At 37.9% G+C, this 72,089-nt stretch overlaps 2 protein-coding genes across 5 annotated transcripts; one reads left to right on the plus strand and one right to left on the minus strand.

Moving 5' to 3' along the window:
* Nucleotides 1-21,359: 21,359 nt before the first annotated feature.
* On the minus strand, nucleotides 21,360-46,391 carry LOC104896988 (uncharacterized). Of its 4 annotated transcripts, XM_010683785.4 has the most exons (11): nucleotides 45,958-46,384; nucleotides 43,592-43,660; nucleotides 43,387-43,511; nucleotides 43,127-43,287; nucleotides 42,664-42,733; nucleotides 42,418-42,525; nucleotides 36,971-37,025; nucleotides 36,352-36,435; nucleotides 34,966-35,004; nucleotides 21,775-21,821; nucleotides 21,360-21,657 (listed from the first exon to the last, which is right to left on the minus strand). In XM_010683785.4, the coding sequence occupies exons 1-11, from the start codon at nucleotides 46,045-46,047 to the stop codon at nucleotides 21,552-21,554; spliced, it is 954 nt and encodes a 317-aa protein (XP_010682087.1). In that variant the 5' UTR covers nucleotides 46,048-46,384; the 3' UTR covers nucleotides 21,360-21,551. The 4 variants fall into 4 exon arrangements, 3 of the variants coding, with proteins under 3 accessions (XP_010682087.1, XP_010682088.1, XP_048503223.1); XM_010683786.4 differs by lacking the exon at nucleotides 42,418-42,525 and having other exon boundaries at nucleotides 45,958-46,376; XR_002040276.3 differs by lacking the exon at nucleotides 21,360-21,657 and having other exon boundaries at nucleotides 36,957-37,025; nucleotides 45,958-46,391.
* Nucleotides 46,392-62,854: 16,463 nt separating this feature from the next.
* Nucleotides 62,855-71,176, plus strand: LOC104896987 (hypothetical protein). Its single transcript, XM_010683783.4, has 6 exons — nucleotides 62,855-63,086; nucleotides 64,347-64,756; nucleotides 66,341-66,509; nucleotides 67,490-67,734; nucleotides 70,368-70,555; nucleotides 70,687-71,176. Exons 1-6 carry the CDS (start codon nucleotides 62,954-62,956, stop codon nucleotides 70,844-70,846), a joined length of 1,305 nt encoding a protein of 434 aa, XP_010682085.2. The 5' UTR covers nucleotides 62,855-62,953; the 3' UTR covers nucleotides 70,847-71,176.
* Nucleotides 71,177-72,089: the final 913 nt, after the last annotated feature.

Below are 72,089 nucleotides of genomic sequence, written 5' to 3' on the forward strand. Positions count from 1 at the left end.
AGTCACCTTATTGTGCTTGTTAACATGTGATTGATGATGTATCATGAAACGTGGAATTGGAAATATGATATGTATGTTCAGCAAGAATATTGTTGCTAAGCATGCTATGATTGATATGATTGTTGAACTTATGTTGGCTGCTGAGTCGTTTTCAAGTAAAAGCCACCAAAGCATGTGTTACTCTCATTTACGGGTTTAGTACTCAGCTTTGTTGATGTGTATGTTGTTTTGTCATTTCTGTGGCCTGTCACTTGGTGGGTGGCAGTTTTCTTAAATGTTTCAGGTTGAAGCCATGAGTTAATCTTTTTCGAGTTGAAGCTGATACGAGACGGTGTAGTATCATAGTTGTTACCAAAGTGAGGACGCTTAACTTGTAATAGTTAGTTATCAAACTTTTGTTTTAATTGTTTATATTTATGAATCGTTAGTGCTCCTGATTCTCTGTTCATTGTTGCTCCGCGAAAGCGTTGAGGTTGTTGAGCTTTGGGATTTGAAAATATTTTATTTATTGAAATTGTAACAGGTTCATATTATTTTTCGCTTTAGCGTTGTCCTATTTTCAAAGGAAATTCTGCCGGATATTCTGTAGAAATTTATGGGAATAAAGTCTGAGAATCAGAGCATAGTTGCAATAGTTAATCAATTTGAATAGAATTGGGAAGCAAGTCCCACACTCTCCGATGTAGTTCGGTGAGTGTGATGGTAATAGTTCGGGTTATCTCGACCAGAGTCTTTTTCGCTGTGCTTAATCCTCTATAAGCTGGTCGGGGAAATCTGGGCTGTTACATATTTGGCCAAGCTTGCCCCTCTACTCGAGCTTTTTCAGATAGTTTGCTTAAGTCTTCCCCTGCTTCGGGGGAGAGACAAGTGAGTTGTTTGCTCCTCCTATGGCTAATGATGTTGTTCTTTCCATTGTCCCCCTTCAATTTATTTATCCTCATAAACTTGTAAAGCATAAGTTTACTCCCTTTGATGGGTTTGAGCAGATTGATATATCTTGTTTTGAGTCCGATGTTGAGAATGCTATTATGTTGTTGATTAGTGAAGCATCTATGGAAGATTATAAGTCTCAACTTGATAATTCATTCCATTCCATTAACTCTAAAATTTCAATAGTTCAAAATATTGAAGCTAGGGGTGTTAAGCATGACTCCTTCCTGTCTAGCTCTACCAAGAGGAGGAAGAGCCATGGTGATGATGATTCAGCCTCATCAGTTCTGAAGAAGAACCGTGTTTAGTCAATGTTGTGATCTTTTTTGTGTGTAATGTTTGAATGACTGTTGGTTTTTGGAACATTAGGGGGTATGGTAGAAAAAAATGCTCTTGAGAATTTTTGTCTTGTAAATAAACTACTTCCTCCGTAACAAAAAAAGATGTTACACTTTGAAAATTGCACTATTCACTTAATACATTCGACCATGCATTTTTTAGCTGTTGATAAAATCAATCGTTACTATATGATATGTTGTTGGATTCAGCTCAATGTATACTTTCATGTACTTCTTTTAATTTTTACTAAGACACAATTAAAGTTTTTAATGGTCAAAGTACTGCATCGACAAGCATGAAAGTCAAAGTGTAACATCTATTTTCTTATGTAGCAAGTATCTATCTTTATGATATTTATGAAACTAATTCTAAAAAAATATGCCTTCTACTGCTTGTTTGAGGAGTACTGGTTTCAAGTCCAATGAAGCTCTCCCCACTCTGGTCTTGTTTGGAGGCATTTGTTTACTTTGGAAAGAAGACTTTGTTGATCCTTTTGATTTTACTATTGTCTATAAATCAGCCTGGTTTCTGGCTTGTAATAATAGTTTTCTTATTCCTAATTTGCTATTAACTGTTATTTTCATATATGCTCCTGCGAGAAGTAAATATAAGAATGAATTTTGCAATGAACTCATTAACTATGTTAGTTCCATTTTTCTTCCTTTTATTATTTTAGGGGATTTCAATGAAATTAGTTCTAGTAGTGATATAATGGACGGAGCTGCTTTTAATTACTCAAGACTTTGTATAAATGCTTTTTTGAATTGGCTGAATTGCATATAAATTCCTCATTATGGTAATCTTTTCTCTTAGAGGAAGAAAGGAAGTGGCCATGATAATGTCTTAGAACGAATTAATAAAGCTATAGCTAATTTTAATTGGCTAATTCTATATTTCCCCTTCGCGTCATTACATAATCATGTTTTTAGGTTGTCTGATCATCGTCAAATTTTCCTAAATGTTAAACTTTTAGCTCATTCTGCCATCCCTCCTTTTAGGTTTGAGAGAATGTGGTGCCTTATGAAAGACTTTGATTCTCTTGGTAAGAAGACATTGTGTACGAAGTTCAATGGTTCGTTCATGTTTCGTTTTGTTAAAAAAAATTTAAGCTTTTAAAAGGCAATAGTAAAGGTTGGAACAAAATTAGATTTGGTAATATTTTTCACCAAATAAAAGAGATTGATGCTAAGCTTAGTTCTTTGTAAAATAATTTATTAGTTGATGATTGTAAATCTCAATTAACTGAAAGGATATCAAGATAGATTACTCTTAAAGCGTGATAAGTTATTTTCTTATCAAGTTATGTACTGGAAGAAAAAAGTCGTGAGAATTTTTGGCATTAGGGTGATACTAATACTTATTATTTTTAATTTTGTACTAATATTCAGAAGAATAAAAAACAAAAAATTAAGGAGTTTGTTATTAGCTCTGATAATAATAAGAGTAATCTGTTTACTATTGGAAAAGAAATTACACAAAATTATATGAAGAGATTTACGTCTAATCAGGAGTGTTTCTTTGACCTGGACTTGGATTTTGATCTAATAATTTCCCCAATTATCTCTATAAAAGATGATGATAAACTTATTCAGGATGTTTCTAATGAGGAAACCAGAGCAGTTGTATTTGATATGTGTAGGCGTGATCTTATTTTTCCTATGCGGTGTGAGCGCGTATTTGACTACCCCATTGTTAAGGTTTTACTAAAAACGTTTTTGAAGTCGCCAACAGGTCTTTAAATGAAGACTCATAAACCTAATTGGATATTTGGAAATCGTAGGGATACTTTAGGGACTTCTCGGATGTAGCTTTTCCCGTCCTGACTCCATAAATGCTCAATTAACCAAAAATTAAGTTCGGGGGTGAGGATACGAGCTAAGGTCAGGAACCATGTCGCCCATTGCTGGTCTACTTAATATCGATTCATGCCAATTTTTATGTAATAGAACAACCATAAAATATTTTCATGCACCCTAAATATAATTTAGTCTAGGTTGGTTCAGGAAACACAAACAAAAACTAATTTTTAGTGATATGTTATTAAGCAGTCAAATTACAGGGAACCTAACAGGTTGTTCAAATTATCTGATTAATATTACAACAATACTTTGGGTGTTTGATTAGCAATAACAACATGTGAGGTGATGAGAACATTGAATCATACAATCACGCATGCATATGTATATAAAAAATAAATAAAAGAAATAAAAGAGTTAGAATGTACAAATTAAAGGAACACTTTTTATATTTAAGATCGTGGCTTGAGTCTGAGAGATTGACAACCTTCGTGACGACCGATCGTGAAGCCTCAAGATCTGAATGCGTATGTCTGTATGTTTTTTTGTGTTAAAAGGTATGAAAGTATAGTTTTGTAGAGAATTCTTGAAAGTTCGTAAAGTGTCGAAGTGCAAAAGTATGAAAGTCGTATGAAAGAACCGTGTGAAAAACCGTGAGAAATCAAGACCTATTTATAGGAAAATAAAATTTGCAGGTCACGCAAAGATTGCGCCAGGCACACGTCTCGGTGTGACGCACAAGTACACATGTTAGGCGCACATTGGTGCACCCGACGCAACACGCCCAATCAGTTACGTACAAGTGGTACACGCTTTAAAAAAGATAGAACATTGCGCGACACAAAGAGGAGTGTGCCAGGCGCACGACCCTGTGTGACGAACAATGTGATGTGTCAGGTGTAGATAAGTGCGCCTGACACCGTTGACGGTGCGCCAGGTGCACCACCTTGCTTTTTGACACGTTTTGACAACTCTTTATAAAATGCGTTTTGACGATTTTTTTGTTTAAGCTGGAAATATGATTTTATAGGATATAATCCGGTTTCAATTATGAAAAATATATTTGAAAATATTTATTTATTAAAATAGAATAATTAATTATTATGAATAATTAACTATGGGGATTTTTCAAAGGATTCGGCTCAAAATACAATTTATGGGTTCAAAATGCAATCAATTATCAAGAATAATTATTAATTGGGATTTAAAATAGGATTAAAACTAACCTTTGACACTTTAAAAGTAGTTTTGGTATGATTTTTCAGACTGCTCTCCCCTTTGGTTGGACCAATAAAGATTGTGGTATGTTTCATCATCGAATCCTTAAATGGGGAAATACAATGATGTGTCTACAGAAGTCCCCACTTTTTACTGAGGTTCAAAGTATACGGTGTTGGGAGGGAGAACGATTTTAAACGCTCTGCAGTTTAGAACTATTCTATATACGCCGATCTCTGCGAAACAAAGTTAGTATGCAAGACAATAACTACAAGCAGAATAAGATGTTAGCATATAGGTGCAAACAACTTAAACAAGGCACATAATGATGCAATAATGTAAATTCTAGAATCTTTAAGGATGCATGAGCTGTTATTCAAAGATTAAGGTTATGCCAAGCTAAAGGAGATGGCACGTCATTCAAGGTCAGGGTTATACAATACTGTGATGTATGTAATGCAATGCAAGGTCAAGGTTTAGCAAGGCTAGGAGATTTGGATATACTCGAAATGAGGTCATACTCGATATGAGGATTCCTACATATCCTTGCGGAATCAAACCATTCATAGTTCCTGATCTTTTGTTTTATATTATTTTTTTGGAAAATTTTGATTGGTGACCTTGTGGTTTTGCAATTTCTCAATGGTGACCTTATGCATGCTTTTAAAATTATCATAAATAACCCTCTACTAATTGACCTTGCTTAAAAGTGACTTTATGAAGCATTTTTAAGTTAAATATAGCTTATGTCCGTTAAATACAAGTTAGTTGAGTTAACCATAGTTAGAGAGTAAATTTAGCTAAACTACTAGAAATTACTCTTTTATTGAGCTTAGTCTTTAGTTTTTTCTTATCTAAATAATTTCGTTCTTTGTTACCAAAATAATTTGGAAATGATCCAGATTTCTTCGTCGACCGCAAGCGACGCCAAGCCGCCTCCGATGAGTTCTTCTTCGCTTTCTTTTCGTTTTTGTTTTTTTTTTTTTCCTTTTTTTCGTTTTTTTTTTTCGTTTTTTTGGTTATCAGTTCGTCGACCATCGTTTGTTTTCCTCAGTTTGGTGATGTTTTTTTTTTTTTTTTTTTTTTTTTTTTTTTGATTTTCAGATATTTATTTGTAATATATTTGTCTGGTTTTTTGTTTAATTTTGTAGTTACAGTTTCATTACAGTGTGGTGATGTAGTTTTTTCAGATTTTGTTTTTTCGATTTTCAGATTTTCATGTTTCTTAGTTTTTTAATTACAGTTTCTTAATTTGGTAGTTTCTTACTTTTTTAGTTTTGATTTGTTTCTTAGTCTTTTCATTTCAGTTTTTTTTTTTTTGTATTGAGTGTTTGTAACATTGAATTGTTGTAGCTATGTAACATATTATAATAATAGTATTATAAACACAAAAAATTTACGCCTCGAGAAATTTTTTTAAAAAAAAAAATTTCTACCTGCCCAACGTCTATTGCTACGGTTATAGGAAGAAACCGCAGCAATATGCGTATTTTTTATTATTAAATACAACATATTGCTGCGGGTTTCTCTAGAAACTGCAGCAATATGCCGTATTATTCTGATATAAAATACTAATATTGTTGTGGTTTTTCCCGGAAACCGTAGCAATATGTTCAAATATTGTTGCGGTTTAAAACCTCAGCAATATATTAATTACCTATTGCGGCCCCTTTAATTGATGCGCGGTCAAAATCGCCGGAATAGGCCACTTAATGAACGCAGCAATAAGCATTTATTCTACTAGTGTGAGGACTTCTACTACAATTGAAGATGAAGAAGAGGTACGTTCACGGGTAAAATTATTGTTGAAGCTCGGAGAAAATTCTTCCACCAACAGTTGTCGAATGTCAACTGAATTAAAAGGACTGCAAATTACGGTCCATACTTCAAGGTCCACTCACAAGTAAAATTATTGTTGAAGCTCAGAGAAAATTCTTCCACCAACTATTGTCGAATGTCAACTGAATTAAAAGGACTACAATTACGGTCCATACTTCAAGGTCCACCGTTGCTTTCTCTCCTCGTGCACCACCATCACTGCAATAACCACCCTCTGGTCGCCTCTTCTTATCTTTTCTTTCTTTTTACCAGCAGCATCGCGTTTTCTAGCCATTGTTGTTGAAGCTTAGAGGTATTGAAGAGAGAGAAAGGGGGAGGAGATAGAGAAAAAAAATATATAAAATGAACATGTATTTGCTAAGAGCAAAAACATAAAAGTGAACAAAAATATTTATGAAATAAGCAACAAGTCTGATTCTCACTATAAGACAATTCTCATGTGAACCTCTCCAAACAGAATGCAAAACTTGCATTTTATTCCTCCACTCCAAAAAGAATGCAACACTTGCATTTTGACTATGAACTTTTAACCACTATATAAATAATAAAACGTTTTTTCACTAGATATACCCTTGAGGAATTTTCAAAATTCATGGGATACTCCTATAGTTCGAAAAATGCACCAAGTAACCTTACTATTTCAATGAAATGTACTTAATGACTAACTGCATCAAGTTTTCATTAGTCATTAACCTTAATTAACCCCTCTAACCCTAATAAAACCCTCTGACTCTAACCCCAAAATCCTAACCCTAACCCCTAACCCCCTTAACACCTGACCCACCACTAAACCCTAATCCTAACCACACAACCACCACAACTCCCCATGCCCTCCCCCACGACCACCCCCACCCTTCCCCCACCCCCTCCCTCTACCCAACCCCACCCACCCCCCCCACCCCACCCAACCCAAACACTACAGCCCCCTCCCCCTACAGCCCAGATGAAAATTATGATTTCTAGTGTGTCTACCAGATTAATGGTCGGACTTCAAATATGAGGCAAACATAAATTAGGTTCTTAATATATATTTTATTAATTTACAAATTGTGGATGTTGTATAGGTAGTTTTTGATTTAGTTTAATCAACCTGATATCGCTAATATGTTGTATGGAAAAAAATTAGGGATATACTACACTTATCAATTAGATGTTCAATACTTTCAAAAAGTTCAAACATATTTTTTATTACAAACAAATCAAAATCTGATAAGGCTAAAAAGAAATATTTATCAGAACATTTACACAAACCATGATTGAATAAACAATTCTTCGTCCTCTTTGTAAAAAAAAGTAATAAATAATTAGATCGATGTAAATATAATAAACACTTACATTAATGGATTAATTTCCCATTAACAAAAGAGTTAAAAAGTTGACAGCGCCATGATATTTGTGATATTCGATTATCCAAATTTCTTATTAATTCAATAACTAGCGTGAAATTAATTGAAAGCAATCACATAATTACTTGTTAATATTTTCCATCTCATGACTAGTGCTTGACCCATAAGAAGGTTGAGGTAACTAAAACTGGCGATCCCTGATCTGACCCAAAGTTACTAAGAGAAACGCAAACCCAAATTTTTTAACGGTAGCTTAGATGATTAGCTAATGAAATCATGTAATCAAGAGTTTGAGCAACTCAAACTTTAACCTTGATTAAAGAGAGATAGATAATATCTCGATGAGATAGATAGAATAGAGGTAAGAGAATTAAGAGAGATGAAGAGAAGATGTATTTATTTTCTTGGATGAAAATCCAGTACAAGATTACTATAGTTTATTTATAGAAAATTAGTTAAACTAACTTTCTTGTCAAAAGGTTGTAACAACAACAACTTTCAATAGCCTAACAACCTCCTGTTACACTCCTCACTACTTAACAACAAACTTGCCCACAAGTTTGCTAAACAATTTGCTGATACACATCAAAATGCAAACTAATAACAAACAATTAAGAGATTACAAAAGTGGGAAACCGCTGCCCAAAATCTTCAGCATTTCCCTAAGTAGCTTTGTTAACTCTCATGCATTCCCATTAAATGAAATGTTGAACTTGTGTTGCATTGTAGTGCTTCACCACTCTTCTATCCAATAGAGCCAATGGTTGCGAAGTTATAGAATCTTGCTGCCCATGAAGCCACGATGAAAGGTGAGCCACTGCTGGAATGGTATCCTTGAGTGCTTTCAACTGTTAAACATGGAACACTGGGTGAACTGTAATATTTTTAGGCAATTTGAGCTTATAAGCGACTTTCCCTATTACTGCCACGATCTGAAATGGGCCTGCATACGTAGTAGACAACTTCTGATTGTTGATAGTTCTCCAAGTCTTCTATTTATAAGGATGAAGCTTCAACCAAACCCATACAAATCACAAAGCTTCTCTTGCCTGCACCTTTTACTTATTTTGATCCATTTGCGTGGAAATACAACAACTTGATCATAGCATATCTTTTCTATAAGTACCTATCTACCACTGCCACTCTTGTTTCTCCAGGTAAATAGGGTAAATGCACATGGGGGAGGTTGATTGTACATTATCTCATACAGAATAGTCTAAATAGAAGTATGATAGTTAGTATTGTACCAATATTCAGCAAGTGGTAACCACATGGACCAGTCCTTAGGATTTTCACGACACATGCACCTAAGAAAATTTTCAAGACACTTATTGACAATTTCAGTTTGACCATTTGTATATGGATAGTAAGTTGATGAAAGTAGAAAGCTTGTGCCTTGAATAGTGAATAGAGCTTGCCAGAACTGACTTATAAACACATGATCTCTATCACTAACAATTGATTGAGGCCATCCATGTAATATGAAGAATGAGTCTAGATAGACTTGAGCAACTTCCATGGTTGTATAAGGATGCTTAAGAGCCATGAAATGACCATGTTTGCTGAGCCTATTTACCACCACCAAAATTACCTCTTTCCCTTGTGACTTAGGAAACCCTGTGATAAAATCCATGGAAAATGTAAACCCACACTTCTCTAGAAATAGGAAAATGCTGCAATAAACCAGGTGAAGCTACACTTCCTTTCTTGTTAGCTTGACACGCCACACGATTTCTTACAAAATGAGTAACAAATTTTGTCATGTCCTTCCAATAAAAGAGGGACTTAACTCTTTGTAAAGTTGCATCCCTGCTAGAATGCCCAACCAGAGTTGAATCATGGAGCCATTTCAGAATTTGCTGTCTGAGAGAGTCATCAGGACCTATAACCAACTTGTGCTTCTTCCTTAACAAAGTATCAATGAGAGTGAACTGGGGATTAACCAAATTCTGAATATTCACATCTAAACTGTAACTAGCTTTAATTAATTCACTCAAATAGACAAAGCTAAGCAATGAACTCCCGAACTAGAGACCTTGATAGAGCATCAACCACTACATTGTTACTCCCACTTTTATAATGAATGATCTAATCAAAATCCATGAGCTTAGACAACCAAAACAATTGAAATGGAGTTGAACTATTATGTTGTAACAGTTATTTAAGACTATTTTGATCAATGCCCTAAAAGATACTACTCCCACTTTTGAACTATTATGACTACAACTAACAACTCCTTTTCATAGACAGACAATTTCTACCATCTAGGTCCCAGTGTCCTGCTCAAGAAAGCTAATGAAGGACTTTGGTGAATCAAAACAGCTCAAACACCAGTATTTGGAGGCATCAATTTTAACTTCAAATGGTAAAGAAAAATCAGGAAGAGCCCATACAAGAGTAGTGCTCAAAGCTTGCTTAAGTTTCTCAAAAGCCTCAGTAGCAGCTAAAGTCCACTAGAACTCCCCTTTCTTCAGTGGCTGATGCAAAGGCTTACTCATCCAAGCATAATTTCTAACAAACTTTCTATAATACCTTGCTAAACCTAGGAAGCTTCTAAGCTCTTCACAGTCTTAGAAATAGGCCATTTCACTATTGATGCCACAATTTGGGGATCAGTTTCTACCCTTTTACCAAAGATAAAATGACTTAAGTACTCTACCTTGTCCATAGCAATGAGCACTTACTTCTCTTAGCAAACAAAGTATGATGTTGCATTAGGACATAAACTTGTTCAACATGTTTGATATGTTTATCTACAGTTGAACTATACACCAAAATGTCATTAAAGAACACTAAAACACATATTCTAAGGATAGACTTGAAAATGTGATTCATGCAACTCTGAAAAGATGCGGGAGCATTTGTAAAGCCATAAGGCATAACTAAAAACTCATAATATGAGTTTTAAAGTAGTCTTATAAACATCCTCCTTATGAACCCTCAACTGATGATAGCCTACTCTTAAATCAATCTTGCTAAAAATTATAGCCCCGTGTAGCTCATCAATAAGCTCATCCACTACAGGAATAGGAAATTTATCCTTAACAATTTTTTATTCAAATCCCTATGATCAACACACATCCTCCAAGTAACCATCTTTCCTTCCCACCAACACTATAAGAGAAGCAACAAGACTATTACTATCTCTAATAATTCCTTGATTCAACATTTCTTCTACAAGTTTTTCAGTGATATCTGTTTGTTTCAAGGGATACATATAAGGCCTTATATTGACATCATTAGCTCCAAACTCCAAAGAAAATCTATGGTCATGCAAAGGTCTAGCAGGTGGAATTGTAGTAGGTTCATTGAATATGCAACTCCTTTCAACTTCACAGGTTGCCCCTATTAATCAAACTTCATCAATAGCTTCCCAAAATCCCATTTAACTACACCCAAATGACTGAGGCATTGAATACCCAGGACCATGTCACAGCTTCCTAGAGGAATAAGCAACATATCAAAAGTGAAAGATAGATTTAACATATTCTAAGAGAAATCTTTGCAAATTTATCGACAAGCCAAATGGTTACCATCTGCTACTATGATTGCCTAAGGAGAAATTGTGTCTTTCAAGCCTAACAATCTTTTCATACCCATATATAAGAAGTTATGAATGGAACATGAGTCAATCAATATTTATAGTGGCTATTTACCACACATCCCAAATACTCTCATAGTCTGAAAATTATGATTTCCATATAAAGCATGCACTGAAATATGGATCTACTCCCTCGGCTTCAGAATTCCACAACATCCACATCCTCAACACCCTCCGGATCTTCACAACTAGGAATCTGTACTTAGAACAGTTGAGATTCCTTAAGTTGGCACCTATGACCTCTTTCATAAGGTTCAACACAAACTAGCACAAACCCTTCATTTTTCTTTCTTTTCTTGCAGCAGGTGAGAGATTAATTTGAGGTATGGGAGCAAAAGAGGTAGGAATCTGGTAAATGTATTTGGTGTTGTATAAGAAGGTTTGTAATATGTTCTTGTTGCCTCTAAATTATCTTCCTGCAATCTAGCATACTCTACAATACTATCAATAGAAATGGGTTTAAAAGCTCTCACAAATGGCTTTAATGCGGCATTTAATCCTCCAATAAACTATCCTTCGAGTAAGACCTAGGAAGAAAATGAGTTTGTTGTAACATAAAAGATCCTACATTTTCAAATTCATCAATATAAGATTCTAGAGACCCTCTTTGTTCAAGTTTATTGAACTTTTGTATTTCATCTCTGAATCTTGCAGTCAAATCTACTACAAATTAAGTCCCACAACATTCTTCCTCACAGCCAAGTAACAAGAAACCCAATTTTCTGCTTTATCAATTACATTTAAGCATGCCAAATCTACTTTTTGATTCTTAGAAATCTTGCATAATGTAAAGGAAAAATTTACAAGAATCAACTAGAAACCCAATTTTATGCTTTATCAATTACATTTAAGCATGCGAAATCTACTTTTTGATCCTTAGAAATCCTGCATAATGTACAGGAAAAAATTACAAGAATAATCCAAATCATCACCGTTCTGCTCAAACTAATCCCAACTATGGGTTATTCTAGAATAATCCAAACTATTGGGAGAACTTTCTCAAAATAATCCAAACTTTTAATTATCCTATATATAATAGACCCAAAAGGGATCATTGAAGGGAAGAAAAATAAAAGTTCGGATTATTTTGGGAAGGTACCCCAAATAGTTTGGATTATTCCAGAATAACCCAAAGTTGGGATTATTTTGAGCGAAACGGTCATAGTTGGGATTATTTCTGTTAAATTTTCCTAATGTAAAATTACACTTTTTAACCCACTTTCTAACATTCGACCCATCAAACTTAGGAAAATCGAGTTCGTGTACATACCCTTGGATTCCAGTAGCACTGAATCCATTATCATGATTATGCCTAGGTGATTCTGAATATTTAGAATCTTCAGCTTCTTTTAATTTTTCATCCAAATCAGGCATCATTTTCATCATACTTTCTTGGAATTTCAAGCTCCTTTGGGATTGTAATTCCAATTGTTGCTCCAACAATTTCAGTTGCTCCTCTATTTCTTGAACCCTAGTAGTTATTGCATGAGATAAATTTTTTTTAGATACTCAATTTATCAATCAAACACTTGAAATGCAAGTGATTAAAGTAAAATGGCAGATTTTCGAGCTCTACAGCAGATGCTTTGCTCTGATACCAATGTAACAATAGCTTAGATGATTAGCTACTAAAATTATGTAATCAAGATTTTGAGCACCTGAAACTTTAACCTTGATTAGAAAGATAATATTTCGAGGAGAAAGATAGAATAGAGAGAAGAAGAGAAGACGCATTTACTTTCTTGGATGAAAACCCAGTTCAAGATTACTAAAGTTTATTTATAGAAAATTGGGTACTAATTTTCCCACCAAAAAGGTTGTCGTAACAATGACATCCTTGAATAGCCTAACAACCTCCCTTTACAAACTCAACCCGATTTGACCCAATAGTCAAATTTTATGATAATTTCAAGTTCTACACTATTTCTAGTAATTTTTCAATACAACTCGAAATTCACCTGAAATCAAACTCAAACCTGAATCATTGACTCGTATTACTATCCCTAACAAGATAAATCGCATAATCTTAGCTGAGATGCGACCTGGCGATGAGGAATATTTTTCTAGGTTACATTTTGATATAATCGTAGGATTTTTTTGCGAAATAGCCCCATCAACTCAGTTTAGGGGATGTTGAATGCTGGCGTTTATTAACTAAAGATGATCTCCCTATTAAATGGTTACTTGGTATACAAGAAATTATGTAGATAATATAAATTCTCATGATTTTCTTATTTGAGTAGTTATTTGGTTGATAGGAAGTGGGAAAAATGGGGTAATGAATTCCTTGGAAAATTGAAATTCCCACAGAATGTGGAAATTTATTCACCCACCCCTCCCTTGATTATTTAGAATTCCTACATCAATTCATGGGAAGTATGAATTCCTTGATGTCAAGCATACATATTAAGGTCATTTCCTAGGAATTATATAAGGGAAGTAACTTTCTAGGAAATGAAACTTCCCATGAAAATTAAATTCCTATATATACTAAACAACCACTAAGATTCAATTCTAAATGCCTTTATGCAACTAATGGCATAATATTTCCTTTAACCAACTAATGATAATCAATTGAGTTGATAAAAAATATACACTTAATTGCCATGAATTTATACATTTTTTAAAATTGGAAAGGGTCTATTCACAGTGTCAGGGGCCATTTATTTTGGGATATTTAGGAAAGAGTGAGAGAATGAAAACCCTTGTTTTTATTTTATGTTGTTTGTTTGGGTGTTTTTTGTAATTCTTTTTCCCTCAACCTTAGAATCAATTACCCTTAAAATCCTCTAGATTGATTCACCACCCCCTACCCAAGGTTTTGAATTCCCCCATTTTCCTCTACATCATAACCACCTTGACCAAGCATGACCACAAACACTCCGCGGGTTGATCCCACCAACATCCCATGACCCACCACCACCAACCCCTGTTGACTACACCAACACCATCGTTTATCGCTCTAGCCCCACAGTTAACCCAAGCCTATCCCACTACCACCCTCCACTAAACAATATTTGGTACGAGAGAAAGAGATCACGATGAATCGCTCCATCACCACCACTCTACCCGATGTAGCGAGAGGAACTTATCGGCCACGTACACACAAGTCACCACTACCATCGTACTAGATGCGGCGAAGAGATAAAGAGAGAGAGAAGTCATGGTCCGTGGACTGAACTATGACTACCATCTTACCAGATCTACCTGATAATGCACAGGTCTACTACCGGCACACAATCTACCTAAGCTCACTAGTTCTTGTAGCCTTGTTTTTTTTTTTTTTTTTTTTGATAAGGAGAGAAAAACTAAGCTAGTCCCTAGAATAGGACCAACCTAAAGCATCCTTACGGATGATGAAAATGAACCTAGAGTCAGAAATATCAAACCAGCAGTGAGGAAAGGAGACGGAATGGCCCTTATGCGCCATAAGATCCGCCACTACTTGATCGATTAGCTTCTCTAAAGCATTGATTGAAAGCCATCGAAGAGAAACCCTTTAAAGCCGCCCCTGCATCCAAGATCAAACTGTTAATTTCCCAAGGGATCTTCCAAATATTCTTGAGAGAATTAATAACCACCAAGTTCTTGTAGCCTTGTTAGTGGGAAAGAAATGAGAGGAAAGGAGAAAAATTGTGTAGCCCTTTTCGTTTGAAACTGACCTCACATGTAGTGTTTGGAATTTCTTTCATTATCTGACCCTTTCTTCATTCCTTTCCCTTTCCCCTCTCCTAACCAAGCAATCTCTTAGCTCTTTTCTAGTACCCTGTCACTCCAATAGCAAAATTGTGGATACCTATTAATCAGGATTAGATCATAGATCGGGTTAGCAACTACCCTCAAGGAGAAAATTTAGTTTTGAACACTTATATGCAATCATTGGATACATATGGTCTTATATTAAAGTACATTTTCGAGCCAAATCCAATAGTATAGACAATATAATTTTCTAAATCGTATAATTAAAGCTACGAACAATTTAGATAATATCAAGACTTTTTGCAGTTTATTGAGTACCAAACTCCATCTTTTAATTATACATTTTCATTTTTCTAAAATTATAATATAAAATATATTGTGACATGGAGATCCTGCACAATGCTCCCAATGAGCACCCTATTACCCCCATCGAATAAAATCTGGTGTCAATTTGTGGACATCCTTCTTTAGACCATGTGGGTCGAGTTATTAACTACTAGCAAAAATATCGGTAGAAAAAAAAGTTTTAAGGATTTATTTCATCACCAAAACAATTACATTTTTTAACAATTAAAATATTAATTACATAGGAGTATATTAGACATTTCACTTAAACAAAAGTTCAGATTATGATGCTATGTGAAACTAAGATTCAAACCCCTCCAGGGGAGGGGAGTGTAAGACATTGTGGGTTCCAATATTTGAATTTTCTCCCTTCCATAGGGCTGGCGGGGGTATTTGGTTATTATGGAAAGATAATGCCAGTAACCCTTTTTCTTTAACAGTAATTCATAAGGACGATAGATTTATGGCTGGCAATGTCAGTATTTTATCTATGGGGTGTAATTTTGTTGCAATTTTTGTATATGCTCCACCAAACCATGCTCTAAAGCAAGATTTCTAGGAAGAGTTGATTTATTATCTAAAGTCTTTAAATAGTCCGTTTATTATTATGGGGGATTTTAATGAACTAAGTTCTCAATCTGATAAGTTTGGAGGGTCGGCTTTTAGATTTTCTCGTTTATCCTATATGAATTTTTTATTTGACTCAGTTGAGTGCATTGAGCTACCTTTTGAAGGAAGTTCGTATACTTGGAGGAAAAAATCTCATGGCCCAAATAATATACTGGAAAGATTAGATAAAAGGGTAGTTAGTCGTGATTGGTTAAGTTTATTCCCAAATTCTAAGCTTTTCAATTATAATTTTACGTCGTCCGATCATTGCCAAGTCTCCTTGTCTATGAATGTGAGTAAGTGTAGAAAAGCTCCCCCCGTTTAAATTAAATAAATTATGGACAACTAGGAAGGATTTTGACTGTTTGATTAAAAAAACCTTGAGTACTCATTTCCAAGGTTCCCACATGTTTTGTTTCACTAAGAAATGTAAATTGCTTAAAGAAAGGGCAAAGAAGGGGTCAACTACTAGATTTGGAAATATTTTTAGACAACTTAGGAGTGTGGAATCTAGATTAAAATCTATTCAAAGTGAGCTAGTGCATAATGAGGATTGCCCCCATCTTATGTACATCAGAAATTTTTAGCAAAACAAGTTAAGTTACTCCACTTTCAGGATATTCACTGGAAGGTTAAAGCCAAATCAAATCACATTAAATTAAGTGATGCAAATACCAAGTACTATCACTCGTGTGCCTCTATTAGGAGAAATCGTAATCTTATTAATTCAATTCAAGATCCTCAAGGGGAAATAGTCACTCATCTGGCTCGAATTGAAGAATGCATTACTAATGCCTTCAAGCTTCGATTCATGTCCAATTCGCGTTGCTTGTTTGATGCCAATAATGATTTTGATCTTCTAAATGAAATCATTTCCGAAGAAGATAACTTGTATGTATGTAGGAAATTTACTTATGACGAAGTTAAGGCTGAAACTTTTGATTTAGCACCTGATAAAGCACTTGGGCCTGATGGATATCCTCCTTTTTTTTCCAAAAATATTGGACATTAGTTGGTAATTCGGTAGTTAGAGCTATAAAAGCTTTTTTCCATTCAGGTAACTTGCTTAAGGAAATCAGCCACACCTTTATAACATTGATTCCGAAAATAGACAATCCGTCAAATCCAAATCATTTTAGACCCATTAGTCTTTGCTCAACGATTTATAATATTATTTCTAAGATTTTGGCTAATAGGTTAAAATTTGTGATGGGTAAAATTATGAGAACGTATTGTGTCGGACTCGTCCGACCATAATATTTGGTCGGACGACTTTCAGGTGGTCTTAATTTTTTTTCTAGTCTTAATTTTTTTCAGTTAGTCTTCATTTTTTTTCAGTTAGTCTTAATTTATTTTCAGTTAGTCTAAATGAAAGTAACTTAGGTCTAAATGAAAGTAACTTAGGTCTAACTAGAAGTAACTTAGGTGTAACTGAAAGTAACTTAGGTATAAATGAAAGTAAGTTAGGTCTAAATGAAAGTAACTTAGGTCTAAATAACTTATCCAGAAAGTAATTTCTAGAATATCAATTTTCTGGAAACTCGTCAAAGTATATTTGATCATAATGTAATACTATCTATGTAAAAAAAAAAAAAGGCCAGAAAAGATAAAAAGAAAGGCAGAGGAGAGACAAATGATTCTTACAGTTTGTTGAACGCCGTTGAGATAAATAGCTTCAGAACAAGTAGTTTGAGCTGGACAAAGAGCACAAGTAGTAAAATTGAAAAATGTAAAGTGTCGAATGACACAGAGTGGGGAGAAGAAGGAGAGAAAAGAGAAAGTGTGTGGTGCGTATTTGATTCCTTCAAATTCTGACGCTTCTTACTCTAATGGCTCGTTCGAGTTTGAGTTTTGGGCTCAGCCCGTCTGACGGTAAGCATTGGTCAGACGGTCTGACCCAATACTTTCACTAGAATTATTCATCCGTTACAAGGAGCTTTCGTCTCTGAGAGATTGATTCAAGATAATGTGCTTTTGGCTCATGAAGTATTCCATTCCTTCAAAAATAAGAAAGGGGTGACAGGATGGTTAGCGATCAAATTGGATATGGAAAAAGCTTATGATCGTTTAGAATGGAATTTCATATTCACTACACTAGAAAAATTTGGGTTCTGTTCTCCCTGGATAGAATGGTTGAAACAGTGTATTACAACGGTGTCATTCTCTGTTTTAGTCAATGGTATTCCTGGTGAAACCTTTGTCCCGCAAAGAGGTATTCGCCAAGGGGATCCTTTGTCTTCTTATATTTTCATTTTATGTGCCGAGATCCTAGCTCGTCAATTACAGCAAGCAAGTTTGGCTGGTACTCGATCTATAGGTGTAACGTTAGGACACTCAAGAGTTAGAATTCATTTCTTAACATTTGCAGATGATACGATGATTTTTGCTAAAGCTTCCGAGGATAGTTGCCACACTATTAGGAAGATTTTAGATAAGTACTGCACTATGTCAGGCCAGCTGGTTAATTTTCATAAGTCTGCATTCCAACGTACGCAAAATGTTTCGGATCCTTTTTCTGCTAATTTTTCGGAAATTCTTCAAATGGAAAAATCCTTCTCTCTTGGTAAATATCTGGGTTGCCCCATCATTGATACTAAAGTTACAAATGCAACTTTTGCTGACATTCAAGAGAAGGTATTTGCGCAATTGACCAAATGGAGAGCAAACTCATTGTCCCAAGCTGGTAGGACAGTATTAATTCAATCCAATTTAGCAACAAAGCAAACTATCAAATGCAAAGTTTTACGTTGCCTCCTTCAGTTTTGTCCTCCCTCGACAAGTGTTATAGAAATTTTTTTTGGAATAAAGCTCCAGATGTTATATCCCCTAATTTGATTGGGTGGGACAAGATCTGTTACCCTAAAAGATTTGGTGGATTAGGCCTTAGAAAAGCTAAGACCAATAATAATGCTCTTCAATTTAAACTTCTCTGGAAAATTCTAGAATCTCCTGATAATTTATGGGTTAAACTAGTGAAAATAAAATATATAAAGAATGACGATTTATTTTCTTATAAAGTCAAAGCTAATGTCTCCTAGCAATGGAGAAAGTTGGTGGCCTTAAGAGGTACCTTTAAAAAGGGGTTACGGTGGATTGTAGGAAATGGTGAAAGTATTTCCTTTTGGTATGATAATTGGGTTTTTAATTATCCCCTTGCTGAGATTTGTGTTGTTCCTAGTGGTGCTGAGCATTTAAATGTTAGTGCCTTTATTAGTCAGGATGGCCAATGGGATAAATTACTGCTTAGAAGGTATGTCTCAGTAGAAGTTTCCAATATTATTGCTAATCTGTTTTGACCTAGTAATCATTTCTCGGATAAAAGGGTGTGGGGTCTCTCCCCGGATGGCAATTATTCTGTTAAGTCAGGTGTTGAACTTATTCAAGGTTTAAGTTTAAAACTGTCGGATCCCTCGGTTTTTTACTGGATTTGGAAATTAAAAGTCCCACCAAAGATTAAATTTTTCATGTGGAAAATTTGCCAAAATGGACTTCCTACAAAAAAGAGGCTAGAATTAAGTCATGTTTTTCTCCCTTTGGAGTGTGTTTTTTGTAATCATCACTCGGAGGACACAGTTCATCTTCTTTCTAGGTGTCCTTATAATTGATGTGTTTGAGGATCTATAGTCACGTTTGAAGTGGAGTGTTCCCCCTGTTATTGCAAATGATGTGCCCTTCCTCGAGTACTATTTAGAGTTGAAAGCCTCTTTCTCGATGTAGCAAGTTGAGTGCATTGCTATAACTTGGTGGTTTGTCTGGTACATTCGAAATGGGGTAGTTTTCTGACAGGAAAATTGTTCCCCAATAAAGGCTAGTCTGATGATTAGAGATTATGTTAAAAAACTAGGTATTATGGGAGATGTGGCTGATGTTGTAGATGCTCAGGTGGCTTCTCAACCTAGGCCACAGAGTAAGCCTAAAAACCGAGATCAGGTAAGTTGGTCCCCCCCCCCCCTCCTTTGGACTACTGTAAGGTTAATTTTGATGGTGCTAAACTCTCAAGTGGTCAAGCTTCGTTTGGGTTTGTTATTCATGATCCTGAAGGAAAAGTAATGCTTTGTGGGGCTAGGGTCCTAGATGTGTCTGATTCCATTCTTATGGCGGAGGCGAGAGGCTTCAATGAAGGTATTAGAGGGGATAGATCTCTGGGTATTGGTAAAATTATTCTTGAAGGTGACAATGTGGTTGTTATCAATTCTATAAGAAAGATTTGGAAAATTCCTTGGATGATTAATTCCATTATTTTAGATGCAGGTGAAGATCTTCATCTCTTTGAAGATGTTCAAATTTGTCATGTTTTTCGAGAAGCTAATGCGGTTGCGGATTGGATGGCGCATCGTGGTCACTCTACGACCAACACGACTTTCTGGTTTGGTGTTCCTGATTTACCCTTTGCCATATTCATCCGCAAGGATGCTTTAGGGTGGCCCAAATCCTGGGATCCCCCAGGCCCCCAGTCCTTTCTTTCCTTATATAAAAAAAAAAAAAAAAAAAAAAAAAACTTTTACATGAAAGTCCTCAATTCCCTAAAGAGATCATTGTAACTTATACGGTAAACTTACGCAAGACTTACCCTCCCCCTCCCTCTCTCTCTCGCTAAACCTTCACCAACATCCACCATCACACATCCATCACTAACACCACACCACCATCGTCCGCCACTCCACATATATGCGGTATGAAAATGCCAAATAAATCATACTGTTGTATATAGTAACTAAAGTATGACCAAGCTTTAGAAACACAAGCAGCCCCTTGGGCATTGGCTAATTATAGACGGGCCAACTTTATGAAGTTGAAAAACATCTACTAGTGAGAAATATTCAAGATAAATTAAAAAAAAAAAACAAAAGAATATTCAAGATATGCTCAACCAGGCCACCGGAGTACAGAACTCATGTCATATCATACTTTGTTGTGCTTGTTTCCACTCACAAAAATTTCTACAAGTTTACTAACAGAACTCATGTCATATGATGGCTCCTTGCAAGAGTTGCAACCCTCTAGAAAAAGCAAGTAAATATGAATTTTAACCCAATACTTCAAGATGCATCGTAACTTCCACGATAATATGTCACATACGCGTTATTGTATTCTGCAGAGTTCTGCAAGGTCATTCTATTAAACTATAATGAACTGCTTCATTGAATCGACTAAAGGTATTAAAAATTAGAAGCAATATAGATCTCCAGACAAAGAAAAAAAATAAGAAAGCGCGATATAGACTACAGAGCAGCATAGCTTCAAAGCACAGAAGCAGTTGGTAATCTGTGAAGCACAGTAGTGAGTAGTGGTAGCAGATTATATTAAACCACATTTTCAATCAAGAGTGATTATATTAAACCACTTGCACTTTGCAACTTGAACAGTAAGGGGAAAAAGGTAAATATCCAACAGCTGAAAGTTAAAGGAGCGAATCTGATTTTAAGAAACTAGTCTCAACTCTTACCTGAATCCACTGTCTGCAATTCAACACAAAACATAGTGACATTCTGCTGCTTGCAACGCCATAAACTATTTCTTACATCCTCATTCCCTTTATAATGAATTACTTGAGAGGAAAAATATTCACTCACGAGTTCAAAGTGATAAAAAAAATTGCTAAAAAATCAATTTAGTGAATACGATAATAAAATTGAATTGTGAAAGAGCCGAGTGGTAGCTCAGGGGTTGCATTTTAATCAAGTTAATTGAAACTCGTTGATCATGTAACATGAAGATAAAAATTGAAAAATTGTTCTCTAATCTTTTTGCAACCTACTCAAGATAATTCAAAGAATTCGTTGAGGTATCCATATATACTTACACGTACAACAAACTTTAATTGGACATCTACCTTGCATCATTTTGTGACAACTTCATCTTAAGGTCTTTCAAAGCATCTACAACTTCTGTGTCCAGGTTGTGCTTCAGCAATTTGCCTTGCATGGAAGTAGATCTGAGAAACAACTTATAAATGAGATTGTATGTCTATAATGTGGATAAACAAGTATTGTTGTCACTATAATGGTGAAATTGTAGAGCTGTAACATCCCATTTTTCAAAACTGACACACCTTTGCTCCTGAAGCATTCTTTCCATCTCCTTCTTTGAAGCCTTAATCTGTAAATCACAGCAAACTTTATGATGGGAGAGTTTAATATGTGGTAGAATTATAACCATAGAATACTATCCTAATCGATACCATTTAGAGTACAACCAAAGGATGATCTTAAGACCAAACCCAATCGACGATCCAAAATTTGGGATTATCCATTATTTTATTACTTCCTCGTTCTTCCACCATACTCGTGATTTATTATTGATTTTTCCATCATTTCTTTATCCCAATTAATGATCTATTATTTTGAATCTTTACATTCTTTCTCCTACTTTCTATATACCCAGTTACCCACCATATATTCTCTCCAAGCACTTTCATCCCATGTTTTTAATTATTATCGATTGTTTAAGAATCGATTAATGATTTTTAAGTGTAAATAATTTATATGTTTGTGATAAAACATATTGGCGAAAATTAATATCGTATAATTTAGCTACTATTGTCGATTTTTGTAATTAAATCACAGAAAATACTAATCACGAAATATTCCATTAATAATAATAACGACCCTTAAATATATAGAATTATGTTACATATTTAAACAAAATTAAAGAAACATAGCTGTTGTAGCCTAAAAATCAACGGCTATCAGGCTGACACGTTGCCTCATCAGAGCCCTACATGTGGCATGCGTTTATGCAAGCAAAGTACAAAGGGCCAACAGTTTGCAGGGCTAAAAGTACGTTTCCCTGAAGGAAGAGTACAAAAGTCCCCTAATGGCCCAAAAATTGTACTTGGCCCAGTAAAGGTGGCCTGCACCTCTGCATAAAAGTAGGTGTATTAACCAACCAACACCTGCCACGTGTCCCATTCATTGATTAGCCAATCAGATGCTCCCAAATTAGGGTGACATCAAGGCACAGCAGTCATTTCAAACAGTATAAATAGTCCTTGATTTCAGGGTGAAAGGTACGTTTTTCAGAGCATAGTACTGTTATCTTGTCATAAATTCTTCTCTCTCTCTCTCTACTTTCTCTCTCTAAAAGTTCCTTTACATCCCTGACATCTGACTTAAGCATCGGAGGGGGAAATACCACCCAAACCTCCAGGGTGGGTCCCTTTTTGCAGGTTGCTGGTCAGGAGTTTGCTTCGGGATTTGACCAATCATTGTTGCACAAGTCTCCAGTTTTAAGAACCTATCTTTGGGAGTTTGATATAATTACAGTTTTCACTACATAACATTTGGCGCCGTCTGTGGGGAGACGCAACAATGACGGACTGTCACTTCATCGAATGTCGCAAGGAACAGAAGTTTTAGAGTTCAGGTGAAGATACGTTGATGACGAGAGGCCACCTCGTGGACGAGATCAGGCCATGCTGCCGTTCCATCTGAGGGTAGGACTGTAACTCCAGTCATCCAGAGAATCTTGACCGTCCAGTGACAGCTGGTCATTTGGAAAATGTGTTGAATGACTTCCAGGCAAGAATGGCCGCTGTTATGGAAGAGCAGATTAAGAACAATATTGTTCTTTCAGTGAGTCCGGAGGAAGACAGCTGCCCGCTCAAAGGGCGATCCCAAGAGGGTCGTCCAGGACCTAGTCGGCCACCTCGGCCAGATTGACTAGGCCGCCTTCCAAAGGAAAGCAGCCAGTCGTTAGTGATTCTAGGAGGAAGATGGACTGGAAGCTGGTGTCCGTCCAGCAGATAATATCCCTCCTACTGGTCACATGATGGAGACTGATGCAGGGAGTATTGGAGGCCAAGAGGGCGGCAGCCAGCAGCGTTCAGCCTCTGGCTCCACGCCTATATGAAGGATCCGTCCTTAAGGCTCCCGTCCAGAACAGTGGCGAAGCCGTGGCCATCAGCTTTCAGCCAAGGCAGGAAAAGACAGTTTTGCAGCCATGGTGTACAGGCGTCAAGCCTTAGCTAACACCTCATCTAATCCGGTTATGAAAGAGTACCGTCAGGAGCACATACCCATTGAGGGCAGGTGGCGGCACTCCAGATCAATTGGCCACTCCTTTCTCGGTCAGGATCATGGAGTCCCCTCCTTTCCCAAAGGTTAAGCTCCCACCATTGAACCTTTTGACGGAACTACTGATCCGGACGATCACCTATCAGCTTACAAGCATCATGTATGTCCAAGGGTGGACGATGCTACTTGGTGTAAGAATTTTCCAGCTACTTTGAAGGGGTAGCGCAAAAATGGTTTAACAACTTGCCACCTAACTCAGTGAATAATTTTACTGAACTGAGCATTCTATTCACCAGTCATTTTGTGGCTAATCGTCAAGAAAAGACAAGCATGCACCTGGGTAAAGTCATCCAAGGTCCTAAGGAGGCCTTGAGAGGTTATGTGAAGAGATTAATCTAGAGCATTGCAGATCCAAGATCTAATGCGGTGTGGCGTTTGACGCCTTCATCAGAGGTTAAGACCAGGAAGTTTTAAGTTTGATTTGGTAAGAAGAAAATCACTACTTTGACGGAAGCTTGAGGAGGCTGAAGCATTCATTCATGCCACAGAGGTGTTGTGCTGAGGCAAACAGCCAGAAGTGAAGAAAGTGAAGAAGCTGTTCAGCCAAAAAAGAATCCGCCCAAAAGGCTGAGACTTGGGCAATGACTTCTATGACCACCTCGTCCAAAGAAGTAGGCGGTCGAGCCGGCGGCCTCAGTTGAACCAATAGAGTTCAACAAAGATCAATATTCCATTTTGATGGAAATAAAAGATCAGCATGAGCTAAAGGCGCCGGCCAATAAAAGACAAGAGCAAGTATTGTCACTTTCACAAAGATTGTGGGCATGAAACCAATGAATGCAAGCATTTGAAGAGAGCACTAGAAGAGTTGGCTCGAAAAGGAAAGATGAACAATTACCTCCTCGTCAGGAAGGAAGTTTCAGAAAAGAGATAACCGTCAAGGAAGAAAGATGGACGGAGATAGCACGGATGATGATGTAGTAATGGTCATCTCAGGAGGATTTGCGGCTGGAAGTCCAACAAATCGGGCCCACAAAATCTATTTAGGGAACTCAGCCAGGTTATGCTCACAACCAGGCCGAGTCTGATCCTTTTCCAAAAATAGTGGTCAGCGAGCTGGACCGGGAAGATAAGGACGCGCATGATGATCCCTAGTTGTGGAAATGAAGATTGCCAACCTTAAGGGTTAGGCGAATTCTGATTGATACGGAAGTCCACTGATATAATCAGTGCTGATTGTTTGTCTCGTTAAAGTTTGAAAAAATGATTTGATGCCGGTAAATCATCCTATAATTGGTTTTGGCGGAGGGGTCATCACCCATGGGAAGTCACTTGCCCGTCAGTAGGGGAAAAAGATGCGCCAGGACGCTTTTTGTGAAATTTTTGGTAGTACGAGACTTGACGCTTATAATGTCATTCTCGGACGACCTACCTTAAATCACATCAATGTCATTGTGACCACCTATGTTAATGAAGTTTGAGTGTGATGGGGGAAAGATTGGATCTCTCTATGGAGATCAGCAAGCTGCTAGAGAATGCTATTCACCACTCTTAAACCATCATCTGGAAAGAGAAGGCAGAGCGTCCAAAGGACAAGGAGATGATCGGCCGAGAAATTGAAAGGCCAAATTGTTGAGCTTAAGAAGAATTGAGAAGGTTCAAGAGTACCTCTTCCTGAAAGCAATCCGTCCATGCTTTTGCCTAGCAAGAAGAGAAAGTGTTTGGCAATAAAGAAGAAAACATTCATCTAGAGATAATGGCTATAATGAGTCTGGGACTAGAACGTCCAGAGCGGTGGAAAGTCCAGTAGAGATTTGCTTGAATCCAGAGCGTCCGGAAAGGACATTGAAAATTGGATCAGTTTTGAGATCAGAAATTCAGGACGCCTTAGTTGCGTTGCTGCGAGAATTTGAAGATGTGTTTGCCTATGCTGTAGAAGAGATGCCTGGGATAGACCCTGAAGTGGCCGTCCATAAGCTCAACATTGAGCCGGGGCAAAAGCCTATTCGGCAGAAGAAGAGGCACCTGGGGCCGGCCAGAAATAAGGCCGTTGATGAAGAAGTTCAAAAGCTGCTCAAGTCTAAGTTCATCCGGGAAACATATTACCCAGATTGGGTAGCAAATGTTGTGATGGTTCCAAAGCCGAATGGCACTTGGAGAATGTGCGTTGATTATAGGATCTGAACAAGGCTTGTCCTAAGGACAGTTTCCCTTGCCAAAATTGATCGTCTGGTGGATTCCACGGCCGGCCATGCCCTGCTGAGTTTATGGACGCCTATTCCGGCTTCCACCAGATTCCTATGTGGCCGGATGATCAAGATAAGACTTCCTTCATTACTGAGAAAGGATTGTATGGATGGCTCAGGATGCCCTTCGGCCTAAGAAATGCGCCAGCCACATTTCAGAGGCTCATTAATACGGTTTTCAGCCGCAGCTTGGCGAAATATGGAAGCCTATATCGACGACATGATCGTCAAGAGTAAAGAAGAGAAAGATCATCTGGACGATCTGAGGGAAACCTTCCTCACTTTGAGGAAATTAAGTTGAAGCTCAATCCGCAGAAATGTGTGTTCGGCGTAGTTGCTGGGAAATTTCTGGGATTTTTGGTTGATCAGAGAGGGATTGAGGCAAATCCCGAAAAATTCAAGCTATTATGAATATGTCTTCGCCGTCCAAAGTCAAAGAAGTTCAGCGTTGACGGGCTGTTTGGCTGCTCTTGGACGGTTTCTCTCAAAATCAGGGGACAAATGTCACCATTTTTTTGCAAGTATCAAGAAGAATGCCAAGTTTGAGTGGTCGGAAGAAGCTGAGGTGGCGCTTCAGCAAGTAAAAGATCATCTTCGGCAGCTGCCTAGGTTGATCGGTCCGGTCGAAGGTGAAAAATTGTATTTACCTGGCTGTATCACCTTTCGCGGTAAGTGTGTTCTCTTGGCTGAGAGAGACGCGTGCAAATACCCGTCTATTTGTGAGCCATGTTTGAAAGATGCGAAAGCAGTATTCGTCCTTGAAAGTTCGGCCTGGCTCTGTTTGATGGCCAGCCGGAAGTTAAGGCCTTACTTCCTTACCACAAGCATTCCGTTTATACTGATCAGCCGCTGAGGCAAGTTTGCATAAAAATGGTGCTTCTGGCCGGATGTTTAAAGTGGGCCGTTGAGCTCAATATGTTTGATCTTAACATTTGAGCCTCGAAGGCAATCAAAGGCAAGCTTTGGCTGATTTCATTGTAGAGCTTACCCGGCCAGTATAGAACCCGTCCAAGATCCAGCAGAGGGAAAGCGTCATTGGACCTTAATGGTGATGGATCCTCAACTGCGAATGGATGTGGGGCAGGGATATCTTTCAATCCCCAGAAGGGAAAGTTTGATATGCAATGAAGTTCAAGTTCCAGGCGTCCAACAATGAAGGCAGAGTATGAAGCTCTCTTGGCCGGCATAAAATGTGCAAAGCGGCTGGAGCCTTGGAAATTGAAGCTAAAACTGACTCTCTGCTGGTCGTCAGTCAGGTCAATGGTGAGTTTGAATGCAAGGAAGCGTCCATGAGCAAGTATATGAATTTGTAAGAAGAGATCAAGTCTTTAAAGAGGTTCGTCCTAGATCAGTGCCCAGATCAGAACCATCAAGCTGATGCCCTTTCTAACTGGCCAGCTCGGCTGAAGGAGACGTTCCTAGAACAGTCTTTGGGAGGTAAAGGCGGCCAAGAGCATTGAGGCCGGAGAAGTCTGTTTCTCAGCCGAGAGATGAGTGGATGAGCCAATCATTGATTTAAGAAAACTGGCCGTTTGCCTCTTGCTCATTGAAGCCAAGTATGTGAAAGCAAGGGACAAGTGGTTTGAGTTGTGGAATGAGACTCTATACAAAAAATCCTAAATCGGCCTCTTCTCAATGCATCAGCCGAAAGGAAGGTCTGGACGTTTTAAAGGAGTTGCATGAGGGAGCTTGTGCTTCCCACATTGGAGGAAGAGCTTTGGCAGAAAGGGCTCTCAGGACGGGCTACTTTTGGCCGTCCTTAAAAGAAGACGCCCTGCTATACCAAGAATGTGATAGTTGCCAAAAGCATGGTAATATCTATCAAAAGCCGTCCAATTACTTGACCATTCTCTTTCCTCTTCCCTTTGCTAAATGGGGGATGGACATTCTTGGGCCTTTTCCTATTGCTGCCGGCCAGAAGAAATTTGTAATAGTAGCTTGGACTACTTTACAAAATGGGTTGAAGCTGAAGCATTAAGGGCATCACCACTAATGACGTCAAAGGGTTCATCTGGAAGAACTTGATTACAAGGTTTGGATGCCCCAGTCGATCGTCTTTGATAATGGGCCACAATTTGAAACACCAAGCTCGTCAATGGTTGGCTGACCAAGGAATCAAGGCTCACTTTGCCGCAGTAGCTCATCCACAGGCTAATGGGCAAGTGAGGCTTTTAACAAGATTCTTTCGGCCGGGATAAAAAAGAAGTTGGACAATGCAAAGGGGCTTTGGGTAGAAGAATTGCAGCTGGTCTTATGGTCAATAAGGAAACGGCCAAGAATTCCACAGGAGAGACTCCTTTATGATGGTCTATGGCTCTGAGGCCGTCCTTCCTATTGAGGTTGAAGAACCCACCTTAAGATAATGATGTACTCAGAAGATGCTAACTGGGCAGCTCTTAGGACGGCTTTGGACTTAGTTCCTGAAGTCAGGGGCAATGCTTTGCTAGAATGCAACTATACAAGTTGAGAATGGCAAGGGACTTCAACAAAAGAGTTGCAAGGCGTCCGTTAAAGCTGGGAGACCTCGTCTTAAGAAAATGGAACGGTCGGCCGAGCCAAAGAGTTAGGCAAGCTTACTCCTAACTAGGAAGGACCCTACAAAATAATCGAAGTAGTTCAGAATGGCACCTTTCGTCTAGAAGATTTGGACGGACGTCCCATTCCTAGGACTTGGAATTCTGACACTTTAAAGAAATACTTTGTTTAGGGCATCCTGCTAAATTGTAATCTTTTACTAATGCATTACAAAGAAAAAGTAGAATGTATACATGTATCTTGACTATTCGTCAAGCAAACTTCATATAATACAGTTCTACTTCTCTATGACTTTGTTTGATTTATATGTTTAAAGTTATATACTATCGTCCAAAGTCAATTAATTTAACAAAGCAAAAAGACAGGAAGTTCATCCTCAGAGGATTCTTCGAAGACAGGAAGTTCTGCTCCTGATATGATGGCTTTGTGCAAACTCTCTTGGAACTCCAACCGACGAGCATATCTGGGGATATCCTCTTCTTCGGCCATCATACCAAAGGCCTGCACCGCCCATTCTTTTGTGGTATCAATGTCGGTGTTCAAAGCCCCCTTGGCCGCTTCCATCGTGGCCGCCACCTCAGCTCGAAGAGTTTGATTTTTAACCTTCAGGACGAGGTTTTCCTTGTAAAACTCTGCAGCCATGGGCATGACTGAGTTCCTCTCGTCCAGAAGGTAGCGTTCCAGAGACGCTCTCTCGTCCAGCATCTCGGTCAGCCGAAGTAGGTAACTTTTATTCTGGGACTCAATTTCGGCTGACCGCATCTCCCAGGCTAGCTTGGACTGCTGATGCAGCACTTCCTGAAGTGCTCGGCCATTTTGAACTGAGCAAGGTCCGCGGCCGCGGTCACATCTTGGATGAGCTTTTTGTTTTCTTTTCTAAGCTCCTTCGCCCAATCTTCTGTTATCATGCTGCGAGCAAAGAGCTGAAAATGGAAGGAGGACAGAAAAGTCAGGACGAATGTTAGAAAAATTAATATATATCTTAAGTATGGAATTCAAGCGTCCAAAGAGAAGCTTACCTCTGCAGCCAGCTGAGACATGTAGCCAACATGCCCTGAAGAGGCTCCCCTTAAACCCTTTATGTAAGGCTCAGGGAAGCATTTGAAGAGCTCCAGCTTGAGCTTGTCCCTTTCGGCCGGGCTCATCCTCGTAAAGGCGGCCGAAGCTTCGTCATCCGAGAGGACGGGAGAGCCCGCTGGAGCCTCCTCAGCTTTGCCCTTTCCCTTATCTGAAAGAGTTGACTTGTCAGTATATTTGATGGGTATTACGACTGTCTGACGGTTGGAGGGACTCATTGGCCGTCCGCCAACGCGCAAGGTCCTAACAAAGTTTGAGTAGTAGGACTCACCAGAAGAAAGGGAAGCCGTCTTATAAGCCTCCGGCATCTGATTTACCAGCTTGGCGACCGGCCCTGAAAAAGCTGACCCGTCCACAGAAGTGTCCGGCTTCAGCTCGAATACTTCCAGTTGAGCAAGGGCCTCTGGTTGCTCAGTCTGCTCGGCCGCGGCGTAAGGGATCAGGCTCCTCTCCTCAGTGGCCGGAGAAGCATCCTCGGCCGGGATGTTGATCACCACTTTTGGTGGAGGCCGGGCAGGTTTCTTCTTCTTGGCTGTGAAGCCTTTGGATTTTTTAGGAGGAGGTACCTCGCCAATTGGGGCCGACCTCTTCTTTGAGGCCGCCTTTTCCGCCAACGCTTTGGACGTTGGGGCGTTTTTCTGGAAAAAGATGCAAGTTAGAACTCGTCCTAAAGATATATTTTGATGCACAGATTAAGAGTGCAAGGCGTTCAAATATTATTTGAACGATCCGCTCCTCCAAGAGTCAAATCGTCCAAAGCGGATTTCTGACGGCTTGCTCCTCGAGAAGGCAAAGCGTCCAAAACCCAGTCAGGACGACTCGCTCTTTGAAGAAGCAACGCGTCAAAGATGGATTTCAGACGACTTGCTCTTCGAAGAGGCAGAACGTCAAAGATGAATTTCGGACGACTTGCTCTTTCCAAAGGCAAAGCGTCCAAAAACAGCCAAGACGGTTTGTTCTTCGAAGAGGCAAAACGTCGAAGATGAATTTCGGACGACTTGCTCTTTCCAACGGCAAAGCGTCCAAAAACCGCCAAGACGGTTTGCTCTTCGAAGAGGCAAAACGTCAAAGATGAATTTCGGACGACTTGCTCTTGCCAAAGGCAAAGCGTCCAAAAACAGCCAAGACGGTTTGCTCTTTGAAGAGGCAAAGCGTCTTGAACCAGTAAGGACGGTTTACTCTTCGTGAAAGCAGGACGTCAAAAAAAAAAAAAAAAAGGGAATATTTATATACCAGTGTATCCGCTCTTTTTTCAGCGCCGGACTTACTGAACTCCTTCCAAAGGGAGTCAGTAAACTTGGACGCGCTCATGTCGCCTATCCAAGATTTTCGTAGCTTTGCCTTGGCTGAATCTGCATAAGAAGAAAAAATAGGTGATAATCTTGATCTCAAGACGAAGGAGTTTTTCCCTTAGAACTTTTGGAAGATATACCTCTATCAGCGGCCGGCCTCAGCCCGGCCGCAACCAAGAAGTCGTCGTTGTAGAACATCTCCTTGAAAGGGATCCAGTTGGACGGACCTCTAAAGGAGACGTCATCGATGGAATACTCTGAGGTTTTAAAGTATTCCATCAGGTGCTCAGCCGAGCTGTCCTCCAGCTCCAGAAAGGACGCAGTTCGTCCAGTATTGGTGGCACCTCGGCTGGTATAACGGTACTTTCTGGCCACCGCTTCATTTGGAGCCTGGACGAACAGGAACTCAGCCTTCCAAGCATGCATCTTGGACGTCTTGTCCCAAGACGTCATGAAGCCTTGCCTATTGCAAACACTCACCCAAGCCCCATTAACAGTTTTGGGAACTTTGGAGACATAGTTTATTTGTGAGAAGGCCGCCATAGATGGCTGGACGCCCTTAAGCTCACAGACGGCTATGAAGGTTAAAATGTTTTGCCATGAATTTGGGGCAAGTTGGTTGAGCCCTATGTTATAATAATAAAGAATTCTAGTAATAAAGGAATGAAGAGGAAAGCGTAGTCCGGCATCTAAAGCTAGACGGTAAACAGCAAAATGGCCAGCAGGAGCACTAAGTATAGTGTCCTCCCGGCCAGGAAGAACAAACCGATACCCCGGCATGGGTATGGCTGAAGAAATGTGGTCTAGATGGCGACCTACTCGTCCTAGCCAGCCAGATTCGGCCAAAATGTATCTAGGGTCAGACAAGGGGCCCAGGCGCCTCCTTATCTCAGAAGATGTGGTTGATGGCTCGTCTGAGCCACTGCCAGCAGCAGAAGAGCTCTCGGCCTCATTTGATACATCAGAAGCCGCTCTTGGATTTGACGGGTTGGGCTCTGGAGAACCAAGTCTTTCAGACTCCTCCTGGACGAGTTCAGGAGAAGGGGTTTGGTTAGCAGGACGAGCGCTTTGGGTCTCTCGTTCTCCTTCAGCAGGAATCCGGCCAGTTGATTCCTCTCTTTCTGAGCTAGAGGCCGGCATGGTAACCCCTCTTCTGATACGAGCCGTCTGCTTGACGCGCGCCAGATTACCCTGCACAGGTAAAGACTGGGTCGTCTGACTTTGCCGTCCATGGCTAAAGAAAAAGAATGCATGTCCGGCCGAGATAGGACCAACTCTAGAAGATGCCGAGGAAGTTAGGCCCTCTGTTCTAGGGTTAGCACCAACCCTTGAGCGGCCGGAATTGTTCGAGGAAGAGGACGAATCCATTTTCTTAAAATATGCTTGGAAATATAAAAAAGGATGAGTGAAGAAATACCTGTAGAGGAAAGCTCGGACGAATGTCAAAGACGACTTGAGGCCTCGGACGAGCAGAGTGGTAATTGCAAGAACTTGGACGGGAGTAATTTATCTCTCTAAAAGCTCAGTAAAAATTGCAGAGTCTCTCTCTCTAGAAAATTTCTCAGCAATGTTAAAATGATTCCAGGAGCGACTAAGTCACATATTTATATAGGGGTGAAAATGACCCCCTCAGGCGGTGAAAAGTAACCGTTGCTCATAGGAGTTGACCTGTGGAGACCGGCAAAGTGGCACCTCTTTTTTGAAAAAGAGAAGGGCAGTTCCAGGTCGGTTAAAAGAGGAAGATTAACCGTCTTGGCGCCTAGAAGATAATAACTCCCTCTTTTAAGGGGCAAATGTTGTAGCCTAAAAATCAACGGCTATCAGGCTGACACGTGGCCTCATCAGAGCCCTACATGTGGCATGCGTTTATGCAAGCAAAGTACAAAGGGCCAACAGTTTGCAGGGCTAAAAGTACGTTTCCCTGAAGGAAGAGTACTAAAAGTCCCCCTAATGGCCCAAAAATTGTACTTCGGGCCCAGTAAAGGTGGCCTGCACCTCTGCATAAAAGTAAGGTGTATTAACCAACCAACAGCTGCCACGTGTCCCATTTCATTGATTAGCCAATCAGATGCTCCCAAATTAGGGTGACATCAAGGTACAACAGTCATTTCAAACAGTATAAATAGTCCTTGATTTCAGGGTGAAAGGTACGTTTTTCAGAGCATAGTACTGTTATTCTGCCATAAATTCTTCTCTCTCTCTCTCTACTTTCTCTCTCTAAAAGTTCATTTACATCCCTGACATCTGACTTAAGCATCGGAGGGGGAAATACCACCCAAACCTCCAGGGTGGGTCCCTTTTTGCAGGTCGCTGATCAGGAGTTAGCATCGGGATTCGAACCAATCATTGCTGCACCAAGTCTCCAGTTTTAAGAACCTATCTTTGGGAGTTGTGATATAAAATTACCAGTTTTGCATTACCGTAACAATAGCAACTTAACTATTGTTTTGCCCTAATTTAAGCCACACTACGAGGTCAATGTTGAGGTGCCTACAAACTCGATCCCTATTATCTGCATATGCTTTCAAACTTGCAATGCAATTCTCAATAGTGTCGTACGTGAAAAGACTCATCGAAAGTCCATGCATTTTCTCGCCTTAAATTAGTTTGGCATGGAGCTTGGTCATAATCATTAGATTCAATACGAAGGGAGTATGAATGTTGTTCATCTTCAACTTTCATATTATGGATAAATAATGTAGACGATTATTTAAAACATGATACACTACTCTTTCTGGAAACATAATACATTTCCAGGATAACCCAAGAGGTAATTATTGTGAGAAATGGATGTGGTAAATCTTGTGAGAGATGAATAATAAGAAAGCAGTGAATCGCAATTAAATATAGGGGTGGCTCTTAAAATTATTCTAGAACTATGAGATGACTTTCATTAAGAAATGGGTGACATTTTCTATCTCATGGCATGAAATCGTCTTCACTAGAGGTATCATATCCCAAAACGATACCACAAGATTACTACTTCTGCATAGATGGGTAAAGAGTTTTAACGAAACAACAGAGTGCATGGATTCTCAACTCTCAAGGCGAAAGCAAGTGAATGCCAGTCATGAGGCTCCACAAATTTTAAATGATATTGATTCTCAATTCGTATGTCATACTAGTTCATCTCTTAGTTGCAATGCATATCATACACGAGTCAGCAAACAATATGCAACTTTCCCTCATAGGTTGATACCTACATTGCTCGGACTCGGTACCCACGTCCAACATGGATATGTGTCCAAGTTTCCGACTCGGCTTTTTTTAAAAAAAAACTTTTTCAATCTTTTGGCCCAAAACGAAGTGTCCAAGTGTCCCAGCTACGTCCGAATGTCGCGGATCCGACACGAGTACTTGAGGTGAAATGAAGAGTCTGAGCAACATAGGTTGATACTAAGAGCCACCAACTGGTTTTCTCAATGAAAACAAGGGACGATTCTTTTACGCCTCAGTAAAGAAAAATTTGAAGATGTTTGGAAAAATCAGCTTCAAAAAGGAATCAATATGGGTTTCGTTTTCATTCTTGTTTTTGATCCAGAACTGGGCTAGATGTTTCATTACGAATAGTGAACTTTAGTGAGGAAGGCATTACTGTACAGTAAAAGTTGAAAAGAGAACGTAAGGTCAACAGAAAGAATGGACGCATAGCAGCATAATCTTCATATATGTTGCTCTTTAAGCCTAACGGCCAGAATCAGCACAAACCTCAGACACCAGCAAGGTCATCAGTTGAACATCCCTTTGAATGCTGACCTCGGCCACAATTCAACAGTAATCAATTAGATGAGTTTAGCTAAATAAAATGACTAAACCACCAGAGTTTAAAGAGATCTCAGAAAAGACCCTTAGCCTATAGTTTCTTTGTTCTGGACCGTAAAACAAATTTTATGGGTAAACCATAGAACTAAAGATAGTGATCAGGCAACTAAAAGCTTGTAACCAGGATCTATTCTGAAACAGAAACTGACCACTAAATTAAAACACAGACTATACAGTATCCCATACAAAAGATGTAACCCAGAGCATGGAGCAAGCATGAGACATTGGCATCATAATGTGACACATGGCAACTTACCTCAGAGACCAGTGCCTTGCTGCTCCAAACAAAAGCTCCCTGAAATATTTGTGACAATCAGAGCATTAGCAATTAGAGATACAAGAATATATTTCATTTTAATGCTCCCTCCACTGCATGTAATCATGTATAGTTGTGCATGATTTTAAATCTTGGATTCACTCACAACCACTTTCATGGCCAAGGCGGTTAATTTGCAACTTATCGCAATTTTATCGCAAATGCAACTATAGTGGGAAGGGTGTTGAGGGGTCTACATATATTTTCAATGCAAGAAGAGTCTAGAGATTTCTCCTACTTACTGTTTGCTTGTCTTGAATTTCTTTCATATACTTGCAGCTCTTTTGGCTCCTAACTATAGTTATGACTCAGGGCTTGTAGGAAACAAAGAGAAGAGAGATCATCTTCTTAGTTGAGAATGAAGGCTTTTTATTTTTGGTGGGGAGAATAGGGAGAGGGGTACTATTTGAAGAAAAACAACAGCCACACAGCATTATTCCTGCTTCCTGCTGTGGCAGGGTTTGGGTAGGTAACTTAATTGTAATTAACACAATGTGTCCATAAAGGTCCCCTTAATGGGGAAGCAACTTGGCTTTTTCCTTCAGTCTGATCCCATTCAGTATAGATGGATAAAACTTAGGCTCTTTTGGTCGGACGTAAAAACATTTTCCTGAAACTGTTTTCCTCTATTTTCAAGTTTACATTGTTTGGTTGGCGAAGGGGTGTAAAACCATTTTCCATTGGAGTAAAATTGCTCTCTCAATTATGGAAAAACATTTTCCCTTCAAAATGAAAGGAAAACTATTTTCCTTCCTTTTCCTTATCTCTCTTGTACACTCTTCTCAATACCTCCTTACTTTCCCTTGCATTTTCCTTTCATGTCATCATTTTTCTTACATGAAACCAAACAACGGAAAACTAATTCTGGATTTGTGTTTTACATTGTAAATTATTTTCCACGAAAATCAGTTTACACTGAAAATGTTTTACGCCCAACCAAACGGAGCCTTAATTACGGGGACGTGCACCCTGAGCCTGTGGCAATAGAACTTCTAGGTGTCAAAAGACTTTGGGCTGTTTATAAATGTACAAGCAGAAGCAATGGCACCCTGAGTCCCTGAGTCTCTGAAAATTGAAGTATAAAGCCAGCTGTCAGAAGCAGCCTACTAACATATTATTTAGTTTTTTGACCACATTAAAAAGCCAAAATTCCAGCCAAAATGCCATCCAAGCCATTTGCCAAACCAGTCTGAGCCTTAGGTTATTGGAGGTGCCTAATAATACAAGTAATCTTCTCTGTATTCTCTCACCCAATTCACTGTAACTCTTATCTACTCAACTCCCTTGTCTCATGTCTAAGAAAGTAGATAAAAGGGGAATGCATACCGCTCCATAAGCTGCATGTTGTTGAGCATGATCAGATGTCACTACCCAAACCTTTGGGCAACCATCTTCCTTCAGTGCCACCACCTGTTTACACAAATAAAGAATACACAAGATGGCTGATTATGCTAAGCATGGGAAAGTAACAATTGCACTCATCATATCTGATATCTGGTAAACTAAATTGAATAAATTCACCCTTGGACTAAATAATAACAAGATCTCTGTGAACAAGTGTGGTGCACAGATAGAACTGTATACAACAGCTTCAAATTGAATTTGAGTTTGACTCAGATTAACAATACAGTAAGATCACAGGATCTATACAGGTGGGATGAAGAATTGAAGATATAATCTTCTCTCTTTTCTAGTCAAGGAAATATATTATCTAGTGTATAGCCCTCAAAATCTCCGATACAATGTTTCTCACTTGAGTTCTCTACTGAAAAGAGCTTATTTGGATAGACACAAAAAGGAAAAGGTAGTCAAGGGAAGAGCATAACAGAAAAATGAGACAAAAAGGAAATACAGCAGAAAAAGACAAAGAATCAGATTTAATGCAGGTATGACAGCTTATCTAAAAGAATTTGGGAAGCTGAAGTATATACAGTGTGCATATAACCTCCTTTTCTATCCATGCATCAGCACATGAGTCTGCGGAGTAGATAATGTCCACTCTGCAAAATACAAATAGAAAATTGTAGAATATATCAAATGAACATAGACAACGATGACTTTACTTTTTGATCCCAAAACAAACTAAATGGTGTTAAATTCAAGAAGGATACAATGGAAAAGGACAAGATGTCCTCAAAAAGAAGATAAGAGAATGATAAAACCACAAATCTTTTCTTCTCTTTAAATGTTCATTTTACTTTCGAAGTTTAGTTCCCAAAAAAAAAAAAAAAAAAAAAAAAAAAATTTGAACCGACACATTGAGGGGTTACTGGACGAACCCATTTTACCCATTATTGCCTTAACTTAAAATGGTTAAGGGTGTTTACAAAATTATGTATCACGTCGCTTAGACATCTAACTGCCTACTGCTCACATATCCTATAATTAAATATCGAAACAGTTATATGTTGTATTATAAATACATCCTTCTAACTCTGATGTTTTTTGCTCGCAACATCTCTGTTTCATCATCAAAGCCCAAGAATTCTTAGACATGGCTAACCAACAAATACCTCTTGCATTTTCATGGGGAATGCTGGATACATCGGTTCAACATGGACATAATACAAGAAGATTGGGATGAATTCAAAAATGAAAAAATGAAGAAATGCAATCCAAGGTGACAAAATTCTTTGAAAAGGATCCAAAGATCCAATCTAAAGATCCGAAGGAGCAAGGGTCCAATGCTACTCTCATTATAAGCAATATGGATTTGTTAGCAGTAAATCTTTGGCCAAAAATGGAGAAAGATGAGTTATTGAAGATGATGAGTGTCTCCAAAGCATGGGGAGAAAACATTATCAAAAAATATTTCCTCTCTAAACCCACATTGAAATACCACAAGTCCATAATATGTGAAGGCAGCTTGGGCGGGTTCAGGAGAAAACAAGAGTTTTAAAAAACTCATAAAATACAAATGTACTTTCTTCATGTGGCATGAGACTTTGTTGGAAAGAGATATTCCTCTATTTCCTGATGAAGACTACTTAGATGATGATGATCTTGACGTTAATGAAAACGAGGAGCCTGAAATCATTATCAGTTTGACCCATCTTCACGCTTAACATATCAAGCAATATTTTGAATTTACTAGTAATTCTGATGATAGTGCATAATTTAGAACTTGTCTAGAAAACTACGTAATTGTTAACTTAATAAGTGAATATCTGCTTGAAGATGTTCATGATTCGATGATATTTTTTCTTAATGGAATAATTGTTAGTTTGTTGTCCCTTTTTAAATACATCTCCATATTGTATAAAGTTGTGGACTTGAATAACATTGTTCATAAAATGTACACTAGACTCAAGGGAATAATATGAGACACAAATGTCTAAAAGATGGTATATAAAGCTTTAGATCTATCAAGAAATTGATTTCTTATGTAAAATCTTAAAACAGATGATAATCAAAGAAAAGTCAAAATTTCTTTAAAAGTTAAATACACTTACCCAGTAACCAATCCCGGAAGTTATTGCAAATAATAACCGTTGGACAAACCACTTGGATTTTTAAAAAGGCATAGCCACAACATACAATCATAACATTTTCATTTCAAAAAATCAAGATGAATAATGAATCATATGTAAATTTGGCGGCTAAATTTGATGATGACTGTTTTAATCATTGTTATGCCTTTAATGGCTCTGAAAAAGACAAAGGATCTTTTATTATAAATGAAAGAGCTTGATAGATAGAGAAGATAGCCCAGGTTTTTGGAGATTAACCTGTCGTGGAGCCAGATGACCTTGAAGTAGTCGAATCAAGCACTACGAAGGTTGGTTCTAACATGGATGTCTTATCCATCTACATTTGGCCAAAGATGGAAGACAAATCACAAGACAAACTACTAACAGTTTGCAGAAAGTGGGAAAAGGATATCTCCACCAACTTCAACTTCCCAAGACCACAAAGAATGAACTCGATACATGCAAAAACGCTAGTTCTTTCTAGTACCAAGTCCTCCCTCAAAGTGGTTAGTATGGAAGAGGGTCAAAATGAAAATCACGGGAAAATAATCCACTTTAAATGTTTGTGTAAATTATGGAAGTTGCTTATCCAAAAAAGACACTACCCTTCCTGGATATTCGCTGATTGATAAGAGGTATGTTTGGAATGGCAGTCACCAAAGAAATTTTGTTTGAATCAAGGTTCAAGTACTCCCTTGAAAATGGCTATTATTTCGGAGTTACCAAGAACAATGCACGATATGAGTTAGATACTAAAAAATACAGGATGATTATAAAATTATTGTGTAGGGAACATTTCAAAATGTTGTCTCTAGATACAATTCCTTTTAATCTAAATGTTCTTAGTGATTCTATCTCTAAAAAGATAAGTCATAGTACAAATGTAACAATGTTACCTCAAATGGTAGTCTTGTGAATAACATGATTAATTTGCTCTAGCACAAGTGGTGTTTGATTTACCAAATTGAATCAATCATAAGCCCATTTATTAACTATATTCCCTAAACAAGTGTTTTTAGTTTCCCACGAAATTAAGCACTTAGGATATAACTATCAGATAGTTAAAGCACCTAAGTCTTTATATATGTGATCTCCACAAGATCTTAGACTTAAACCATAATGGATTATACATATCTTCCCATGTTTAACCAACGTGCTACAAAAGATATGCCATACCCATCAACGTGCTCGAATCACCACAAAGCATTGAATATCATATCTTGAGATAGGAACGAGTTTACTAAGCATGAAATCCACAAAATGGACCTCCTCTATTCAAAAATATTGTGGAGAAAATCCTGTTAATCAACAAAACTCGAAGAATAAAAGAGAATCTAAGGCCTTCCAAATAGGGTCTAATTTAAATTTCGTAAAAAAATTGATATTTCCAAAACTTGAAAGGACTGATCAAGTGACGTTTCTTCTAGTTTGTAAATCATGGGGCAAAGTCATCACAGAAGAGATATGTAAGCCTAATGTCCCTTGGAGGTATCTGAAAAGGCTCTTTGTCGAATGAACTAAAAAGAAGATTAAAGTAATGATGGATGGATCATCATCAAGAGTCTTAGTACAATCCAAATGTGCATGTCAAATTTGGTATGATTTCATGGCCTACAATGTAAATCCTTGTTGGTTATCACCAAATAACCTTACAAGCGGGAACCTTGAAGAGACTTTCTTAATAGATTTCATAACAGCCAAAAAGAAAGGTGACTTTTTTAGTCATCCAAAAATAGCATTTATTGATCACCTTATAACAATGGAAGAAGTCACATTTAGAACACTATTGGATGATATTGGCTATAACCATTAGAAGTCTCTTTCTACTTATAATTTGTGTAGTGCTCAGCACATCCCTCCACAAATCAGGGGGTAATTTGTTACTATCATTTTCGAATGTATAGTATTATTTATTATGTTATATTGAATCAAGACTCAAAAGGTTTAATTTATGTTTTAACATAAGGGGCCAATATAAGTATAAAGCCCATTAAGCGAAGTTAACAGAGGTCAAAAGTCAACAAAATCCAAAGGAAGATCATCAGGATTATCAAGAAATGAAAGTCAAAGGCAGTGAAATAATAGCAATCAAAAGATAATCAAAAGATGGTTCAACATGCAGACAAACGTGCATTATAGGGCAACGGTTATTCAGGGCTAGAAAACAGTTAAGGTTTGAATTAAATATGATTCAAACATTTTCCCCCAAACATGCATGGAAGTTACACGTTGTGATTCTCTATAAATAGAGAAACTATTATCAAGAAAAAAGACGAACAATCCATCAAACTTTAGCATTTCTTAATTCCTTAGCATAGCTTAGCAGTAGCATAGTTTAGTCCTTATATTTAGCTTAGTTATCTAGGCATGTTCTAGCGCCATTAGGCAAGATCTCAGATTCTCACTCCAATTGAAGCAGGGAACCATGGAGGTAACAGCTTTCATGTCTCCTCTTTAGTTGGCCAGCCTAGCTTATCCTTTGTGTATTGTAAAATTCATCTCTAAGTTTGTGGCATGTATGAGAATTTTGTGCTTTAATTATTACTGTCTGCTCTCTTTATTGCTTTTCGCCTGAAATTAATTTATGTTGTAGTTTGATCGTTTTAATTAAATTACAACATAGTAAGTTAGCAACGCCGGTAACCCCAGCAACTAAGTCTCCCAAGGCATTCAATATCAAACTGGGTGTTCATTGACTTGTTTGCAAGGTCAGCGAACTAATTTTGCACCAACAAGAGGAGAGAGAGAGAGGGGTAGGAGAAGAGACAATAAATGAGAGGCAGAAGAAAAGGCGTAAAAGAAACTAAGGAACGCAAGAGAAAGGGGGGAAAGGAGAGAAAGAGTGGGAGGAGAGAGAAAACATATTTAATGAATTTAGAGGAAAAAGAGGAAAGTAACGGGAGAGGAGATATCAAAAAAGTTGGCACTTTTGTTTGCCCTTTTTACTTTATTGACTTTTCTTTTTCTTGATTATGACCCACCAACTAGTTAATTTGTATTGTTCACTAACAATTACTACTTGATTAAATTTGCTGGCAGCCCCATATCTTTTTTTAGAACTTTCTTTTTTCAAACGCCTCTTGCCTTTTATTTTGTTGCAACACGTATTTAGTTTTTTTTTAAAATACTTTATAGAATGCACCTTTTTTATTCATAATGAAAAAAAATATATTGCAAAAAAGTGTCAGCGAACCAAATAATGTCCCAAAGTGAACCATGACCCAAAAAATCGTACCGAAAAAATACCCCCTACAATCCGGCATTCTCCCAACTCGCGAATTGCGTTCCCGTACCCGTTCCGTGATCCGAAGCGATCCACGAACTATGTGACACTGTCCTCAATCGTTCATTTCATGTATGTCCCCACATCCAATGTAACATATGCATCTCCACCACATTCATCTTATGAACGCTATAGTGTTTCACGGCCCAACATTCTATGCCATATAACTACATAACAGTGAAGGTAGAAGGTAGAAGGTAGAAGGTAGAAGGTAGAAGGTAGAATTGTCCTCCAGTAGAATTTTCCCTTCAATCTTTGGGGCATGCCACGATCACATAGAAACCCCATGGGAACTTTTCACTTCAACCAACCTGCTTTGATTCTATGAGCCACATCTCCATCCAATTCCCTTCCTTTTGGACTAGCTCCTAGATAGCAAAAGAAATTGGAACCTTGGACAATTTTTCCAACTAAGGTAATTGACTCTACCACCACAGTAGCATATTTTATTTTCATCCGTATAGAGTCATATCTGTTAAAAATCAGTTCATGATCTATTTTGTTTCCGCATTTTACAGAATGTTAACAAGTTTTCTCTAACAAAAGGAAGACAACTAAGAGAAGCTCTCGCAGAACATTCTACATCACTTGTCTGATAACTGGCTACAGGAAATATATATAAAAAAAAAAGGCACTAACAGTTGATCATGACTAGATGCTGCTGGAGAAGACCCAGCTGCTGCCATAACCATGAACACCAGAGACATTACTATTTGTTGCTTTCTAGTGTTTTGCTTCCAAAGCTGCCTATTGACACACTCATTACTCTGATATCAATTCTATCACTCATCCAGATTCAAGGGTTACAAGATAATAAGTAGGGATCTCCATTACAACAAAGCAACAGTCAAGAAGCAAAACCAGTCGAGCTTTAGAAGCACATACCCAGCAAAAGTTTCCTTGTGGTTAGGTAGTCCAGACATCATGGCATCAAATACAGTCACCACCTTAACCTCTGTTAAGTTTTCAAGATTATGGAATAAGTGGTGGCTCGAAAAAGTTAAACAGAAAAGTTACAACAAAAGCATGTATGTCATTGCAAATTACATGTAAGTCTTACATTCCACAAATGCATGCAAACACCTAAGAGATTCACATAAGCAATATACAGCTGCTGCATATATTGATCAGTCATACTTGACCAGCTAATGGGTAGGCATTTGCTCTTTAGACAACCCAAATTCCAAATACAACGTCAGGGAAAAAAATTCAGATCTATTTTACATTTAACTTGTTAGTTTAAAAAATTTTAAGACTCTTAATTGTGTCAGTCAACAACTCAAAAGTTCTCTAGATGTGCAACAGCATCCAGAAGCCAAATTTTCAATCTGAGAAGAAAAGCACAAACCTCTTACCAAGCTGAACTGCACAAGTTCATCAATTAGCTTTTGCCGCGCTATATCAAGTTGCCCACTCATGAAATGCTTCTTCAGTTTTGCCCAGTAGCCACAAACATTATAACCATCAACAAGCAAGACAGGGACAGCACAGTCAACAACTTGATTTGTACTGCATTAGAATATAGAACAGAGGTAACTTCATCAAAAGCTGAGATGCATAAAACTACATTAACTTTTGAAGAAGGATTTTACCTAAGCGGAAACTTACTAATAGAGTGACAATGTTGGATCCTTGTAGAGTTCTATATCTGGGGGAAGGTCCTCCTTCTCCACCCTCTTTCTACGATAGCTAGTAGCTGGCTTAGGTATGCTGGAATTTTTTTGCTGGAACTCCTACAAACACAATTATCTGGAAAGTGGAGATCAATTTTTCACATCAGCAAGATTGTTTTGTGTACTGGAAAATTCAGTACCTTCCATAACTTCAAAAACTGCAAATTCTGCTTGACATTGGATTTGATTCTTGGAGGTGGTTCAGAATCCTACAAGGGGGGAAAATAAGCAACTTGAAAGTCTATGATGTACTGTAACGGGAATCACGGATTCACGTTAGTGACCAATACATACAATGTTGCAGAAATTTTAACAAGAAACATAAAATACTCTTAGGAACTATTTCCAAAAACAGAAAACTCAGCTGATGTTCTATTGACCTTGTCCTTCCCGAATCCCTACTATAGCCCTCGATTGGCAAGTATCTTCCCCACAAGATCGGTAGTCAATGACCAGCTTCTGCTTATCCTTCTTCAATGAGTGTCTCATTGGGAATCAATAAAAAAAAATTGCCACTTCGTTAAGGACTCTACCATTGCAACGGCTTTAAGAATCTAGGCACGACACGGCTTCGAATCTTGCTGCCAATTGTTGCTGATGGTCCATGAATATGATAAGGTGATAACCCTCAATTATGTTGGGGATATTGAAAGAGATGAGTAGTTGAATACTGACTGATCTAGTCATGCGTCCACCCCGTGTGCTTTAATTCACATAGCTTTCTCATTGCAGGTTCCACAACATTCTCAAGGTAGAATTGCTTCTTGAACTTGTCCCAAAACCCTTCTTTACATCTTTATTATATCTTAAACCACAGAATTATGTCACCAGCTAAATACATCATGGCGACAAAAATTACAAAGGAATCATACTGAAACAGCTTGGCGTGAAGTAGCGTTTGAAAACCCATAAGAAATTGTTAAGTATCTTGAAGGGACAGCACCTTGAACTGTGGCAATAATTTCAATTTCCACCCCTTTTTAAATTGGCGCACACCATATCACGTCTTTAAAGCATAAGGCAACATGACCCTTCTGCTGGATGGCTCGTAGTCACCCCAACATGCTGTTCTTGAACTTGATGAGTCCTTTACTAAGTGCTGTGACAAAGTTATCCAATGAGCCATCTTAAAACTCCTCCATGGCCCTTCCCTCTCTGGCAACCTTCGTTGCAAACCTTTCAAATGATTTAGACATCTGTCCCACCTCGTTCAAAAGCCCCTATATGACAATCTCCACCTTCGCAAGTTAGGAACCCATGTCTTGATTAGTTACAAAATACTATCACTAGTACCACATAAAAAGTTCCTCCTAAAACCTGTAAGCCCATTTGAAAGCAACCCTATCATGGAATCTCATAAGTCATAACCCCTCATAAAAGAAAGGAAAGATTTAAAAAGGGAAACTTTCTTACTTCATCCTTTGATAGTTTTCCTCGCCGACAAACATTCTCACCCCCAACGTTTTTATCAATTGTCATTTTCTTCCATATTTAACAAACAATATTGAAAGTGGTCGAGATTTAAAGAGAAACTTCTACTTAAAAGTTTTACTATCCCCTTTCGATAGATGGGATACCAATTTCTAATTCCAAAAAAACCATAATTTCAACAATCTCTTCCACATGATGCGAGTTGTGAATCCGTGATCAATCCAAGTTACGCTAAGCACACTTGATTATAGAATCCAAATTACCTTAAAATTACAGAAGACAACTTCACTCATTATATGTATGATTGGCTCAACCTAACCCCTGGCGTACTTGGCTTGGCTCTTCACAATTCTCACTTTAACAACCAGTGCTCACATCCGCAGTCTAGCGTCATCAACAACTATGCCAATTCTCAAAGCTCACCTAAACTACACTCCCTGTGATCAAGCCTCTCTTTGTTACAATCTATCACGTGCTAACTCTTTCGACTTTCACAAAGATCCTATAAACTACAAACAAACAACATAGAATGCATAAAGGCACATAATGATAATAATACCTACAATACTATCATTAATATGCAATTTTATCCCCAAGTTATCAAACTTTCCCAAACACTCAAGAGTGACTTAATCCCCAAAGTTAAGCTCGTACTCAGGCTCATTCGGTTCAAGATATGGAATGGAAACAAATAGACGAGGGGAATGATAATAAAAATGAATATTGTTATTGGGTGTGGTTCAAGCCTGGACTAGAAAGCGAATGGTAACCATTACCACAAATTAATGTATTTTGTCAACAAAATGGTAATAGATTGATGAGGATTTAACCAAACAAGAACAACAAGAATACGTAATTGATTTTGTTTCTTGGAGCCAAAATGAATGAACCAAACGAACTCTCAATTTAATTCCAAAAATTCAAAAACACCCACCAAATAAGGAAAGAAAAAAAGTAAGTAAACCATAAATTACAATTATCATCTAAATTGTGCACTATAGCCAAAAACCTCATATGGTGCAATTATATATAAAAAAAATAAAAAAAAATACAAAAAAGAGAGGAAGAAGTATACCTTAGGGGGTTGAGATTGAGATTTTTTGAAGTTCCCAGCAACAACAATGATGCCATATGGCAAATTGTTCAGTCGTGAAGCAGTTTTCATCGAGCTCTTTTTGCAGTTAAAATCATTCGCAGTTGTATAAATTTATAATTATGGGGCTTAACATGGAAGAAAAACTTTGAGCGCTGTATTCATCTGTGTTGCGCTAGTTGCTGAAGAAGAGAAAACATTGTTGTGCTAAACTTTTTAGATTGTGTTCAATTGTGAAATTTCAGCAGCTCAAAAAGTATAAGGAAACGAAAAGAGAGCCATCTATGCCATATTGCAACTTGCAAGACCATTAGATCAAAAAACGTAAGGTTGCGAGCAAGCCATCAATCAATGACAGACTGGCAACGGTAATCTTTTTATTTTCCACACCATTTTTCACCAGGCAGGCATACCTAGGAGTGATAATCACTATGGCCTGTTTGCAAACCATTCGAGTTCGACTCCGGTCAAAGCTCGGTTCGTGGTGGTTCTGCTTGGATATGAGCTCGGATCAACACTTAACGAGCAGTTTACACAAAGCTTGGGTCGAAAGCTCGTGAATGGGCACAATTATACTTTTACATAGAAAAATAATATATTTATATATAGAGTTTTTTGATGGGATATACCAGGGTATTAGAGCATTTTGTAGAGATATACCTCACTAAAAAAAATTGTGGGATATACAACCTAAATCTAAGTTTTGTTAGAAGATATCAAAAGCATTATTTCTGGCGAAAAAGTCAAATTTTCGGCCTTTGACTTGCTTAATTACTCTTTGTATAGTGCATGATATTCAATTGCTTCTATTCCATTCATTTTTCTCCAACTTCCTCACTGTCAATGTATGGTTCACTTGCGAGTTCCTACCAAGTCAAAGACTGAAAATTTGACTTTCTTGTCGGAAATAGTGTTTTTGTTACCACGAACGAAAATAAAAAAACGAAATTACATATCAAGAACAGTCGAAATTTACAGTAAGAAAAATGAAAGAAAATAAACATCTTTTCTTCCACTGTGCTTGCAGTGCTATGGTGTGTCAGAATGTGCTGGATTGGATTGGGCTTCGAACAAGGAATCAGGAAAATTTGTATATTGCTTGGAAGAGATGGAGCAGAAGTTTCAAAAGCAAGAAACGCCAGAGAGTATGTTACTCAGTGATAGCAGCACTGGTTTATCATGTGTGGAGAATGAGGAACTACAGCTACTGGAATGATGCTGTACCAAGAATTGAAGGAGTCAGCAGAGCAATCAAGCTTGATGTATGCAGTCGCATTAAAAGCATAGCTGAAATGCAGTGGAATGTTGATGATAATATTTGGTTTAATCAACTTGTAAATAGTATTGAGTAATTAGTGCAGTTGTCTTTGTTGATGTAGGTTGTTGCTGTTTGCTAGCTCAGGTTGTAAGATGAAGCTTTAATGCTATTTGGTATATACTTACATTTTACCAAAAAACTTTTGATTATCATCAGTCATTTTCTCAAAATACCACAACATAGCATTTGCATCACCATCCTTGCATTTCTACCTTCGTTCCTTTGCTACTATGTTACCCAAATCTCTCTCCTTAGTTTCCATCTTCTCCAACCCATTCCTGTTGGTGGAAATGCTTTTATGAATCTGAGATATCTTAACAACAGTTGCATGATCATTAAATAACTTCCTCCTAACGGTCCAAGTTACTTCTTCATGTCTGATTTTACTTATGTTTCTAACCTTGCTAGGATTAGGGTTATGGTTTTTATGCTTCAAAATCACTTTCTTTATTTCCCATACACCATCATCAATAACAGCAGCATACATCATTACATGTGAACGACATTTCTTAGTCTTCCTACTAGATTATTGAACTCCTTTCTTACCTACAGATACCCTCTTGCTATCAACCCTACGCCTATTGTTTGGCTGCTCTTCATATTCTCACCCCCAAGTATAGTTACGCTACACCTTAATATAGTCCTTCATACTCTTCCTTTTCCCCCCGCTGCTCTTACTACACCACAACCCTATTGCTTACCATAATTTTTAAACATTAATCGACTTCTTTCCCACAAACAAACACCATTTCAACTGTTGGCACTACAACATGACTACTACTCAATCCATACCTTTCTGAGTCATTTCAATGCACATCAGTAATTCCATGAAAATCTTCATTCATGTCAATGCTTAGGTCCTCATTCAAATCAATGTCAAAGGGTTTTCCCGTTTTTCTCAACTGCATTTCATGAAATGGTGAACATTAATGTTGTCTGTTAGTTAAACCCACTTTTCATACAATAATTACTGGAATGTTTAAGGCAAAATACAATTAGTACATGTTAGCACATTTATGGGTAAATAAATTGCATTTTACATTTATAACAATAATAAATAATGATTTCAATTATAACTATATGGAAAACTAATTCCATGTTTAAATTCAGAGTTCACTTTTACATCTTAAACACACAATAAGTGTATCATGCTCTCACATTCAGAAACAAATAGTTTAATTTAAAATTAAATACACCAATGTAATTCACTTTTCCAGTCATATATACATATACATATGTGTATATATTATATATATATATATATATATACACACACACAAGTGGAATCAAACTGTACCTACAAAACCCACTAGATTATAACTTAATCATTAGAATAATATGAAAAAATAAAATTTAAAACCTTATATTATAGAAAAGGGTACTATATTGTTAAGGCCTTGCCAACAAGAAAGGCAAAAATACACTCAAATATCAAATAGAAATGATAATCTAACATATTCATTCACACAATAATAACTCAAAAACCTTATAAGTAGGCCTCCTTAGAGCTGGCATATTCGCATGTATATAAAACTAAGAAGTAGATAGAATTTCAAAGAGTGCACTAGTGGAAAAAAGCAGAAGGGCTGCCCTGAAAATGGCATGTAGGGCTGTGCTTTTTGACAGCAGCCCTTTCCATAGCAGCCCTTCACTTTTCAAGTAGGGCTGCGCTAGTCAAGCGCAGCCCTTCACAAGGAAGGGCTGCGCTTTTTACTAAAAGCGTAGCCCTTATAAGCTAAAAGGGTTGCGCTAGTTTACAAAAAGCGCAGCCCTTCATGTAAGAAGGGTTGCGCTAGTTCTAAAAAGCGCAACCCTTTTATGAAAGAAGGGCTGCGCTAGTTAGAATTAATCAAAATTTGATAGCAGAAATTTGATAGGCTAAAGTCGTATCACCTAATAAAAAAATAACCTAAGGTCCACTAACTAGTAGTCAGGGAAGTCAGGATCGAATCCACAGGGAGAAGTTATACTATCGTATCTGAACTCTAATATTATACTAACGAAATCAGATGAATGGTTGTGTTACTAAGCTAAACAGATAGCAGAATTAAATATGAATGTGTAAATATATTAATAAAGTACTAGAATCATGGATCACTATGCATACAATTCGGGAAATTAGGGATAAATAATAACCACCCAGTAAGTCAACTGTCTAGGGCACATGTAATTTCTCTCGAACATTACCTCCCTCAAAGATCACCCAGCCGCTCTCGCATAGTCAAGGGTCACTTTGCTTAATAATTGAAAGCCTATACGGTATCTCTCCTCTCGAAGTAGATTCAGTATTGCAACAGTAGAAATATAAATCAGGCCTAACTTATAATCCTAGCATGAAGAATCAATCAAAGGAAACAATTGAAATACCAGATAATCAAACTAATCTATCAATCCCTCATTGCATACATAGATCTCCACAATTCTAGATATAGAACTACTCACTCATAATCATGAAACACAATAACAAGAATCATATAAAAACTCATACTTTGAAACATGGCAAATAACTAAGAAAACAATATAATTAACAATGGAAGAAATAACAAAGAAATAAAGAAGAAAGATTACCGAATTATATTAAACTATGAAAAAGCAAAAGGTTTGATCTTGAATTCAAATCACAAAGCAATAAATTAAGGTTCTTAAAACACTCTCTAGAGAAAACTAATAATAAAAACTAGATAGGAGTTAATAATTCTGATTTTTCTATCTATACAAGCCCTAAAACAATAGAAGAAAATCTCGAAAGAAGGCGTAATCATTAAAAAACCCGCGTCTCGTCAGCCGCCCGATCGGGCCAAAGTCGCCCGATGACATCGGGCTTCAAAGCGAAGGAGAATCCAAAAAACCGTCAGACGCCCGATGAGATCGGGCTGACCCGCCCGATGCCATCGGGCGGCCTGATGACTTGGTAGGCAGAAGTAGATGGCAGGGCGCCCGACGTCGGGCCAGGTCGCCCGATCGGGCGAAACACTGAAATACGACTGGGCTTCAGACTCCCGATCGGGCCCGCAACAGAAACCTTGAACGCGCTTCTTCGCCCGATCGGGCTGGGCCGCCCGATGCTATCGGGCCGATCTGTTTTATCTCGTTTCTTGTTCTTCTTTGCTCAAAGTCATCCTCGGGAGCTAGAAACTCGGCATCCAACCTCTCTTATCCACTGTGCAATCATGTAAAGTAGGTAATAGCTTCCAAAACCTACAATTCAATACAAAATAGCAAACCACAACTAGATGGAGAGAGTTAGTACCAAATGGCTCCTAAGAGCACCATAATCACAACTTTTAGCACATAATTAGGGGAGAAAACTCTATATAAAACCATAATATCAACTAGCGCAACCCTTCTTTCATAGAAGGGCTGCGCTAGTTCTAACTAGCGCAACCCTTCTTGCATGAAGGGCTGCGCTTTTTAGAACTAGCGCAGCCCTTCTCCTATTTTTTTTTTTTAATTTACCCTGCACCTGCTGCACAAACCCCTGCACCCACCCCCCACCCACTGCCCACCCCCATCCCCCACCCCCAGCCCCCACCCACCAGCCTACCCACCAGCCCACCCACTGCCCACCCCAGCCCCCACCCACCAGCCCACCCCACTGCCCACCCCAGCCCCCACCCACCAGCCCACCCCACAGCCCACCCACTGCCCACCCCAGCCCCCACCCACCAGCCCACCCCACTGCCCACCCCAGCCCCCACCCACTGCCCACCCCAGCCCCCACCCCCTGCCTCTGCCCACCCCCACTCCCTGCCCACCCCTCCACATCCCACCCCACCCCCACTGCCCCCTCCCAGCCCACCCCAGCCACACCCCTGCACCCCCATCCACAACCCACCCCACCCCCACCACCCCACCCCCACCCAAAACCTCCCTTGGACAAAAAAAAAATGCAAATTAAAATACGATAATATATGACAAGTGGAGAAAGGTAATAATTAACTTCATATATATTTAATAATGTAAAAAGTGTACATAGGATTGATAGAAACTAGTACATTCGAGCTAAATCTCATTCTATGCAATCATCGGTAATGTGGGACGCCAACTTATCCCGAACTTCATCAATTTCTTCTTTGGTGAAGTTCCTCAAACGTGGTGTGGAATTCGCATAAACCTTGCAAAACAACCAAGGAATAAACACATATATAAGAATTCAATCATTTTACCGTAGTTAGTACTTCTAAAAATGACATATACCTTCCCGAAATTCAATTAAAATCAAATGCAAGCCTAAAAGTCTACACACTAGTTATAATATATCTCATATAATCATGTTTAAAGAAAATTTGGGGTTAAATGACTTAATAAGTACATTTTGGGAGCGAAAAAGCCAAAATAGGCCGGAAATGGCCTTTTCGTTCCCGAAATGCAACCAACAACAAATGCAAGCATAAGAATCTACATACTAGTTATATTATGCCTCATATAATCATGTTCAAAGAGAATTTGGGGTTAAATTACTTCATAAGTACATTTTGGGAGCGAAAAGGTCAAAATAGGCCAAAATAGGCCGGAAATGGCCTTTTCGTTCCTGAAATGCAACCAACAATAAATGCAAGACTAAGAATCTACATACTAGTTATATTATGCCTCATATAATCATGTTCAAAGAGAATTTGGGGTTAAATCACTTCATAAGTACATTTTGGGAGCGAAAAGGCCAAAATAGGCCGGAAATGGCCTTTTCGTTCCCGAAATGCAACCAACAACATATGCAAGCCTAATAATCTACATACTAGTTATATCATATCTCATATAATCATGTTCAAAGAAAATTTGGGGTTAAAATCACTTGATAAGTACATTTTGGGAGCGAAAAGGCCAAAATAGGCCGGAAATGCAACAAACAACAATTGGAAACCTAAAAGTTACATACCTTTCGAAGATCACCATCATCTTTGCAATAGTTGACGATATCGAGCATGAACCTCATGACGTAATACCCACACGCACGTCCACCTTCTTGTACCGGACACTAAAATTCACCAAAGATGCAATAAATGACATGTTAGATGTGTATTATGTGTTTCTATAAAAGGATGCAAAAAATTACTCATGTTACCTCGACTAAATACCAAACAGGAGGTCTTGCTTGTCGAAGTCCAAAAGGCCAAAATAGGCCGGAAATGTTCTTTTCGTTCCCGAAATGCAACCAACAACAAATTAAAGCCTAAAAATCTACATACTAGTTACATTATACATCATATAATCATGTTCAAAGAAAATTTGGGGTTAAATCACTCAATAAGTACGATTTGGGAGCGAAAGGAATAGGCTGGAAATGGCCTTTTCGTTCCCGAAATGCAACCAACAACAAATTAAAGCCTAAAAATATACATACTAGTTACATTATACATCATATAATCATGTTCAAAGAAAATTTGGGGTTAAATCACTCGATAAGTACGATTTGGGAGCGAAAAGGCCAAAATAGGCCGGAAATGTCCTTTTCGTTCCCGAAATGCAACCAACAACAAATTAAAGCCTAAAAATCTACATACTAGTTACATTATACATCATATAATCATGTTCAAAGAAAATTTGGGGTTAAATCACTCGATAAGTACGATTTGGGAGCGAAAAGGCCAAAATAGGCCAAAATAGGCCGGAAATGGAGAAATTACACACCTGAGTTTATGTCTCATGATTTATTGACCTTCCACCATTTCACAGGATCCTCAAGTACATTTATCCCTTCCGTGTGATCTACACGCATATAGTTCTCCGACATATTTACATCATCTTCCACACAAATTTCAAGATAGGTAAAAGGGGGAGGTCCTCAAATGCATCATATTCTTCCTCATTATCAACATCACCAATACCGAGGATACTCCTTTTACCAGGTACAACAATTGACCACTTATGATCAGCAGGATCAGTTACAAAAAATACTTGCTTGACTTGTGATGCAATTACAAATGGCTCTTCAGTTTCACGTAGACGACTAAGGTCAACAAGAGTGAAACCACAAGGATCATCATTTCTTACACAATGTCGATTATTGTCAACCCACGTGCAACACAAGAGGCAAATATTAAAAGTACAGTAGTCCAGCTCCCATATTTCTTGTATTCGCCCATAATAGTTGCTTTTAGCATGTACAGGCGACTTATCTTTCGAGCTTGCATATTGTGTAGACGACGCCACAAGTGAAACACCACTATTTTGTTGCGATCTTGACTTTAGATCTTGACGTTCAGTCCAAAACATATACCCATTAATATCATAACCGTCATAAGAGCGTACAGCTTCACGAGGACCAAATGCTAACCACTTGACTGTTTCAGGAACACTTTCATCCAAATCATTGAGTACTCGTTTATGAAACCAATCAATGAAAGTCTTGTTATGCATTTGCGTCAATGCCCTCACTCCTTTTCCAGGATTGCTAACACGTAATTCCTCCATATGTTCACTTAAATAAGGATGGACATCTGGTACGTGATGCAATACAAATAAGTGAGCTTGTTTACGCTTTTCTACGGAAGGTGTGATCAATTTTGAACCAATTGTACCCTTGCCCTCAAGTCTGCCCTCATGTCGGGATGTCGGAAGTCCAATAGGATCAACACTAGCAAAATACTCAGCCACAAAATTACTGATCTCTTCACCCACAATCCCTTGAATTATACTACCTTCTGGTTGTGCAGGATTCCGAACTTTATCCTTCAAAGTTCCCATATATCTCTCAAAAGGATAGCACCACCTCAAAAACACTGGACCACACAGCTTAATTTCTCGAACTAGATGGACAATGAGATGGACCATAATGTCAAAGAATGCGGGGGGGGGGGGGAATACATCTCAAATTTGCATAGAGTTTCAACTACTCTGGACTGCAAGGAATCGAGGGTCGACGGGTCTAGGAGTTTGCTGCAGATTGAATGAAAAAATGAACACAGTTCTGTAATGGTGTGCCTCACATGCTTTGGAAGTATCCCTCACTTGTTAGACAAGTAAATCGATAAAAACTGTGTTCACAGCGAGTCTTGCCTGAGAATAACTGTCACTGACTTATTGTGAAACGTTAAACTTTTGGCTGAAAATCGTAACAAGTTACCATCGCCTAACAATATATCATCATGAACTGTTTCATATAAGAATTTACCTTGTTTCTAATTGCTAATTACGCTAAACTCTTTTAAGTTTGTTCTTTATAACTTGTTAAAAAATTTATGTTGCATTTCTTTTGCAAGTGATTGTCCTTTCAAAAAAGATGTTACTTTGTTCTGTGCAACTGGCTGTTTTTAAGGTGTATGATTGAATTATGTAAATTTTCATAACGCGAGGTAAGAATACTTGCATCATGACATGACAATCGTGCGATTTCATACTCGATAACTTCAACTCACCATTTAAGGTAACAAAGCGCTTCATATTCGATGAGTAGCCAGTAGGGACCTTAATGCATACAATGACTCGCAAAAAATCCGTTTCTCTGCACGCGAATCGTGTAGCAAGCTGGTGGCAAATAATTCTTCTCCGAATCCTCCACCTTTTTACTTTTCTGAGTTTCATCATCAACCCTTTCCTCCCCTCTTTTCTTCTTCCTTTCGTCCCTTTTCTGAGCCCACAACTCTGGTCGAATCCCCTCTTTTTCCAAGTAAAGTCGTGACGCCTTAACATCTTTTGTCTTGCCCGGAATATTCATAAGTGTCGCGATAATAGCTTCACAAACATTCTTCTCTATGTGCATGACATCCAAACAATGTCTGACCTTTAGATCTTTCCAATATGGAGTTTCCAAAAAATGGACTGTTTTTTCCATAATCCTGTAGGTCTATCAACCTCACTAGCAGGTTTACCAAAGACTGTTTCAATGCCCTTCACCTGATTATAAACTTCAGTACCAGTTAATGGTCTATGAGCAACTTCTTCTTCAACCGTCCCATCGAATGCCTTCTTCTTAAACCGATAGGGATGGTCGCGGCTGAGGAGCCTTCGTGTGCGCATATACACATGTTTGCAGCCCTTAAGGTGTGTAGATTTCATGTCATCTAAACAAATTGGGCAAGGTTGTTTTCCTTTAGTCTTATACCCAGATAAGTTCCCATAAGCTGGATAATCGTTCATAGTACAAAAAAGCATGGCACGCAGAGTGAACATCTCATTAGCATACGCATCAAATACTAACACTCCTTCGTTCCACATCTTCTGTAAATCTTCAAGCGGCTGAAGGTATACATCTATGTCATTTCCAGGTTGTTTGGGCCCCGATATAAGAAGCGACAACATCATGTACTTGCGTTTCATGCACAACCAAGGAGGCAAGTTGTAAACCACTAAAACTACTGGCCATGTACTATGCTGCGAGCTGAGATTGCCAAAAGGGTTCATGCCATCCGTACATAATCCAAGCCTCAGATTCCTATCCTCATTACCAAATGACTTATGCACCCTGTCGATAGTTTTCCACTCAGGCGAATCAACCGGATGCTTGAGCAGACCGTCTTTCTTCCTACGATCTGCATGCCACCTCAAATTCTTCGCATCTCCTTTAATTGAGAACATGCGCTTAAATCTAGGTATTATGGGTAGATACCACAACACCTTGGCTGGTGGTCCTTCACTACCTCCAGCTCCTTCACGCTTGTACCTCGACAATCCACAACGTGGACACTCATGTAAATGCTCATACTCATTACGATAAAGCACACAATCGTTAGGACAAGCATGTATCCGCTCGTACTCTAAACCCAAAGGACACATCAGCTTCTTCGCATAATAGTACGACTTTGGCAGTTCATTTCCATCAGGGAGCATCTCAGCTAAAACTTCCAACAACGATGTGAAACTAGAGTCCGTCCAACCAGCGTTCGACTTAATGTTGAACAGTGTTACCACGCGGAAAGTTTGGTGTACTTTGTACAACCTGGATACAACGGCTTTTCAGCAGCCTGAGACATAGACTCAAAAATACGAGGTCGTCTACACGACTGATCTTCAACCTCGTGTATCATCTCGTCTACCCGATCCCTATCATCATCTCCAAATTCATCATCCAAATTCTCATCCCCTAACTCATCATCATCCTTCTTTTTTTTCTTCACATACATCATTCTTTACTCCAGAGCTTCCCATATACCTCCCCTGCTCACCATGCCAAACCCATACGTGGTATTGAGGCCTAAACCCACGGCGAAAGACATGCTCCCTAACCACATGTATACTACTAACCTTGCTCACATTTCTACAATCCAAACAAGGACAATAAAAGTCGACTGCTCCAGAGGATGTTTGATATTCTAATGCACTTCTACAGAATTCCGAGACCCCATTCACAAACTCAATCGATTCACGACTACCATACATCCAAGTACGATCCATCTCATTCAAGAAGACCACCTCTAATAATTAAACACAACATTCATTATAATGCATCAATCATTATTAAAGTACACACACTCACATATTCAAATCACACACGTATACAACAAGCTAAGATAGTCACATGTTCAATTGTATGCATGCAGTCAAAGGTCCTTATCACTCCAACCTAACCCATCCTTGGACGTCTAATCTCACTAGTGAATATATGCCAACTTTTCAATTCTAAGGAAAATCCGGCAGCATTTCCCTACAGTTCTCCAAGTACACAATGTAGATAATTGCTTATGTAGATATGTACGCAGAGAACAATATAGCGAAACGATAAGCCAAGATTTTCCTGAGAATTGAAAAGAAGACACACATTCACCACCTAAGTGAGATCAAACGTCCAAGAACAGTCCCAAACCGGGGACTATTCAAGACTTACTCCTAATGAGTAAGTCTTGAACGGGTATCTAGGCATATATGATGATGATTCAAACAACTAGTTATTTTCATATATATAGCTAAATCACATTGCTTTTCATACAATCTCATATCAACAAATAATATATATATACATTATAAAAAATACATATACATTCAATAAATTATCAACTTTGTCTACATGTTAAACTACTATGTTACCTCTTAACACCAACGACGAGCAATGAAGAGAAAAGAGCTACTTGGACTTTATTGCCTTCCTTAGCCTCTTCTTCCTACAATTGACAAAACCCACATTGCACATTAATCATTTAATTCAATTAAGAAAAACAAAAGTAACTTAAAAACAAAATTAATTCATACCTAATTATTAACCACTCAAATGGTGGAGAAGAAATGAGAAGAGAGAGAAGAAGGTGCTCGTGCAAGGGTGGCGCAAGTGTGCGGAACCACAATGTGGTGGAGAAGAAATGAGAAGAGAAGAAATGTTGTGGTGGAGAAGAAATGAGAAGAGAAGAAATGTTGTGGGCGACAATGGTGGAGAAGAAATGTTGTGGTGGTGGTGGTAGTGGTGGTAGTGGTGGTCGCGCAAAGTGGTGGAGCAATGTGGGTGGTGGTGGTGTGTCAAATTAGGGCTCGCAAGGTGGTGGTGGTGCACTCGGTTTTTCGCACGAAATTGTTGTAGGGTGAAAGAAAGAGGGAAAGTGGGAAGGAGTACTATAGGGCGCGCATAAAAGTTATCGAAAAAAAAAACAGCTAGTAGGGTTGCGCTAGTAGTAAAAAGCGCAGCCCTTCTCAAGGTGAAGGGCTGCGCTTTTTTGAAAAAGCGCAGCCCTTCTGTTTTGTAGGGCTGCGCCTTTTTACAAAAGCGCAGCCCTTCAACAATAGGGCTATGCTTTTATCAAAAGCACATCCCTTCTTGCGCAGCCCTTCTGCTTTTTTCCCCTAGTGGTGGGGCAAATAATAAGCTTTAAACAATGGCCAATTTTACTCTGAATATTCCTATATATTATATAAACAACAATGATCTGAAATTATAATGTTCAGTCAGTTAATTATTGTTTACAATCTAAAATCAATACAACAGCTGACATTTTATCAGATTCAAGGTGCGTTATACATTATCAATCACATTAACACCATTACCAAAACAACAACAACAAATTAACAATAAATTCATAACATCAAAACTGAACTCTCCCAAATCTGAAATTACCCCCAAGCCCAAAATAAAATTGGAGTTTTGCATTCATCCTCAACTATACAGCAAGCCAAACATAATAGATAAGAATTTGTGCATTCAAACAAAACAAACAATTTGAACTGATTTATAGAGATGAAATTGTGCATTCAAACAAAACAAACATTCAACTAAGGCATAATTGAAAAACACAAGTATAGACCAATCACCATAATAGATGCAAATCACCAAAAACTCAGTAGCACATACCAATTCAATTTAAGCACGTTGGGAGTTGAGAGACTGACCAAACAAAGAAACGAAGTATTGTGAGCTCAAAAACTAGATAAATCAAGCTCGCGAGAAGAGGAGAGAGAAACGACTTATGAGGAGGGAGATGCCGTATGAGCAGAGAGAAAGAAGAATGATGAAAAGCCTAGGGTAGAAGAGAGAGAACACGAGCCATTAGAGACTCCATGAGAGAGAGATCGAGGAACGAGAGAGAATTGAGCCATTTCACTTTGCATTTGAAATCCTAATTATGGACTTATGTTTTAAATGGGCTGGAATTGAGCCAATTCCAATTCCTATTATTAGGTTCACCCAAACAAGGTAATTGGGCCAAATCCGGCATTTCAAATGAAATGCCCAATACCAAACAGGCCATTAACTTATTAACTTATTCAAATGGGCTATGATCTCGAAACTGGTATTTGATGATTCTTCTCACTTTTGAATGAATTATTCCGTATATTCTAACATCATTTCCCAAAGCTTTGGCATTGATTCTTCCAAACATTTTAAATTTTGTCTCTTCAACTTCTCCCCACTCCTATAGTGTAACTCAACTATATTAACACACCCACCACAAATCATACATTATCTATCTCCACTCTAACTAGTTACTACTCCGTAATACTTCTACTTATTATAGTCACAATGAGCTCAAAAAAGTGGAAGATTAAGGATGCTAAAAAGGGTAAAAACATTCAAAAAACAGATGCTTGTGAAGGGTTATTAGTGATCAACAAGGATTTACGGCTTTCGATACGCCTAAATCCAGAGGATGATCTCCCTCATCCTAGACATCTTTGCTTTGCATACCCTTTTGGAAAAACATCTCCTAAGAGACACTGCTCTAAGGCCCCGTTCTTTTGAGCTGATCTGCACTACACTACGCTGCGCTACACTACACTGCACTGCAGCTGATCTGCAGTACACTGTAGAAAGCTGAAACTGCACTGTAATGAGCTGAAGAGAGCTGAACTGAGCTTTTTAATTATGTATAATAATAAATATAATTAATAAATAATAATCTTAATTAATAATAATAATAATAAATAATAATTAAAAAAATTAATAGTTAAATAATAATAAATAATAATGGTTAATAAAAATAATTAATAATCTAATAAATAATAATTATAATTAAAAATAATTATAATGAAATAATAATAATAAAATAATAATAATTAATAGTTAATAATAATAATTTATATTTAATAATAATTAATTAATCAATAAGTATATTAATTAGTAGTTAATAATAATAACTAATAATAATAATTAATAATATTAATTAATTAATAATAATACTAATAATTAAATATAATAATAATTATTATTTTATAATAATTAATAAAAATAATAAATAATAATATTTAATTAATTATTAATTAATTATTAATAAATAATTATATGATAATAATTAATAATTAACATTTAATAATCATAATTAATAATTAATAGTAATAACTACTTAATTAATAAATAAAAATAAATTAATATATAATTATAATAATAAATTATTAAAAATAATATTTAATAATAAATAAAAATGATAATAAATAACAATAATAATTAATTATTAATTAATAATAATTAATTATTAATAAATAATTATTAATTATTAATTAATTATTATAATATTAATAATTAATTAATATTAATAATTAATTAATATTAATAATTAAATAATAAAAATTAATAAATAATAATGATAATAAATAATAATAATAATCCTTGAGGCCGAACGCTGGAGAGCAGTTTCCCTCTTGGCTTCCAAGTACTCCCTAGCATCCGTCTCCATCTTGTGACCACTAGGAGGAATGCTATCTCCCGGACGGACTACCAACTTCCAGTCCATCCTCCTTCTTGGTTCACTGACGGCTGGCTGCTTTCCCTTAGACAGTGGCTTTGTCTTCTCCTACCGAGGAGGTCGGCTTGTCCCTGGACGACCCTCTTGGGACTGCCCCCTAAGCGGCATCGCAGCATCCTGCCCTGGATTAACCTGAAAAAACAGCATATTGCTTTTAATTTGCTCCTCCATGACAGCGGCCATCCTAGCCTGGAAGTCGTTCAAGACATTTTCCAGATGACCAGCTGTTACTGGACGGTCAAGATTCTCCTGGATGATAGGGCCCCTACTCCCCCCAGAGAGACCAACGGCAGCAGAAGGCCTGTCTCGTCCTCGGGGTGGCCTCTTATCACCCACTATATCTTCCACTTGTATCTCAAAGCTTCTGTTCCTAGCAACATTGGATGAGTGACAATTAGTCATTGTTGCATCTCCCCACAGACGGCGCCAAATGTTACGTAGTGCAAAACTAGTAAATCACCACTACAATCCCCAACAGTAGGTTCTCAACTAGGAGACTTGTGCAACAACGCCTGGACTCGAATCCCGAACCTGAGTTATGAAACCTGCACAAAGGGACCCACCCTGGAGGTTTGGGTGGTAATTTCCCCTCGGAAGCTTAAGTCAGGTATCAGGGGAATTTTTAGAGAGAGAAAGTAGAGAGAGAGAATTTATTGCAAAATAACAGTACTATGCTCTGAAAAACGTACCTTTCCCCTGATTTATACTGTTTGAAATGACTGTTGTACCTTGATGTCACCCTAATTTGGGGGCATCTGATTGGCTAAGCAATAATGATGTGACACGTAGCAGGTGCTGATTGGATAGTACACCTCACCCTTTTACAGAAATATGCTTTACCTTCACTGGGCCTAAGTACAATTTTGGGCCACAAGCAGGGTTTTAGTACACCTTTTCCTCCGAAAAGTGTGCTTTAGTCCATACTCCCTCCGTTTCCTAAAGATCTTACAGATACCAAGGAAAATCAAGTTGTGTGGGGCATGGTGTGAGTAAAGTAGGAGAGAGAAAGGGGTTAAGATAAATAAACAAATAAAAAGGGGTTAAAGTAGGAGAGAGAAAGGGAGTAAAATTGAATTAATAATGTAATGGTGGACCATATGATAGTGACATGAGAGGGTAAATAGGGAAATTTGTTTTGTCAAATAAGGAATAAAGCAAAAGAGGAAAGATCTTTTGGAAACACCCTTAAACGGAAAGAGGGAAGATCTTTAGGAAACGGAGGGAGTACAAACTTATGACCCATGTACTTTACCAGTATAGGTGGGCGCCACTTGTAAGGCTGTGATGGAGCCATGTGTCACCTTATAGCCGTTGATTTTGAGGCAACAACACAATCGACTTTTAAGACTCAAGCTTTATCACAGACTTGACCACAAGATCACGAAAACTCATGCTCTATCTTAGACCCAAACTTCTTCTAGAAATAAAAAAAATGAAAGAAAGTAAGAAAAGAAAAATATTACTCGAATATTTTTTTTTTAATTTGAACATTTACTTTTTTTTTCTTGTTTTTGGGTCCTGCCTTTCAAGCTTTTCGAGGTACGTGTTTCGAAGGGATCTTACATATTGATTTGTACCTACTTTACGACGCTTTTCGGATAAATGACATTGTCAAGCACCCACTAAGGAACACAAACGGTATGCCGGTCGAGATGAGTACCAATACATCAATTTTCGGGACACTTGATTTCAGATGATCTTAAGACGATTTTGACATTCGAAACGAATTTTTTGACAAAATAGACGCCATAAAACGCCCTTTATGGACGCGAATTTCGAGAATGATTAATACGTCAAATTCTTGGGTACGTGACTCGAGACGATCTTAAACGAGCGATTTCGACCTTCAAAACGATCCTATTTAGAAACGATCTTAATAAATAGGTGATTTGAGACAATCTTAAATTTCATTTTTTACCTTCAAATCAACACTTTTTTTCTCTTTTAAGAACGAAAGCCACCAAGCGTCGTTAAGGGTCCGAATTTCGAGAAATTGATCGAAATGAGTGCCACTACGTCCATTTTGGGGCATGTGTTTCAAGGTCATATTAGATGACACTTTTGACCTTTGACGCGACTTTTTTGCTAAAATGGATGCCACCAAGGGTCCTAAACGGATGGATTATACGTAATATTATTATATTTGTTTTTTTTCCACCTAAAAATACTACTTTTTCACTTCTCTCTATTACTCCCTCCGTCCTCTATTAGTTTACCCATATTCCTTTTAAGGGTGTCCCTTATTAGTTTACCCTTTTTTTTTTTGCTGTTTTTGGAATGAGACTACAAACTTTTCATCACACATATATTCAACTTTAAGTATAAATAATCTTTTTTCTCTCTTTATATGCCCCAATACTATACCTGTGTAAGAGAAGGGGGTAAACTAATAGATGATGGAGGAAGTATTTTACAATAAATGAGTAAAAAAAAATACACTATAAAAAACTTGAAAATGACATTAGCTAAATTATGATGCACACGCATAATCAATTACGAAACAGACTAACAAGAACCACCATTGTTGCAACGGTGCAGCCTGTAAATTTGCAACTAAAACAAAATGTATGGAGCGATGGAACTGTCTTCAATGGCGGTTCTACCATCATGCTACGCTCCACTTAAGCCGCAGCTATCAAATCTTTCCACACTTTTCTTTCCCGCCAAACTTCGTTGGGGGAAACCCAACTTCTCAGGTACTTTGTTAAATTCACTATCTCAGTTAGTCATCTCTTTTATTTTGCTATTTTGAATGCTAGATTACAAAGTTTGACCTTCCTATTTCTGTTTTTGTGAATGACAAACCCTAAATTCTGGTCCCAATTCATGTTTTTGGATTATTTAAGTACCCATCTTGTAATTTTACCTTTTACCCAGTTCTATTGAATCATGTGGAGGATAATTTGATAGATAAATAATTACCATTGATGTATAGTTACTGTAAATTTGTTTTCCTTTGAATGCGTGAATAATTTCTGGTATAGGTTGTAATTCGAACATAGTTTTCCTATTGAAGTATCTGTTCATGAATTGAATTGGTTAAAACTTGATGAAGGGAGTTAATTTGTTTACATGATAAGTATATTGTAACTGTCTCGACATGGTTACATATACGTGCCTGGATGAAAGTTCTTGAATGATAAATTGCATTTATTTGGTATATTATGGACTTGGATAGCTTTAGCTTTAAGGCCTATCACTCTTTGCTGTGGGTTCCATCACAGTTTCAGTTTCAGTTTCAGTTAGTGCTTCAATGGGGCTACTAAAAAACACAAATAGGGTTATTGATAACCCATATCTGGGGTCACTTATGATGTGGCACCATTGAGTTTGAGTCAGTAGAAGACATGCTGTTGCTGTTTATGGTCTAACTACGATATGGCAATTAGTGCCCAAGAATTACCGCTATGAACCTATGTAGCAATGTCCTTAATTTTAAGCATTACTTGGTGGTATTCCAAAGAAGCTTGCGAAGAGCTTGGTTTTTCCGCATAGGAGAATGAATGTGGCAATCTTTGTCGGTTTGATAATAGTAACATGGAGGTGAATCCTGATCATGTCTATACCTTAGAAACTACTAAAAGCCTTCTCCCCTGTTTATTCTGTGTGGTAACTTGCTTTCATGCGTACAAATCTTCTTTGTTTCCTCTTCTTTGCATGAGAAACATCATTGCTTAGTATTTGGCTACTTGTACAAGTGACTTACATCTTTATCAATTAACGAGTGCTTTTCTTGTTGATTTCATCCTGCATGTCTCCTTGTAGTTGCAAACAATGTATCTCTCCTGCTTTCTGGTTTTGGTATGGTGGACTTATTAGTATGCTTTTCTGTATGCTCCTCTAGTTCTGATTTACACATCTTCGAAGTTGAACACTGAGCCTGTGTGCATAAACAACTGTTGATCTGCTTACTCTTTGTCAATCTACATGAGATATGCCTCCCTGAATTTTTTCAGGCTATTACGTCCATAAGTCGAATAAGTCGCGGTATCCCCGTTTCATGGTAAGTATTAGGAATGCATCTATGATAGACAATGATTGGAAAGAAGAGCAGGCTGAAGTTTCACCTCTTGATGGTAAAGCTTTCCAGGAAGAGGCAACAGAAGATGGTGCAGATACAAATGAGAAAGATGATGATCTTGACAGCTTAGATAGTCTTAAAATGATCCGTGTTTGTGACAAATTGATTGAAGTTTTCTTGGTAGACAAGCCCAGTGCAACGGATTGGAGAAGGTTATTAACCTTTAGCAAAGAATGGAGCTGTATTCGGCCCCACTTTTTTCAGCGTTGCCAGGAAAGGTCAGGTAGTGAAGACAACCCTGATCTGAAACACAAGCTACTTCGGCTTGGAAGAAAGCTGAAAGAGGTGGGTAAAGAACACATAAATATTTGGGAAATTCTACATGGTGGCCTTCAAGTTTCAACTTTTCTATATGGTGGCAATGAAAAGAAAAATTATACAAAGTGACTCCCAAGTTTGGAAAATTCTACATAGTGGCCTGCTTATATCATTAATTGGTGGCTCAACAATTAAACCCTAGTCATTTCTCTCTCCTCCCTCCTCCCCTTTCTCTCTCCTCCCCATCCCCTTTCTCTCTCTAAACCACAACCAACCACCACAGCAGCACCATCACTGCGCAACCACATTAGCACCATCACTGCGCAACCACATTAGCACCATCACTGCGCAACCACATTAGCACCAATGCAATCTTCAAAGTTTCTCAAGACAAACAATTGTAGCACACAACATTCAAAACTATATCACTTATTTTCTATATCCGATCTATAACTAGAACATATAATTATATAAACGAAAAGAAAATTAAGAAAAAAATCCGCAAGAAACTGCATCATGCGTCCTTAAGTATATTTGAGTTGGTCTCAGCCAAAAATTGTATCCACAAGGATCACAACACAGTGAATGAACTGAAATGCAACAAGATTATGTGATCTTTGATATAATTATATCATTCTTGTTAGTATAGAACTATATATCACAAGTGCCCCTTATTCCTAAGAAATGCTTGATAGTTGATATTATTTATGAGCTCATTAGAAACATTCTATTGTTGGATGGGTACCCTAAGATAAATTTTCTTTCAAACATCAAATAAATTCTACTCTGCATGTGTATAAATCTGTATTGCTATTTTTGTCGACTCATGTAAGAGGTGCATATGAGGGAGCTATCAAAAATAACTTCTACTGTGATTTCTCTTCTAATTTACAAAACATGAGTGTCCTCGTTGGTCAGCACAAAAGTAACAGATGATATCATGTCTGATTCATCAAGCCCATTGCCCTCCAAAATATTGCTCAACCAATCTATTTGCCATTTTGGATAGTGGTTGTTCTTGGGTGGTGGTGGTGCTGTGTGGTGGCTTAGTTGTGGTTTAGAGGGAGAAAGGAGTTGGGGAGCAGAGAGAAAGGGGAGGCGGGAGGAGAGAGAAATGGCTAGGGTTTAATTGTTGAGCCATCAATTAATGAAATAAGGCTACTATGTAGAATTTTCTAAACTTGGGAGTCACTTTGTATAATATATTTTTTTTCCTTGCCACCATATAGAAAAGTTGAAACTTGAAGGCTACCATGTAGAATTTCCCTAAAAATTTTGAGTATAATGAGTCATCTTTCTGAGTGTGATCATGGATTCTTCTTGAATTTCACGTGTATCTTGTCCTCATTTAAGCTGCGGCATACTATTTTCTCTGATTTCAGTTGTTGGCATGTATTTCCTTCTTTCCAAATAAGCCTCATTTTGGGTTTCTTCGAGTAAAAGTAACATAGTATCATCGGAGAGACATACGGTCTAGTATTGGCAACTAACATCCATGGTATACTCCATATGATACGGTTACCATCCTTGCATTTGTTTTGTAACATGCAAACCGATTCATTCTTTTTTCTAGATTATATTGTGAAGTACTATGATTTTTCTTGTGTACAGATTGATGAAGATGTCCAAAGACATAATGAACTTATTGAGGTTGTGAGAGGAGCCCCAGAGGAAATTGGTGAAGTAGTTGCAAGGCGTCGTAAAGACTTTACTAAAGAATTTTTTGTTCATCTTCACACTGTTGCTGAATCTTATCATGACAACCCAGCTGAGCAAAATGGTTAGGGACTTTTTTATGTTAAATTACTTATCCTTCCTGGCCCTTCACACTATATGTCTGCTATCCTGTTTGATTAGGTGATGACCTATTATGAATGTAAAAGCTTTAGTTGCATTAAAATAAGGTCCAAGGGTGCTCTGACACTCTCTTAAAGATTTTTTTATTTTTATTTTCCATTAACGGAATTATGGTTCTTCAAGGCAGCAAAAGCAGAGCTGAAATGTGAACATAGCTTCTTCATTTTTCTTTTCCTTCTTTAGTACAGATTATTGCAAAACCCCAACTTTATATCAACTAGTTGAAGACCTCTTTAGGTGTTTTTGCGACTTATTTCTTTTTTGTGTGAGAGGGGGGGGGGGGGTGAGGAGAGATTTGAATTTGTTCAAATCATACATGCTACACAGTCTAGCAAGTGCTTCAGAATTTATAACTATATGGAGTAATTTTGGACTCCACCCTATATGCTCTTCTCTTTCTAGACTGTTAGTGATAAGGTGCACAGTAGGCTCTACTTTGAAGAAAGAACATTTGGTACAACATCAATTCTTGCCCTAGGTTTGCTAAGATGCTTGGAAAAGCATGTGTTTTATTTGCAACTCATGATTATGAAAGCTTAAGTAGAAGCTTAATGTTGCTATCTGGTCTCCTGTTATGCGTAACTGATCAGGCATATGTTTTCAGATGTGGTATTAGCTTTAAATAACTCAGTGAGTTGCCTTACCTATTTGCAGCCATATAAAGGGGACATGATGCTTCCGTGGACTGTTCTACATACTTTTTGCATCGCAAATTGCTCAGTGTTGTATGTATGCAGTGCATTTTTATCCATGTATTCATCTATGCATGTTAGATGTCAATTGTATGTTTTTAAGCCTCTTGTCCTTTGTGGAGTTCTTTTTTACTTTTCTCTTTATCCTCTCTATCACTCTCTCTCCCATCATCTTGTTTTTATTAGTAATTATATTTCCTTGCAATAATAGCTGTGGTGAAGCTTGGGAACATGTGCTTAGCTGCGGTACAAGCTTATGATACGGCTTCTGAAAGCATAGAGGCTCTAAATGCTGCAGAAGTGAAGTTCCAGGACATTATCAATTCTCCCTCCATAGACGCTGCTTGCAGAAAAATAGATAGCTTGGCTGAGAAGAATGAACTTGATTCTGCCCTGGTTTTGATGATAACAAAAGCTTGGTCTGGTGCCAAAGAATCAAACATGGTGAAAGATGAGGTAAGATATCTTAAGTTTGACATTCTCATTTCTGAACTCACTTCCTGAGTTATCATCAACAGTGAAAATGACTTTGTGATGATGACTTTAACATTTGTCTACCACTTTGAGGCCTGGCCCTGGAACTCCAGCTACATGCTGGAGGTGTGCATGATAGATTGGCTTACACCTAATGCTAAAATGTCGAATAGCACAGAAATGCCCATATTTCTAGTGGAATATTGTTGAAAAGGTTTTGGAACCTTGTCTGATAGTAGAATCCTTAATTTATGTCTGTTTTTCTTGTTTATTGAACTTCTGGAATTATGCAACAATGGTCCAGACTCCAGAGTCTTCTCTGCACTTTGACTTTTACCACCCATCATTTTATACCATTTCTTATGCTCTCGTTTTAGATATTTTCTTATTCTAAAAGAAACTATGGTATTAGTGAAGAGAAGGGATGTCTGTATACAGAATGATGCCATTATTAAAATTATGCTTTACTCTTTCCTTCTGTTAATCTCGTCTGCAACTCAAGCTTGGTGTCAAGGGAAGAATTATTGTGGCAGAATGTAATTCCTGATGGCAGTTTCAAGTTAAAAAGACTCATCCGATTTAGATCATAAAAACTGCCTAGTTCATCTATAGAGGATTTCCTTCAGGGCAAAGAGATTGACCTGCAATAGTCGCTGCTTTTGTGTCCATTCGGTTCTTGTGGTTGAAAATAAATGCAGAACACTTGAATACTAGATGTCTGGAGGAACATTATATTGGATCAGGGTGTTGCTTCATCCTTTTGGGAAGGTTGTTAGTTCAAAATGTCAATCTTGTCAAATTGCAGCAGGATTGCTGAGTATATTCAGTATTGTACTGTTTTGTTATGTTCTACCAGGATTAGGAGATAGCTTGCTTTCATTCTAATAACCTAATTTATGGAGCCTTTAAGATAGATTTTCTTGTTTACTGTATGGAAACGATAGATATATAAGAAAAATAAAAAATATTATAGGTTTTATTTAATTATCATTTGGCATTGTCAACTAGACTATGCTAGATAGGCTACTAATATGAGTCAGACCTCAGCACATCACTTCCCTCTTTGGTCTTTAACTGTAGTTTGAAAGCAAAAAGTGGGGATACACTGTGTTTTAGGGGGAAAAATATTTTTGCAGTTTTAAAGGAAGAAGTTTCTTGAAAAATACGGGTTTGTATTAAATACATTTCATTATGTGGCTCAGCATTTTGGCTTTTTTGTTGTGCCATTATCTGAAGTGCTTGAAATTCATTTATGTAAACTAATAAAAGCATGTAGAAGTTGAGCTGTTTCTATTTAGTGTTTAGGTTCTGGTAGCTTACCTTGAAAAGAGAGAATAAATGTTTTCGTACCCGAAGAGATCTACTTTCACATTTCTTATCCAACTACCACAACATATCTGTGAATCTAGTAAAGTCTTTTTTTTTTTTGACAGGGTGAATCTAGTAAAGTTGGACTGCTATAAAGGGTGTGAAACAAATACATATGATGCTTCCAAATTCTAGAGGATAGCTTAATGAGCAGAACTAGTGGATGATGCTTGTCTTCTGATTGGTGTAGCAGATGTGTAGGCGAGTGTTGCGTGTGCATGTCTATTATTTTGGTGATGGCCTACTAATTTCAAGTCGACTCCTCATGAGAAGGTTCTTTCTTTAAGTCTGACCAGCCTTTTTGGGAGTGTGGATTTCCCTCTCTTCTCAAGTGGCAACATTCACGTCTATCCACATTGGATAGTCATATTAGGAACAGCTGTTGAAAAGGGAAACTATCTGGTAGGAAGCGTGATTTAACGAATTTTAGCTGGACAAAAAAGCAAAATTATATGAAATTTCCTTTATTCTCCCTGTTTGTCTTTCTGATACCAATGTATAAAAAGCTCGCACATTGAGGCAAATAGGGAATAGGGATCCTAGTGCGCCTTTGGAGCACCTCATTATGCCTTATTGAAGTGACACACAATTAAGGAAGAATTTGTGCGCATTGGGTGTGCGTCGGTGCGCTATTGTGCGCCTCAAGTACTCCTCTTTGGAATCTGATTTTGTAGTTTGGTAGTGAAAGAGCGCTTGACCCGAAGGCACGCTTTTTCATAAACTTTCTGATACAGAAATTCTTGTTATAATCTCCTATTCAAGAGTGAGAAATGACATGGTCTTCATAGGTCAAATTTCCCTTCTTTATTCTAATTTGTATTATGTGCAAAGCTCATTGCAATATACACACCATCTCATGGGGTTGGAGAGGTGTTAAACCTATTACCTAATATCTCCAAGACCTTAGTTTAATCACTTGGTGAAACATAATGGGCACCTCTGTCTCCACTTTATGTTTGATGTGCTTTTATGGAAGCTAGATTTTATGCATATCACTACTAAACTACAAATTCAGGGATGTAAATAATAGGTTGGAAGAGGGGTTAGAAAGAGAACTTAAGCTCAAGCTCATCACACTGGTCAACATATCTAAAGCAATGTTGTGGTGCTGGTTCTATCATGATCGTTCAATTATACATCATGATGTTTTCGTTGGTCAATTAAAGCTCTTATGCTGGCTAAAAAAAATAATTCTGCGTGATTAGCCTCTCTTGCTCACTTATTAGTTTCTGATTATCCATGTCTAGGCAAAGGATGTATTGTATCATTTGTACAAGACAGCAAGAGGTAATCTTCAGAGGCTAATGCCAAAGGAAATCAGGATTGTGAAATATCTCCTAACCATTGAAGATCCTGAGGAGAGACTTTCTGTTCTGCATGATGCATTTACTCCTGGAGAAGAGCTTGAAGGGAAGGATGTAGATAACTTGTACACGTATGTATTTCTTGTCAAAAGTTCCTGCTACTATTCTGTAATATATTTGTACTATTGGTTCATGAGGATTTGTTTCGTAGTTGTTCCCTTCCTCACTTTAGGTGTTTCGTTGCTCGTTGTGTAACTCACAGGACTCCCGAGAAACTGCATACTTGGATAAAAGCAGTGGTCGATGCTTATCATTTCAGCCAAGAAGGAACTCTAATTAGAGAGGCCAGGGATTTGATGAGTCCCAAAATCATCCAGAAGTTGGAGGAACTAAACAAGATTGTGCAGGATAAATTTTTGTGAGTGCATTAGAAGACTGTTGAAGATTCACACCTAAGCTTACAAAATGTGTCCAGACTCTTCAATGGCTCAATCGTTTACCATCTCCATCGGAACCAAGATTAATATTTTTCATCCTATTTCCAAGGAAAGAGAAAAGAAATGTATTTTACCCAATTACCCCTATGATAATCTTGTATTATAGTAGTAGTTTTTTTTGTCCCGTTTAGGGTTCAGTTTAGTGAAAGTTAAACCTTTGTATTATTTGTGTCATCTTGTCGAGATGAATTCACCTCTTTCCCTCCCCCTCCTCTGATATTGTTAATCGAGTAATGCATCAGGTTTTTTGTTACAGTTAGTCTTGTTGATGCATCAGTTAGTTGCTAGTCTTCTCTTTCATATGCAATCAATATGTATCTAGCAGGCAGTATGTAGAAGAAATGGTTTTTTTTTAACATGAATTAAAGTATTAGCATAGTTCTTTTAACTATTTACGTTGATAGCGTCATATATTATCTCCTGACTGATTTATCCGCAAGTTGTCATTTTAGAGCCCGAATTAGTAAAACACACTTCTGTAGGAAGAGAACCATACACATAATAAACATGAATTACTAGATTATGTACATAAAGACCAATGCCAATGAACATGTACCAACAAAGATGTACCCATGTTCATTTGGCTTGTCACTCGTGTACATGTGTTCATTTGGCTTTTTATCCATGTACATTCGCGCATCATGCTCAATGTACTAACTTGTGTACCATCTAAGCTTTGATTTTAGAGTATTGGTCTTAGAAAAAGGAAAAATTGTGAAATAGTATCTTTTGTAGGACTGATTTTGTGAACTAGTATCTTTATCGTTTTATTTTGTCAACTAGTGTCTTTAAGTCCTTTAATCTTTTATTTTCAGTACTTTTACTAAACTTTCCGCCCAAAATGGTTAACAATTCGATGTTGACTTCAATTCTCCTTCCAAATTTTGCACATGTGTTGCACATTATGTCTTTAACTCCTCTCTCCTACTTGCCCAAAATACTTCCCCCATTTAAATCTATCTCTTCCCCAAATAACAGTACCCTTGGCCATCTCATCAAAATTCTCCTTGCCAACCCTAATACCTTGTGAAAGACAATTCAACTGTTGGGAATTGGATTTCAATTTAAGTCTTCTCCAATTTCAGAGGTATATTATCTCAATTTCGTTTGGTTTTATTTTTGGAAAATTAGGGCTAATTTTTTGTTTGCTTTAATCTTATACAAGAAT

This window comes from Beta vulgaris, chromosome 6, assembly GCF_026745355.1.
Source record: "Beta vulgaris subsp. vulgaris cultivar EL10 chromosome 6, EL10.2, whole genome shotgun sequence".
Lineage (NCBI taxonomy): Eukaryota > Viridiplantae > Streptophyta > Magnoliopsida > Caryophyllales > Amaranthaceae > Beta > Beta vulgaris.

Excerpts from the sequence above, each read along its gene's own strand:
- LOC104896988 (XM_010683785.4), bottom strand. The coding sequence starts at position 46,047 with ATGAAAACTGCTTCACGACTGAACAATTTGCCATATGGCATCATTGTT. Across the intron at positions 43,512-43,591 it reads AGTTTTTGAAGTTATGGAAG|GAGTTCCAGCAAAAAAATTC; the intron begins GTACTGAATTTT and ends TTGTGTTTGTAG. Across the intron at positions 37,026-42,417 it reads GCATCTAGTCATGATCAACT|AGTGGACATTATCTACTCCG; the intron begins GTTAGTGCCTTT and ends TGTATTTTGCAG.
- LOC104896987 (XM_010683783.4), top strand. The coding sequence starts at position 62,954 with ATGTATGGAGCGATGGAACTGTCTTCAATGGCGGTTCTACCATCATGC. Across the intron at positions 63,087-64,346 it reads GGGGAAACCCAACTTCTCAG|GCTATTACGTCCATAAGTCG; the intron begins GTACTTTGTTAA and ends GAATTTTTTCAG. Across the intron at positions 64,757-66,340 it reads TTGGAAGAAAGCTGAAAGAG|ATTGATGAAGATGTCCAAAG; the intron begins GTGGGTAAAGAA and ends TCTTGTGTACAG.